This window comes from Canis lupus, chromosome 24, assembly GCF_011100685.1.
Source record: "Canis lupus familiaris isolate Mischka breed German Shepherd chromosome 24, alternate assembly UU_Cfam_GSD_1.0, whole genome shotgun sequence".
NCBI lineage: Eukaryota > Metazoa > Chordata > Mammalia > Carnivora > Canidae > Canis > Canis lupus.
The window spans coordinates 2,781,381-2,853,469 of record NC_049245.1 but is presented as its reverse complement, the minus strand read 5'-3'; the positions used below and the strand labels follow the sequence as shown (position 1 = coordinate 2,853,469).

The 72,089-nt window shown below is 41.8% G+C and overlaps 1 long non-coding RNA gene across 2 annotated transcripts; it reads right to left on the bottom strand.

The window, feature by feature from the left end:
- Nucleotides 1–41,347: 41,347 nt before the first annotated feature.
- LOC111092150 lies at nt 41,348–70,090 on the bottom strand. Of its 2 annotated transcripts, none has more exons than XR_005377474.1 (4): nt 69,892–70,090; nt 58,168–58,239; nt 57,945–58,088; nt 41,348–42,176 (listed from the first exon to the last, which is right to left on the bottom strand). It is a non-coding gene; the product is annotated as an uncharacterized LOC111092150 (long non-coding RNA). The 2 variants fall into 2 exon arrangements; XR_005377473.1 differs by lacking the exon at nt 69,892–70,090 and adding an exon at nt 59,289–59,841.
- Nucleotides 70,091–72,089: the final 1,999 nt, after the last annotated feature.

Sequence of the window (72,089 nt, the reverse complement as noted above, 5' to 3'; positions counted from 1 at the left end):
CTCAGGCCTCCAGAGAGCGGAGGCTTTGTCAGAGCGCCCCATAGAAGTCCGCAGCCTAAGAAAGCTCGGTTTGGCAAGTCATCGGAGGGAGCCACAGACGCACAGCTGCCTGGGACACTTAGAAAGTCAACAGCTGACGGAAGGGGAGGACTCTGAGTTTGGCTGTAAGTGGACTTGAAGATGTGATTGGAATTAATTTGCAGAACATAGAGGATGTGTTCTTTAAAGGGCCCAATTGGTTTTAGAGAACATTCATTTGTATGAGTGTTCAAATATTAATAAAGCAGCTTACATCTCTTAGGGTTCTGCCACTGTATCTTTTGATTATTTCCCTTGTAAGAAGACATTAATTTCCTCTCTATTCTATTAAATAGATGTGAGTGAATGCACCATGTCCATCCCAATATTATGGCCAGTATTTCCCGATTATTTGGATGCATTTGTCCAAACCAATTAATCATTAGTCAATGCTATGGAAAGACACTTGGATTTCCCAGAGGTCCCACAAGGAAGTAGTGGCCCTAATCCATTCATCCTACAAGGGTGGTAAGTGCCTCGAATGAGCCAGGATCCACTCTAGGGACTAGATAGGAACTGGGGACATAGCCCTGAAGGAAATGAAGTCCCTCCTGTCCTGAGACGTGAAGAGTAAGCAAGTAATGCACAAGGTCATTTCAAACCAAGATGTCATTTGTAGAGACAATGGAGCAAGGTGTGCTCATGCCAGTATGTCACTAGACTTTTGAGATGCCTGCACTTACTCTTATGGAAAACAAAATCAAGCAACATTGACAACAGGACTATGGTGGAGCCCAGAACTTTGATGAGATCTCAGGTAAGGTTACATTTAGTTGCCTGTTTGTAGATACCAGCAATACAAAACCTTCTGATTCAAATTATAATCCTGTCCTGAGGAAGTGTGTGAGAGATTCTGGGGCTATACTGTTGTCAACTGAGCAAGTTTCTCATAAGCCCCAGTTTTGGTGCAAAGCCATAGTACCTTTCCTTGGGGCTGGTTTCAACCCCACTCTGTCTCATGATTTATACTTTAAAACTGCATACACACACACACACACACACACTATCATCATCAGCTTCATCGTTGCACATACACACACATCCAACTAGTGGATGGTAGCATCTTAGGAAGAAAAAAGAAGTCATTTCCTTCCTCCTGAACACTAAAAATTGCATGATCTATTTATGACAGAAGCAGATGATGTGTATCTGGGCTTCCACTTTGAAAGTATTTTCAAGAAGGTGACTGACTTTCCCCAGTCAAGACAGCAGACCTCAAAAAAGGAGTATCAGTTTATGAAATCCATATAAGCCATTCTTGTAAACCTTTGCATTTGTTTTGAAATTTAAATTGGAATAATGAGCTATTAAATCTGACTAGTGGGTAAGCAGTCTAATGCTTTCCTAGAGAATGTAAGCCTTGGTACTTAACAAGAAATTAGGTTTGGGTTTTTCGGCATGGAAAATAGGAAATTATTTGCTGGGTGATACATTCCATTTTCAATTTCCTGTGATATTAAGAATGAATTTGTTGTTCATTGATACCTTCCAAGAGACCCCAACATAGGGAAAACAATGCCCCCTTCACTTCTGCATGAATGCATTCAGTTCTTTTCTTCACATCTGGAAGTCATTTATTTTGCTCTGAGACATCTGCAGGAGCTGTTGACATATGATGGAGGCAAAAGGGCTGGCAAGCATGGTGAGACCCTGGACAGTCGTCACTCTTTCTGAGGCCTGGCTTTGTTGGAGGCAAGAGAAGAACCCACTTCCCCACTGGGTGATGAGTACAGGTTGACCAATTAAACCAGTTGAATGAGCTTAAAATGCCTTTGCAGGGGGGAAAAATGAATTTATCTTGTAAAAATGAATCCTTCATTTTAAGAGCTAAAAGGAAAACATCTGGCTCAACACTCTGTGGGATTTCTTTCTTAATGGGCCAGCGCACAAAATGTCTTTTTGTAGGATGTATATGTGTGTATGAATTGCTGTGTAATATTGAAATTTGTTGTTTTAAAATAACTCCATGTGATGGACGCTTTAGCCTCTTTCTATTGGTCATTGATCAGAAATCCTTGGAATCTACCACCAACAAATGTTCGAGGGGACGAATTGGGAACACCAAGCCAGGTTCTTTGGAGAGGCAAAAGCATTTGTTGGTAAAGCTGGCCTGAGATTCCTCCTCTGCTTTCATGAAGAGCATAGCCCAAGCCCCTAAGTGAAAAAACTAGAGGGCTGTGCTATGTAAGAATGAGCACCAGTGCTCCAAAATATAGAATAAAGGATGTAGGAAAGCCCTATTGAGCTCACACCAGCATCTCACTCCTTAAAATACCTGAAACACTACCCTTAGAACATTATGGGAGTAGTAAGCAAAGACATCTCCTAGCAGCCTTTTCTACCATGCCAATCCCCAGAGAGCAGCCATTCTTGGACCTGCTAGTTCAGTGGGCAACTCTAGCCATCTCAGCAGCATGATGGGAAGGAAGGAAAGAGGAGAAAGTGTGAAGATGCTGCTTAGGGCTGGAGGTCAGGAAGGAAGCTCCAAAGACTGGGTTTGACTACTACCTCATTTTAATAAGAGCCTGTTCTGCTTAGAACCCAAGGAAGGGGTGGGAATGGCTGAAGAGAAGGGACAAAACTGTGGGATGGGATTGTTCCCCATAAAGCTGAATCCTTTCAGGCTTTCACCAGACACACTGAAGGGAGGGGGGTGGGGAAAACAGCCCGTGGAGGTATGCACTAGGATGCAGTGATGGCAGTGGGTAGAGGATGTCTACAGTGGGGACAAAAGGAAGCCACACAGGACAACCTGGCACCTTGTGGAGCCAAAAGGCAAGATGTTGGGTCTGCACACTAAGTGTGCCTTGGCTTAAAACTAATGTGATGAGGAAATAACTCTGAATATTGGTAATTAAAACTTCTTCCTTGAAACACAGGAGTTTCTTCCAGCTCCTAAAATCATGTTCTTCTAAATCAGAGACCAGATCTACAAATACTGCTCACTGAGCAGCAGGAGGGAAAGGAAAGAGGGCACCGATGGCCGTGGCCTGTGACAGAAAGATTTAATAGGTATAACCTGCAGCATTTTTCTGCTCTGGGAGAGTGGATAAAAGTTCCCCTGATCTAATGACACATTGGAGGGAAGGACAAGCCACAGGGATAAGAGACAGAGAGAGAACTGCAGGACAGACTTACCTTCCACAGCCATGCCAGGTACTTACAAAGAATCCATTCATCCCTTCTTTCAAAAAATATTTATTGAGTGCCTAGGATGTGGCAGTAACTGTTCTGGGCATTTGGGACATGTCTATGAACCACACAAATAAAGATCTCCAGCCCTGTGGAGCTTACATCCCAGCAGGGAAGACAGACTGTAAACAATAAGCAGAAATAAAGTGCATGGTCTCTTAGAGGATAACATGTCAAGAATAAAAGAAAAGCAGAATGAGGAGGGGGAATCTAAAGTACATGGGGGGGATTATCATCAAGCATGGTGACAGTGAGCCCTACTGAACTAGATCACAGTCAAGACATAGAAGCACTGAGGGAATAAGCTGGGTAGGCAGTGTGGCCCTCGTGGCCCATCATGGCTGTGCAGTGAGGCCCTTATTTCCAGGGGACAATCCAGCCATGGCTCACTTTAGAGTAAAACTTGTCTGTGTCCCGCAGAATCTCTTCAGCAACCCGTGACCCATTCTGTGAAAGTACCCACCTTCGGCCAACCCAGCACACACCCAAAAAGAGTAGATGAATATTCTTAGAGAAGGTGATGGAGGTTTGGAGAGCCTTGATGACCAAAGCAAAGTGAGAAAATAACATATGACTAACTTGCCCACTGAGCTAGGACAGCAGTGGAACCCTCCACCAGAGTGTATTCCTTCTATTTCAGAATATCAGCCAAAATACAGCCCCAAATGAGTTGTCAGATATCTGAGTCTTTTGTTTTTATTGTTTCTTCTTGGTTGGGTTTATATTTTACAGGTGACTGTCCCCAGGACTTAGCCTACATCTGGTGATAACTTTCTGATTTTGTTTTTATTTTTTTAGACTTATTTCATTTTGACCATTGAGTCATTATGCTTCCTATTGATTACACTTATTAATATTTTTCTTGTCAAAGGTTTTGTCAGTTGCTTTATTTATGATGACATGAGTTCACTAGAAATAAAGCAGGGTGTAAATAACCCCCACATGGGTAGGATCTATGAAACCCATTTAGTTTCAAGTTTCTGCGATTGCCTTAATTTTGAATTCTGCTACCAACAACTTTATCACAACGTAGAAATTCAAACTTTATGTCCCAGCCTGTCACTCCTAGTGAAGCAACCTGCAAATTGGTGTAACCAGGTATTGACTCCTTGGCTTAGAATATGTGGTCAAAAAATAAAATTAAATAAATAAAAAAAAAAGAATATGTGGTCATGAGAGACGTGTCCATGTTCTCGCATGTGCACAGGTGCATGTGTCCATCCACTTTGCAGTTTTTCCTCTTTATGGGCCCCCAAGAAGATTTCAGTCTTCCTACTTCCCTTATTTGGAAACAACCCCAAAAGCTGATATCCCCAAGAGCTGAGATTTGGTCCCCAGAATCATGAATCTCAAGTTCCCACAAGCCTTTGTCTTTTGCTACTAGTATCTTTCCCTTGGGTGTAGGTAAAAAGCATTCCTTGGTAACTTTGACAATTCATCCCATGCCTGTCTATAACTATAGCAAATCTAGTCCATATCTATCCAAAAGGTCAGTTCAGTGGCCCAGAGTATGGTTTGGGATATTGACAACCTCAGAAATATATATCTAAATGAGTTCCCACCCTCTCTTTATCCTCCCCATTTTATAATTATTGCTCTTATGGGACATTAAGAATAAGATAGAGAAAACAGAGAGCAGTTGAGATCCAATGGTGTTTTAATGGCTTCTAGCATGAGCTAGTATGGACAGTTGGAGCCTAGCTCAAAGGAAACACATCTTGTCAAGGGTTATACAACTCAAAAGCCCTCTTCCCATTCCAAGTTCCACTGTCCCTATGAGGTTTGCCCATCATCATAACAGCCTGTGTCCATGACAAGCAGTGGGACACAGGTAGAATTAGCAGAGGCCTTCATTCCCATGTTGGCCTCCCTCTTTTTGTACTCTCAGTATCATATTCTACAGAACACTACACACAAGCCGTTGAAGGTTCCTAATGAATACTCACTTTCTTTCACATCTTGGCACCAAAGCTGTTGTTTTAGTCTTTCTTTATATCCAGCCCCAGTAGGTCTCATTGGATTATAAAATCAAACTGTCTATGAGGAAGAAGACAGACAAGATGGCCTATGGTAAATGCAAGTGAAAAATATTAATGGGTAAATATGATAACTTGCCATATATAAAGGGAGTGGCTCAGCTGCCCCAACTCTGACCAAAGGCCCCCGTGCTCTTCTAGATGGGAAGACAGTGCTTCCTTGTATCCCACCTTCTCATATGTAAATTTGGGAAAGCAATCTATATTAAAAACTGTCATCAGGATTAAATGAGAGAATATGTGTAAAGTCTTCATATGCTGCCCACTACATAATAAAATTTAATAAGTGGTGGTGGTGATGATGAAGGTTAATGAGTGGAAGCCAATTTTAATTACTTTCAATGTTATTGCTTGATGCAAGTCAATTAAGCATTTATTAAGTGCCTCCCTAAAATGTCTGTGGGAGTGCATGGGGAAGGCTGCACTAATTAGGAGAATTGGACTGAACAAGAAGGTGTAGCCCTACAATATTCTCTGTCCTCTGGCAGTGAGGGGCTAATCCTCTGATGCCTTCATCTCCTACCTAAAAATGGGGTTGGCGATATCTTTCCTGACCCACCTCAGAAGTCCCACATGAAGAGACGAGAAAGTGAATTGCATGATTCTTTCTACCCTAATCAAAACAAAGCCAAACTACAAGACACACATCTGCCTTTGGTGATGAAATATATGGAATACTCCGTGATACCATGCTGCGAGCTCTGTGGTAAGCCTGTTTTTCTCACTCAATCTAAGCATTTGACAGTGGGGGCAACCATATCAGACATCTCTTATCCCTGGAAATAGTCTTTTCCAAGTGTTCAAATTCAATTTCCACAAATATTATTGAGGACCTACTATGTACCAGGCACTGCTAGGCCCTAGAATTGTTGGAGGCAATAAGAATGTTCTATATCTGCATGGCCACTAACCCCTGTGGTTGTTGAGCCTTTAAAATGTGACTAGTGTGACTGAGGAACTGAATTTTTAATTTTGTTCAATATTACTGAATTTTAAACTAAATCTGAGTGACCACATGTGACACGTGACTGCCATGGACAATGCAGGACTAGACTCTGGAGATTAGGCTCTGAACAGAAGGGCTGAAAGTCCTTGCTTTCTTGAAGCCTATTTTCTAGTGAGAAGGGAGTGGAGACAGACAAAAAGACAAAGTAAAATACATAGTGAGTCAGATAGTGGAAAGGGCCCTATAGAAAAAAAAAAAAAAGGAAAAAGCCGAAATAGAGTCGGGAAAGGCCCGAATTCTAAAAGGAGTAATATACTTAACTGTTTCCTTGTCCTATAAAGATGAACCTCTCAGATTTTATTTCAGGTACCACCTGAAGCAAACTGCAGGGTCCAGAGGTTTTGAATACTTAGATTTTGAAGACTTCTAGGAATCAGGTGTCTGATTCGGACGGTTGCTTCTATCCTTCTCAACTCTGTACTCAAAATACACCACTTCTCACTTGGCACAATCATCAGAAATAATGTGTAGCTTAATAGAACTTCTCCATTAAAAGGTTTTGGAAATAATATATGAAATTAATGGTTTACAAGAATAGTTTTAGACACTTGAAAACATAGCTAACCTAAAGACCTTCAATGCACCATGAATACATTCATTCCCCGACTAAAAATGAATCCCAAAATTGGTTTTGATTTTTATTTAAAATTCAAATGTCTGATGTCCTTAAATTGAACAAATGATATTTAAAAATATCCATATCAGTCTCCAACATCTGCAGATTGTGATTTGCATTTTGAAATTGGCTGCTTGAAATGAACGACATGAGCACTGCCACTCTTCCCTGCCTCCCTCCAGTTAGTTAATGAAATGCGAGAGGTCAACCCTTTGTCCTTAAATTAGTTCCCATAAAAATCTTTTTGTACTTTGCTGCTTGTTATGATGTCTTGAGGCTGAAGGAAACGTTGCTATTAATTACATCTTTGTTGAATATGGATATCTATTCAGAGTTAGTTGAACAGTTTCAAACAAAATTAGCATCTTGCGACACTCAGGCCAGCTTTGGGTTGGTTATCAAGAATATTTTTCTTTTTTTTCTTTAAAAAAATTTTTTTTAAGCAGCTAAGAGAATGCTCTTTGGCAAGTGTGTATTATCTAATATATTCAGCTTTCAGTTGCTACTTTTTTCCAGATGAAGATGAGCTTAATTGAGGTTGTCCTTTTAAGTTTGTAGAGCCCTTCAACATCTCACACAAAAGCATCTAGAGGCTTTTCATTTGTCTTGAGTATGTTTCAGATGTACAAATATTATTTACTTTAAACTCCAAATCAAAAGGTGCACTGTAACTGTTTTAAATAAAACATTAGTCAAGACTGAAATATATATAAATTCAAAGCAAGGATTTTTTTTTTTTAAATCATTTATGGGAAGGGAGCTCAGTTAACAAATTTTTGAATACAGAGTATAGGAACTGTTTAGCAATGCACTTCAAGCAAGCACTTAATAAAGGAATTTATTTTCAGTTCTCCAAAGATAAATACTACAAACCCACTCTACAGCTGAGCTATGAAGTTAGCTTCCCATTTTCAAATGCTTTTAAACGTTTGCTTGAATGGGATGGGGTAAAGTTTGGTTTTGAAGAAGTGAGATTGATCAGTGAAATGTACCCAGTGTACTTGTCCACGGGGCCATTTGGAAGGAATGAAGAAAAACTATTCAGCCCCAGGCTCAGGGCTATACAAACCAGTTTGTATTATGAGGGTTATAAAGGTTGGTAAGTGGGACTCCAGCCCTGGAAGGGATACCCAATCTTGTGAGCATTGGAATCAAGACATTGGAAATTATAATACATCCTAGGGAAGATGGAAGAAACTGTGAAAAATAGACGAAGTTCTCTTTTTGTTCTTAATAGAATAAAAATAAGTAAAGCCCCAAGTACTACACAAACAAAGTAGATTAACTAGTTTAGGAATAAAATTCTCAAACCCTGTGAAGGCTAATTATTCCCTATTGCAGGGAAACAAAGAGTATGAATCTTTCTTCCTCCCATCAATATCTTAAAAAATATGTTGTAGTGATTTTTATTTCTTTCATTTTCCTCCTGCTCCTTTCCAGAATATGGACCCAGAGTGTCCCTTGTTGTGAAGCATGCCCTGGGAAGAGGCGCTAACCTTGCATCGCTTTTAAGTGAAATATACATTTTTCTTTTTAAATGGAAGCTCACAATGACATTGTGTAGAAGGGATCCCAGCACCTCCCACCCCACCCGCCTGGATTATCACCATGTCTCCTTGAGCTGCACCTCTGGAAAAAAATGTGAAGGAGGTAGCCCTCTGGAATGAATAAATTCTGCAGCTGCCTGTAATTATTTATTAAAATAGATTAAAGAAATAGGCTAAAAAGGAATCCGCCACCCATGTTAGAGATAGCATAATAAGAGGACACAGAAGAGAAAATTAATACCAGGGAGGAAAGAATGTTAGATATGTGTGTTCAAGAATACAGCCATCTCCGCATTGTTGGCTCACATGCAGACATACTCTCGGTTTTCATTTGGCCGGGTGGGCTTTGCTAATGAAAACGTGGGTTACTAATACGGATGTGTATGTCTCTAATTAACATTAGAATTGAGTGGTAAACATAACCAGGAGAGAATTCCAGAGATGGATGGGCTGAAAGAGAAGCGAGTGTATTGGGGGGAGGGCGAGGAGGCAGGTTCCAGAGAAGAAATCGGTCAGCCCTTGTTCAGATGGGCTTAATTTTGCCACTTGAGTCAAAATTGGAAACCCGTTTTCTAGCACAATTGCTTCAGTGTTTAGTGGGCACTGTACTTACAGGCTCCTTTTATTGAGGGAGAATTTTATAAACTTAGCACACCATCATCAAACCATCCTGGGGGTCAACTTTCCACTTGTGCCTCTAGCTCTTACGCAAGTACTTTTATAGTGTCTTCTAATATATAGGATTTATCTTCGGTTCTGAGAAGAGCTTTTAAACTTAATCCCTCGCTGGAGTACTAATTTGTTTCTTCATCCTTAAAACAGTACTTGCGATTAACTTTCATCACATGCAGTAGATTTTTTTAAATACAGCCCCTCCAGAAAAGTAGGTTTGTATTCATTTTTTGCTTTCCTGCTGTTGTTTGTGATGGCTGGGGGGTGAGTACAGTGAGAGGGGGAGAAATATTGATCACAGATGCTGATTCTATTAATGTATTTCTTCTTTTTTTTTTAGTCCAAAAAAGGTAACTAGAAATTATATTTGGAGACAGCTGCCTTAGAATGTTTCAAATCGTATTTGGCTAAATAAAACAGAACTACCACCCATCTAAAAAAGGGATGATATTTAAGATATGCTTCAATATGCCACAATTTATCCCCCCACCTCCGCTTTTTTCATTCTGGCTTATCCCATGCTATTTGAGTATAATATTATTCCATGATGTTTATGTATGAAAGACAATACACTTGCATATGTTAGAGAGAAGAAAGCTTTTTCTAGGAAAATGAACATTTCCCCTTTTCTTACGATTTCCGTAATGATTTATCAAAGTAGCAAAATGCCTTATTTGGAAGGCTGTGTTATCTCTAAAGACAATCTGCGTTTTACTTCCTTTCATACAAGGCTAAGGTAACAGAGATAATGCAGAGACCAAAAAATGCATTGGAATCCTTTTAACTGTAGGAATACTTATGAATTTTATTGAAGCTCGCATGTAACCACTTTTTAAATCCAATTTAATAAAATGTGTGTTTTTTCTTAATTATTAAATGCTCAGCCCCCAAGATTACGTCCACAGAAAATTTACATTTCCCACACAATATATGCTTTTCCTTGTTAATTTATTAGGGGAAAAGAAACCCACATATGAGCATATCCAGAGAAATGCTTTGAATTTACTCTTCTAAACATAATGCATGGTACACAGAGAGAGCAGTGGTACTGTATTTACACGTGAGCAGAAAGCAGAGACCCCCAGTGTTTCACTTCCGAAAATGAACAGAACTTTACGAAAATGTACAGCTGGAAATGTCATTCCAGTGGATCTCTACACCACAAAGCTATTACTGTTCAGTAGCTTTACCAATATTGTGCTTCTGTTTATCTGCCCATTACCATCTTAACAAAGTAAATCATTCCTGTTCTGCCCAGATCACATTTCTACACCCGCCCTCCGAAAACCAACATTTGTTACCTATAAACTGGGGACGCTCGCTCAGTGATAAGTATAATAGCTTAAATTGAATTTTCCTCCGAATGATTTAGTGAATACTAGAACACATTTTTACTTTGTTGTTTAGACTCAAGAAGGCATAAAATCTCCGCCATCTATTTATCATGTAGTTATTTTAATGTAAACATGTGTCCATTTAGATGAAGTGTTTCCATTATTAAAGCTAATTCCGACATGTCTCAGATAGACCATGAGAACGGAGCTCAACTCTTACTGATGGGGCACCGAAATCTGTCTCTGCTCAGCCTGCTGTCAGATATGTCTTCATTAGTTTTTTTGTCATTCACCGATGGCAAATGCTGTATAAATGGAATGACGATCAGGTCCGCCTTGATAACTTGTCTTATCTCATTAGTTTTCACATCAAAGTTAATCAGCAATGTGAATTGTAATTGCTAGAGGAGACAATGCGTAGATCACTGGTCGGGTTTTTTTTTCCCCCCTGCATGGCATCTTGAAACATCAGCAGGCTGGTTGGAGCAGATAGGCTCGGAAGGAAAATGATGTGGAAGGCATAATAAGCAAGCTGCTCGGAATTAATGAGCTAACCCAATAAGAAAAGAATGGCCAATCAATGTGAGTTGGGCAAATATAATTTAGAAATAATTGCTTGATTGGTTGCCTATAGAAGACTGATTTGACCACACACAAGGATTAAGAATTAAGATGTCAAGGCAAAAAAATAATTTGGCAACTGAGGGCATGTAATTTTTTGTTTCCTTCCCTTTATGATTGAAAGAGATGGGTGTTTGATATGCTGTTCACCAGAATGAAAACATTAGACACCCTCTTGTTCTTTTTCTGTTCCCCTCACAATGCAGGCCCATTGAGAATACAATTGTGATACTCCTGGACAGGACACGAAAAAGGTGCAGATTAAGAGAGATCGAGAGCGAGAGCATTCCCATTTATAGCAGCGATGCCCAAAGGCTGACTGTGTTGGTACGAGGTGTTTTCATCTGCAGAGCTGCAACATCGTTTGGAGGCATGACCAAGTGAGAGATGCGGATGTTTGCAAAATATATCGATTGTCTGTCCTAGGCCCAAAGAGTTCTGCTCACATCTCCTATTGCAATTTTTCCTAGAGCTCCTAATGTGATTTTCCCTACAGCTATTCACCAATTAGTAAAGGTCCCTTGCTATAGTCTTCTGTCTAAACTATTGGGGAGGTTCAGCCAGAAGGTAAATTTGCTTTGATCTACATTACACCTAATTGAGTCACCAGCAATGTCTCTATCCCAACATCAAGAAATGTGAAAATGTTAGATTATTTCACTGGGGATTAAACCTAATTTTCGCGTGTTCTGCATTAACCTATTAGGCTGGCTAATCTGCATTGCTAATGTGGCTGAGGCAGCTGTCACAGCTAAAGAAAAACATGATCATGCAATCCTTGAATGAATGATTCCCGGCCTGATTAGTCTTAGTGAAGTTAGCTGAGCCCTGGTGATAAGGAAGGGAAATTCCCAGGTTGCCAATAGCTTTGAAAATTATCAGACTGTAGGCAAAAATACACCTCATGATTCACAGGCTTCGGTCCAAATGCCGAGTTGAGTGACATTATTTAAGACTGACTAAGGCTAACTAGAATTGTCGCTCGCATAAATGTTTGTGTTTATTTTAAGGGACTAATGTAATGGATGCAGATTTAAATGCTAATAGAAGCCAGCCAGACACATAAAACCCCAGGCGTTGTTACTCTGTTGGTCTTTTATTAACACAGATTAAATTGTAATATTTTCTAGATAAATTGGCAAAATCAGGAAGATGCATTGCCCCCCAGAATGCTGGATAGAAACGACTCTTGCAAGACTTCTAGTTTTCTCATGGATGTACAGTGCAGGTTTACACTTTAGCTATTCTCCTTCTTTGCTGGCTTTTTTTTTTTTTTTGAAAGAAAATTAGGAAAAGACATATATATATTTATAAGAATGAAAATGGGTTTCTCCTCATTGGCCAGAACCCCTCTCTCTGCTTGTCTACTTAATTGCAAAGGGTAGGCGTGTATTTTTCTTCATCCCTGCACTTTGTGTGGAGACAGAACTGGCTGCCTCCCCCTGCTTCTTGTCCATTTGATTTCAAAGGCCAGAAAACCACCATGATGGGTAGCCTTCAGTTGTGGGAAGTGTTCAAGGGGCTGTGGTGGCTGCAAATAGAGTTAGGAGTCCATTTAATCCGATTACTGCTTGTACACAATTGGCCTGCCCAACCCACTGTGGACAGAAGCCTTTACTTTGTTTTTATTAGCCAAGAATCAGTTATCAGAAAAGTGGAATTTTGCCCCATCAGATTGCCCAGACAATCAACAGAAAATAAATGAGGAAATAGTCTAATGTGTCAATATTTATCTATTGGCCCTAATTGGACTTGTTGAGCATGTGGGGATGGCAGCTCTAGTTTATCTGTGCACTCTTGATCGCCCCTCCCATTGTGTAGACACTATAGCTGCCACACACAGGGTAATGACATCTCAAAGGCCAAGAGCACTGTCTGGAGAATAAATGCATTTTAAAGGTCTAAGAACACTGGTCTGCAAAGCCAGGGAGAACTCAGGAGGAAGTAGACCCCAGCAAATTGCAAGGCATTTGTGACTGAAGTGGGGCATCCTTTCCCACCCAGGTTCCTGGCACATTGTCTTCTGGTTTTCCAGGAAGCTCAGCTGGTTCCAAGCCTGTGGGGACAAGGCCTTCCTCCTGTTCTTGTTGCCTATTGTTGGTTTAAAGGTAACAGTAATCAAAATCACTGTAGCTAACAATATTTGAGCACTCATTACGTACAAGATGAGATTCTAAGCATCTGACATTTGAATTCCCCCATGCCCCAGAGATGACTTCTCCCATGAGGCCCATTTTCCAGATAAGTAGCTAAGGCCCCAAGAATAGCTTGCCCAGGGTCACTCAGCCAGTGGTGCTAGAACCAGGCCTTGAACCTAAGTAGTCTGACTCCATATTCCTAATTACCACCAGGCCCCAGGGTCCAGGCCTGACCAGAGAACCAGTGTCTCCTTAAATATTTCACCCCAGGCACTCAGTTTGCCTAAGCACCAACCAGAGTCCCCTTCCCTGGACACCTTCTCTCCTGTCAGTGACTGATCTTTCTCCTCCATCCTGAAAAGCCCGAGTCCACGACCATTGGAGTAGAAATTGGAGTAGAAATGGTGCATAATCAGTTGCTTATGATCCCATTGACCAAGTGTTTCCAATAACACAATCCACTCAGTCCTCACAGCATCTTTTCACGGAAGGAGGAACAGAAATTTCTATTATCCCAGCCTCCTTTTTAGGCCTCTCAGACCACAGTGACACTTGAGTCCTGAGTCAGTGAAATCACTGCCTAGGAGTCAGGCCTCTGCAACTTATCTGAACCACAGACAATGCCTGTGAACTGACTTCCTTTCCCTTGTGCAGCTGAAAAGCAACCTCCCCCGGCCCTCCTCCCCAGTTGTCCGAGATGAGCTGTGGTTCTCAATTCATTCCAAGAAGATTGCAAATGGATCAATCACAGAGTACAACACACACTGGATTGGACCTTAGACAGACACAGAGCCACAATCTCTTCTATAGCCAGCCTATTGCACAAAGTTAATGGGCTTTTTTCTTTCTAGCTGGATCAGATAGCATCCTGGGAAGTCTTTGTATCTCTATATCGCAGGATCGCTATACCGGTGTGGGAATGGTGACAAACCTACTGCTATGAATTCCTGATATTATCTTTCAGCAAATTAGATGTGCCTTCCCTATGAATAGCAGAGTGAAGAAAGCAGAGACAAATTCTTTTAAAAAAATATTTCTTTGAATTCTATATTACTCACACATAGATTATTTTCTCTTTCTACCGAATCTACTGGGTTCATTCTTTCTTTCATTATGTATTGTGCCATCACCATGCCAAATAAATTTTTGACCTCCTATAAGAGCTTCCCAGAGAGACAATGAGGGTCATTAATATTGGCATCATCTCAGTGCCAGTTGCATGGCTGTGTAATATGAATTTCTTCTTTTATAGTTCTGGAGGTCCAATGTCTGAAATGAGTCTTGTAGGACTGGAGCCACGGGATCAGCTGGCTTTGTTTCTTCTGCAAGTTCCAGGGGAGAATCCATTACTTGCCTCTTTCATATTTTAGAGGCTATGGCATTCATTGACTCATAGATGCCTCACTCCAAGTTCTGCTTCTGTGTGAAACCCCTTCTCTCCCTCTTATAACGATCCTAGTGAATACATTGGGCCCACCAAGCGAATCCAGAATAATCTCCCCATCTCAAGATCCTTAACTTGATGCTATCTGAAAAGTTCCTTTTGCCATCTAAAGTAACATTCACGGGTTCTGAGTGTCAGGACTCAGGCCTCTCTAGGGGGCCATCATCAACCTACCACAATATGCACTAGATCTTGGGAAGAAAGGCTAAGTGCTTGTCGACCACTCATTTATTCATTCCTTTGTCCATCTGCAAATATTGACTTGCAGGCACTAGGGCTGCTGCAAGGATCAGGATGGTGTTCACATTGGCATGTTGTATCTAGGAAATGAGTTTGCCACCCACTAAATAATCACACTGAAAGCCAGTTCATTGCCGTTGGGGTTCCAGCAGGAAAGGAACAGTGAAGAGAAGAGATGATGGGGCAGGTAGAGCTAATCCAGAGCAGGCACTGGTGTCCAGAAAGCCTTCCTTGAGAAAATGACGTTTAAGCCAGGAGCTGAGGGAAGTGTTGGACTTTGCTAGGAAAAAAGTAGGGAAAAGTGAAAAGCTACAAAGCCAAAGTGGCCACCCAAGCCTCAAATAATTGTCAGTCTAGAAGAGAAGTGTTTAATTGTGGTGACAATAGTTTTACTCTACTGTAGTCAAACTTGAGGTCCCTGCTGTGAGTGAGCATCAGTGTTTGTGCTGTTTCCTAAAAGGGTAAGGAATCCCTGGAGGTGAGAAGAATGGGGGGTAAGTCTTGTGTGTGTTTAGCTGTGTGTTTAGCTGCAAAGGAGGCAGAAAGCTTTCCCAGTTTTTCAGTCCTTGTGTCCCAGCCCTCATCTGAAGAGAGGCAGACTTTTGCTGTGTTTATTCCACTCAACTACAGAGTTAATGTTGGTGCAGAGCCAATTGGCCCTTCTTCTTGGAAGGCCGAGGTATACAAGAGTTTCTGACAGATGAACTTTCCTCCCTTCTGATTGGACTTGGTGGTTGCATAACTTCCATGAGCCAAATGTTCTGTCCTGAGCCTCAGGATTGCCCCTCATGAGAAGCCTCTTATTCACTACAAAGGAAGTGGTAAATTCACAGTGAAGAAGCCTGGTAGGCAAAATTCTTTAACCAAGTGATCAGAATTAACACAACCAGTAATTGGATTTGACATAGTGCACCTCTTTATAGGATGCAATGAAAAGTGTACAACATCAACAAAACTCAAAGACAACCTACAGAATGGGAGAAGATATTTGCAAATGACATATCAGATAAAGGGCTAGTTTCCAAGATCTATAAAGAACTTATTAAACTCAACACCAAAGAAACAAACAATCCAATCATGAAATGGGCAAAAGACATGAACAGAAATCTCACAGAGGAAGACATAGACATGGCCAACATGCATATGAGAAAATGCTCTGCATCACTTGCCATCAGGGAAATACAAATCAAAACTACAATGAGATACCACCTCACACCAGTGAGAATGGGGAAAATTAACAAGGCAGGAAACAACAAATGTTGGAGAGGATGCGGAGAAAAGGGAACCCTCTTACACTGTTGGTGGGAATGTGAACTGGTGCAGCCACTCTGGAAAACTGTGTGGAGGTTCCTCAAACAGTTAAAAATATACCTGCCCTACGACCCAGCAATTGCACTGTTGGGGATTTACCCCAAAGATACAAATGCAATGAAACGCCGGGACACCTGCACCCCGATGTTTCTAGCAGCAATGGCCACTATAGCCAAACTGTGGAAGGAGCCTCGGTGTCCAACGAAAGATGAATGGATAAAGAAGATGTGGTTTATGTATACAATGGAATATTACTCAGCTATTAGAAATGACAAATACCCACCATTTGCTTCAACGTGGATGGAACTGGAGGGTATTATGCTGAGTGAAGTAAGTCAGTCGGAGAAGGACAAACATTATATGTTCTCATTCATTTGGGGAATATAAATAATAGTGAAAGGGAAAATAAGGGAAGGGAGAAGAAATGGGTGGGAAATATCAGAAAGGGAGACAGAACGTAAAGACTGCTAACTCTGGGAAACGAACTAGGGGTGGTAGAAGGGGAGGAGGGCGGGGGGTGGGAGTGAATGGGTGACGGGCACTGGGTGTTATTCTGTATGTTAGTAAATTGAACACCAATAAAAAAAAAAAAAAAAAAAAAAAAGAAAAGTGTACAACAGCTCTTCTGGGGTCTTCCTGCCTGAAATTCTTCCTCTCAATATAATCAAGAGGAAACATCATACAACCTCAAATTGAGAGAGTTTCTACAAAATGGCTGACTTGTATCTTCCAAAACTGTCAATATCACAAAAGACACATCTATTCTTTGTCTCTACAGGTTTGCCTCTTCTGGATATTTAATATAAATGGACAATATATAGTCCTTTGTGACTGGCTTCTCTCACTTGGCACGATGTTTTCAAAGTTTGTAGCGTGTATCAGTACTTCATTTCTTTTTACTTCCAAATAATATTCCCTTGCAAGGATACATCACATTTTGTTTAGGCATTCATTGATGTGCATTTAGATTGTTTCTGGTTTGTAGCTATTCTGAATAATGCCGCCATGAACATTCATGTGCAAGTTTTTGTGTGGACAATTTTCATTTCTCCTAGAGGTATACGCAGGAATGGAATTTCTGAATCATATGCTAACTCTGCTTAAACTTTGAAGAACTGTCATACAGTTTTCCAGAGTGGTTGCACCATCTCACATTCCCACAGTGTATGAGGACTCCAATTTGTCCACGTTCTTGCTAACACTTGCTATTTCAGCCATCCTAGGAATTCTAAACTGGTAACTCACTATAGTTTTAATTCTTTATACTATTCCTTTTTTTAAAGATTTTATTCATTTATTCATGATAGACATAGAGAGAGAGAGAGAGAGAGAGAGAGAGAGAGAGGCAGAGACACAGGCAGAGGGAGAAGCAGGCTCCACACTGGGAGCCCGACACGGGACTCGATCCCGGGACTCCAGGATCACGCCCTGGGTGGAAGGCAGGCGCTAAACCACTGAGCCACCCAGGGAATCACCTGATTCTTTATACTATTCTTAAAACCTTTCTCTAAGTCCGAAATTATGTCAAAACAGAAAATGGAAAGAAAATGTCCCATACTATAATTAGTCCTAATGAAAGGACATTGGAGAGAAATCCTTTCTTTTTCTTGGGCTGAGTTGATGAATCAGCAAATAGATTCTGAGGATAAGAACAGAGCCAGTGACCTGAGTTCCAGAAATTTGGATACTTTCTGGATTCAATGTTTCTATTCATTCAATCAAAAAAACATTTATTGGGGATCCCTGGGTGGCTCAGTGGTTTAGCGCCTGCCTTCAGCCCAGGATATGATCCTGGAGTCCCAGGATCGAGTCCCACATCGGGCTCCCTGCATGGAGCCTGCTTCTCCCTCTGCCTGTGTCTCTGCGTCTCTCTCTCTCTCTCTGTGTCTCTCATGAATAAATAAATAAAATCTTTTTTTTTAAAAAAAAAAGAATTTATCAAACTCCAGTTAAAATAAGTTAATAAAATGAACTCAAGGAAATGTGTACTGCTATACTTTCCATGTAAAAGTGAACTGCCTTTGAAGCTTCTTCCTGGTGGAGCTTGAAACTAACACATTCAGGAGTGCAAAAGATGCATACCAAGTATGAAAACCTACATTTATCTGTTCCATTAAGAGACCACAGTCAGCATTGCCACTATGATTAGAGCTATCATCTGGTAAAGTTTATGGTAATTTTCTGTCATCTGCCACGATCCATTTGGCTTTTGCAGAGGCCATACAGTGAATTAGATGAGCATATAATGGGGACCACCACCCTTGCATTCTTAAAGTCTCTTTGAGAGTGATGCAATTCTTCGTGGGATGTGTCATGATTCTATCTTGGCCAGGTCAGAGGAGGAATGGTTTCAAAGGCTTCCACTTGGATATTCCTTCCAAATTATTTCTTAATCTTCAAAAAAGAGAGTCAATGTAAGGATTCTTCCAGGTGTTAAGGACCTCCATCCTGACTATGCATATGGGTACTGAAAAAATAACCTTAAGGTGGTTGTGAGGATCCACTGGAAACACTGTGAGATGGACTTGGACCAGAATTTAATTTGTCACCTGATCTGCATAAAGCCCACTCAAATAGAAGGTCACTCTAATAGGATCTAATTCTGCTGTCCCTGTCAGTTCACATCTATATCAAATAGCTCTCTAAAGGCCTGCATATTTCCTTTTCTTTAGTGCACAAGGACTATGGCACATGTCCAATGGTTGGCTAAATTGACTGAAAACCAAATAGGACACAGAAAAAAATCTTAGAACATGGAGGAAACTCAAAAATTCCAGACCCACATAAAAAACATGAACTTCATATCTGGGTTGGATGCCTCCTTGGTAAGGCTCAATATCATCTGTAAAGTGGATTATTAATGCCTACCTTGCAGGGACATTCCAAGTCAATATAGAGAACAGAAGGCATGACACAAAGCAGATTCTCTATAAATAAGTAGACGTTTCTATTAATATTAACAATGGGTTATCTCCTTGCTTTATGCTTCACAGTTCATGTGGCACTCAAATATTCACATGGTACAATCTTAGTCAGTTGAAATTTGAGATATTTATGAGTATGGAATAGTTCCACTTGATACTCTGAGATAAAAGAATAATAAGCACCTGCGTATAATAAAGAAAGTGTTGCTTTGGGGCAACTGGATTTTACCAAGGAGCAAGAATTTAGTCTAAGATGAAATGAAAACAAGGAGACAGAGTTATATACTGCCTTAGTTTGGATTCTGCAAAAGCAGAACCTGAATTAGGGACTTGGGTGCTAATTCGAAGGAGGAAATCAGGAGAGTCTTATAAAAGAAAATCAATTGCTTTAATATTATTGCTGCTGTGGGAACTGAGGCTCTGCTGGGAAATCACAAAGAATGCCCTGCTATATTGTTCCTTCAAAAAACAACAACTTGAGAATTTTATCTTTTAACTCTTATCAGCGATTGATTGAAGGTTACTCCTGAACATTGGCTTCAGCTTACTTAGGGGCACCTGCTATTGAGCATGGCTCCAACAAACCTACAGAAAAAGCTTTGTGATGGGTCCTTGAAATGGACACAAAAATGGCTTAGGAGATACCTACCAAAGCTGAAATTAGAGCCAAGCTTAGGGCATATCAAACAGGACACAAAAAAGGCTCCTACATACACTCTATGTCTTCATATTCCATTACTACTCATTGGCTAAGCCACTAAGGTGTTTTATTTTTAATTAAGTTCAGTTTACCCATCTGCAGTGGTCCTATAAGAGACCATAATGATGTTGTATTTTTATGTGATTTTCTGGCATTTGCCTTGGAGGATGCCTACCACAGAGCAAGAAATTCCTTGAGAATCTCTTAAACATCATGGCTTTTCCTGATGCACAGTTACTATATGTGGTAGGAAGTAGAGAGCATGGGCTAATAGGGCCAACACAAATAGCAAAAGCAAAACGTACTACTTGGATTTGGAAGAGTGTCTAAAGGATTTGGGTTCTACAAACAGCATTTTTGGCAGTGTGGGGCAGCTGTAATCCTGTGTCCATAATTTCACTTTATTTTAAGGAGAGCTGTGCCTATTTTCTTTTAGCTGATAAGAATTCTCCTTGCATCATGAATAAATTCCAAAGCTTATGTGAAAATCCATTTGGCTCTACCTCAGAAATTTCCCAATTTCCCATTTGGGGCCTAAGTACAATGAAAATAGTTTTCTTTTAATTGATTCTGGAGAGAATTATAATCACTCTTTGGTTTGGGCCTCTCAGCTTCAGGAGGCGAAAGAAGTGTGTGTTGATTGGCTCTCTCGCTTCTTGGTGACCCCCACAAAGGTGTACACTATGTCATCTGTCCACCCCATCTATTAGGAGCCTGGGTCTATGGAATGACAATGGGGTACTGGCAGCCAGAAAGGAGATCAAAGTCTACCTGTCAGCCCAGTTTCCCCTTGATAATCAAAGAAATACAAGAGAAATAGAATTTCTCTGAATGAATTTTTTATGTAAAGCCCTTTTGAAAATGCCATTAATAATATGAGCCAAAGTTTCATAAACACTCCTGTAACTTAGAGAATACTCTTTTCTTTCTCAAGATGGAATGTACATCCAGCATCACACAATGAAATACATTCTTCTTCCTCAGCATCATTTCCCTCATGTTTAGAATTTGTAGCCTATTTGTTGAGAAGTGACAGAAGTCCAACTGGAATTGGCTTAAATTCAAAGGGAACCAGATCATGAAAGTCTTGGGTTATTTTAAAGAAACAAGGGCAGTTATCTAGAGCTATGAGAGGAATATATCTGGCCTCAGGAATAACCAGATCCTGGAACACACTTAATCCCCAGGTAGACTCTCTCTCCATCTCTTGGTTGTGTCCTTCTCTGAACATCTGCACCATTCTTCTCTCTATATGGATCTACTTTTGTCTTTCTCATCCATAAGGTAAAACTATACAGCCTTAAATAATTTCTAAACATTACATCAAAAAGCCTAGCCACCAGTACAAAGACATTTCAGCTCAAAAATTCCTAGAGAAAGACTCTAATTGGCTTACTTCACACCAACCAACTGTAGTAAGAGTTCCAGTCACAGAACAACATGGTGGACCCCTATATAAGCATGGTGAGAAGTCTCCAGAAAAAAGGAGATCATAGGTTGCCAAACCATAACTCTGTCTTACCAAAGGACTGGAACCAATGAACACTAACATTTAGTAGCTTTAACAGCTGCATTTTCTCCTTGACTTAAGCTGACACTCAGTTCAAGGAGCCAGTGATTGTGTATTTCCCAAACAGAGGTGGAAATCTTCTCTAGCCAAGGCCTGAGCCTGCCATAGTGGAATGCCCAGTTACTCACGCTGCCAAGTCCCCTTGTTCCCAGGGCTTTTCATTCCATGAACTATTACACATCTAAGCTTAGAAACAGCTCTCTTGGGCACACTGTAATACCCACCTGAATATCTTGCCAGCTGAGGTTGCTTTTGATCCAAATCAGAATTCAGTATCCCCAAGATAGAAACCCTGGGGATCAAGAATATTTAGAATTCCAAGTCAGTATTGCAGAATGATCCTCTTTGTCTTCTGTTTATTGTAAGATCAACACTTCTTTAGCAACTACTGTTACCACTCATTCATGCATTCTGCAAGACTTTATTACATCTCTAGTATGGACAAGGCACCATCTAGATTCAAGTGGTAAAAAAAAAAAAAAGAAAGAAGAAAGAAAGAAAGAAAGAAAGAAAGAAAGAAAGAAAGAAAGAAAGAAAGAAAGAAAGAAAGAAAGAAAGAGAAAGAAAGAAAAGAAAAGGGAAAAAATGAATGCATTGATGGAACTCAGTTATTTGTTTGCATCTTGTCTCAATTCAGTTTGGGCTGTTATAATAAAAATACCATAGACTGGGTGGCTTAAACAACAAACATGTATTTATTTATTATAGTTCTGGAGGCTTGAAGTCCAAGATCAGTATGCCAGCATGGTCAGGTTTGGTGGCAGCCATCTTCCTGGCTTCTTCTCATGATGGAGACAGAGAAAAAGAGAGATGGAGGAAAGAGGCAACTCTCTTGTGTCTCTTCTTATAAGAGCATTAATCTCATCATGAGAGATCTACCCCTATGACCTCATTATCTCACAAGGGCCCCTTCTCCAAATACCATCACATTGAGGATTCATGTTTTAGCATATAAATTTGGGGGGAATACAACCATTCAATCCATAGCACATCTGTTGGAAAGACAGATGTAAAAACCACTTGTGATACAAAAATAGAATTAAGTGGCACAATAAAGGGAATTATTAACTAGAATTATTATGCTGAGAAAAAGGATAGAGGGCTCAAAGAAGAATTCATAAGGGTGATGATAATTGGAACAATACTATAGAAATGAGCAGTTTCCCAAGGTAACATGGAAGAAGAATGAATTCCAAACAGCACATGAATGAGATTTCCTAAAAATCAGAGACTTCATACTCACAACAACAGCAAACCAGTGGCTGATGAGGAATCCTGCTATAGGGATTCATGCATTTCCCATGTCCAATTTTAATTTTCCAAGAGAGTTTCCTTACTGTAGTACTGTAAGCTAAACTATAAAAAACACACTCCAAAAATATATTGAGGTGAAAATCCAAATAGAGAATTATTTCTGATTCACAAGACAATTGGCTCACACCCCCCACTCCATACCATAATTTAAGGTTTTGGATTCCTTTCATCTGTAGCTCTGCTAGCTCATAAATCTTCATGTGTTTCTATGTAGTTGATGGTAGGAGAGTATAGTGGAAGCATCCTCATCTCTCAACAGCCTTAGCCCATTGATGACACCCAATCACAAGCCTGCATTTGTTTGTCAGGAAAACTGGGAAATGTACCTTCCTAAGCAGCCACTTTTCAACTACATCAAACTCTTAGATGCAGCAAGTATTGATTTTGGTCACCAGCCAGCTACCTCTGCCACGCTTACAATAAATATAAACCATCTATAAAATATATGTACCTTTCAAACTACTGACACAAAAATGAGCCACATTAAGAATTTGAAACAGAGAAGGAATAAAGAGAACCCAAGTTTTTAAGTTCCTGCTTAAAAATATTTCAAAGAAGGTTTTATTTACCTTCAAATATGTATTATTTTAAAGATTTTATTTACTTATTTGAAAGAGACAGAAAGACAGCATGAGCTGGAGGGATGGAGGGAGAAGGCGAGAGAGAGAATCCAAGTAGACTGCAGACTTCACACTGAGTATTGGAGCCTGATGCAGGGCTTGATCTCAAAACCCTGATATCATGACCTGAGCCGAAACCAAGAGTCAGATGCTTAACTGACTGAGCTACCCAGGTGCTCTCAAATATGTGTTATTTTACAAATTTTAAAATGACAATTGGCCATTTTTAAGTAATCTTGATAAAGTGATATGATATCTTTAAATGGTATCTCCCTTCTGACTTTACTTTTGGTGTAATCAAATTCATTGTAATTTTATTTGATTAATTAATTAATTAATTTTGAGAGAGAGAGAGAGAAAGTAGAACTGGTGGGGAGGGGCACAGGTAGAGGGAGAGAGGGAATCTTGAGCAGACTCCATGCCCAGCTTGGGGCCCAGGCGGGGCCCAATCTCATGACCCCTGAGATCACGACCTGAGCTGAAATCAAGAGTCAGAAGCTTAACCAACTAAGCCTCCCAGGGGCCCCCACTGTAATTTTAAAATAAGAAAAACAAGAACGTAAACTTGTTTTTTAAAAACAACAGCAAGAGGGCAGCCTGGGTGGCTCAGCGGTTTAGCGCCGCCTTCAGCCCAGGGCGTGATCCTGGAGACCCAGGATCGAATCCCACGTCAGGCTCCTTGTATGGAGCCTGCTTCTCCCTCTGCCTGTGTCTCTGCCTCTCTCTCTCTCTCTCTCTGTGTGTGTGTGTCTCTATGAGTAAATAAATAAAATTTAAAAAAAAAACAGCAAGAAAATACAATTTAATTCTAAGTGTTCCAATAGCTATTATATGAATAATAAGTCAAAAGAAGAGGTGCAGTTTTCTTTTAATGTCATGCTGTTGTTTAGGTAATAAGAAATACTAAGTAATTGGCTTTAGATTTTTGTAATTTTTTCCCCTAAGTTCCTGTTAATTTCGTATTCTAGTAGTCAATGTATTTTCAGTGAAATGTAAAAATATTCCCATTCTCTTTGAGCAGTATTAATTTTTTGAGATCTTATGGCTTGTCACTTGAATCCTGTAGCTGTCATACATCTGGTATAAGCAACATTTGTTTTTGAAGTGTGTAGACCATCTCTTCATATTTCAAGATGTAATTTTACATTTATGCATTTTAAAAACAGTCTGGCCATAATCTAGATGCATGCTTCTAATTCATATACCTGCACATGTGACCTTTGTGAAAAGAAATTTGCATGTATAATCTGTGTTTACTTGTAACTCTCTGGTAATATACTGCTTATATTCTGTGGACTCAAGTTTCTGAAGTGAAACTTGAGTTTCAAAAAAAAAAAAAAAAACCTAAAAAGAAGAGGTATTTTAAAAGATCAAAAATAAAAAAGATCTTTTTCTTCATTAACTTATTTTGTGTATGTATGAGCTAATTTGTCCTAAAATACAATGAGATTTTATTTTACTAAGCTGCCCTTTCAAAAATTGTGCATGCAATTATACAGTTAGTAGTTAATCCTAAATAAATAATCAGAAAAGTGTGCAAAATTGCATTTTTATAGATCTTTAGCCTCATAAAACATATGCTCTGTGACAGTATCATATTGTTTGTAATCAAAAATAATAAATAAAGTTTGCATTTAAATGCCCCAAAATAAGAAGTGGGTTAAATAAGAGAAGCACAACCATGAGAATAATCTGACACCTCTGGTTATTCCTGTTCCCTTTATGCAGTTGGAATTAGCACTTCTTTTTTACCCTCTAAAGTATCTCAGTTTGGATGATAAATTATATGATCACCCTACACATGAAGACATAATATTGCATCCTAAAAATGCATGATGTATGAAATTATATAATAAAAAGGTAAATTTTTAACAATTTGTTGACATATATAAAGGAGTTTGCTATCTATAGATTTAATGCAATTCTAATTAAAATCCCAGCAAGTTATTTTGTGGATATCAACAAACTGATACTAAAGATTATATAGAAAAGCAAGACCCAGAATAGCTAACACAATAATGGGAGAAGAACAAAGTTGGAGAACTGATAACCCAATTTCAACACTTAACAGTAATCAAGACATTGTGGTATTGGTGAAAGAGTAGACAGATTAATTGATTAAATAGAACAGATAGCCCAGAAATAGACCCACAAAAATATAGCCAACCGATCTTTAATAAAAAATGTAAATATAATCCAATGAACAAAGGGGAGTCTTTTTGACAAATGGTGCTGGAACCACTGGACACCTACACGCAAAAAAAAAAAAAAAAAAAGAATCTAGACATAGACCTTACATCTTTCACAAAAAAAAAAAAAATTCAAAATGAATTATCCACTAAGTGTAAAATGCAAAACTATGAAACCTCTAGAAGATTGCAAAGGAGAAAATCTAAGTTACCTCCAGTTTAGAGATGACTTTTTATTTTTTTATTTTTTTTTTGTGATGACTTTTTAGATCCAGCAACAAATGTATGATCCATGAAAGAAAAACTTGAAAAATGGGATTTCATTAAAATTAAAAAATCTGCTCTGTGAAAGATAGTATTAGGAGAATGAAAAGACGAGCCACACATCAGAAGAAAATATTTGCAGAACATATATCTGATAAAGGGTTTGCATCTAAAACACACAAAGAACCCTTACAATCTAACAATAAGAAAACAACCTAATTAAAAAATGGTCAAGATCTGAACAGACACCTCACCAGAGAAGATATACAGATGGCAAGTAGGCATTTGAAAAGATGCTCAACATCATACGTCAATAGGGAATTGCAAATTAAAACAATGAGATACCACTACACACCTGTTTGACCTAAATCCAAAACTGGATCCAACTGACGGCACCAAATGCTGGCAAGGATGTGCAGCAACAGGAACTCTCATTTACAGCTGATGGAATGCAGAATGATGCAGCCCTGTTGACAAACTGAACATAGTCTCACCATAGATCTAGCAATCATGCTCCTTGGTATTACCCAATGAGTTGAAAACTATGTGCACACAAAAGTCTGCACAAATATTCATAGCGGGTTTACTGAGAACTCCCCAAACTTGGAAGCAATCAAGAAGTCCTTTGTTAGGTGAATGGATAGGTATAAACTGTGGTTTATCCAGACAATGGGCTATTATTCAGAATTTTTTTAATGAGCTAACAAGCCACAAACGATATGGAAGAAACGCAAATGCATATATTGCTAAGTGAAAAGAGTTAATCTGACAAACCTACGTGCTGTATGATTCCAATGATAGGATATTCTGAAATAGCCAAACTTACAGAGAAAGTAAAAAACAAAACAATCAGTTGGCGTCAGTGGTTTGGGGGAAGGAAAGTGGGGTGAATAGGTGGAGCACAGGGTATTGTGAGGGCAGAGAAACTATTCTGTGTGATGCTGTGGTGGGCCATACATGACATTATGCATGTGTCAAAACCCAAAGGACATACAACTAAAAGACTGAACCCTAACGTAAACTATGGAATTTACTTAATGAACAGTATCAATGCTGGTTACTAATTCATTAATTGTAACAAATGTACCACTAATGCAATATGTTAAAAGAAGAAGAAGAAATGTTACAGAAAGGGGGTATATGGGAACTGTACTTCAGGGGCGGAGAGGAACTGCACTTCCTGCTTAACTTTTCAATACACTTGAAACTTCTGTAAAAATTAAAATCTATTAATGTAAAAATGCAGTTTCTATGTGGTATTATTGTATGAGCTCATATTTGTTAAAATATACATGGCTCAATGGGCTAGGAATCTAGAAGATACAAACCAAAATGTGAAGCCATCTTCGCAAGATAGAATTAGGAGAGGGCTTCTCCTTCTCTGTAACTTCTAATTTTTTAATATGTATTGCTTGAGTTATTAAAGAGGAGAGAATTTTCTTGTCTCAAGAATCAGTTCTCAAAGCGTTAAGTGTAACGACCCTTACCACGTTCTGGGCATCTTGCATGCAATAGCCCTGACAGGTCTTTTATGCCCATTGTATGGATGCAAAACTGAGACATTAACTACTTTGCTCAATGTCATGTATGTCCCTACATGTTTTGAGAGGTTTTGAGAAGGATGGGCCAAGCACTCTCTTCTCCCTTTTTGCTTCTACATAGATAAGTTTATGGGAAAATGTTTATCAGCTTCCAATGTCTACAAGTGGAAGTGTCCACTTGAGGTGTCTACAAGCATGTTAGCTTGTAGCTCCATGTTACCACGGAGGTCCTCACCTAATCCAGGGAGAAGCTGTTTACCTTCCTCAACTGAGGACGAATGTCATTGTTGATCCAATGGAAGGTTGGGCATATATCACATAATCAGAGCCGGAAATTACATTAAGCTCGCACAAAGCACTCGGTGGATGCTAGCTTTCTCTCTAAGACCATGAAAAGCGAATCGTTTTTCTAAAGTGGTACTATGGCTGTGTGTCAGCCTTGTAGCCTGGTTACCTGTTTGCATCTAGAGTAGCCTTGTAGATAAACAGCTTGTCAAAGGACAAAGTGAATTTCTGTTCATGTTATTCTTTGCTTCCCTATGTAGTCTCTGGGAGGGAAATGGGCTGCCTTTGGTCTTCTCTTTGTTTTTAATTATTCACATACAGAGGCTGGTAAATATTTCATACTTCTTAGCAGGGCTGTTTTTTGAGATGGCTACTTTAAAAATCACCTCCCAGAATGATTCTAGAGGACAGCCCTTGAGGCCACATCCTAGACTGTGCCTTGACCACTGCCTGGAGTTGTCAAGAAGCAGAAGCAGATTCTGAGACAGGAATTCAGGTACAAATAGGCAATCACTTGGCAAGCAACACCAGAAGAATCACCATTTGGGGAGGGGGGCCTGAGACAGGAAAGGAAAATATCCTGGGGGCGGGGGTGGGGTTCTCAAGCCAGTTACTGCATTGCCCCTGGAACCTTCAGTGGACAGGCTTCCTTGGGTTTGTCTGTTTGAGTGAACAACATGCCGTTCTCCAGCATAGCAAGCACTGGCCGCTCCCTTGTTCTGTCTTTCCCTCTAACTCTTGGTTGCCTTTGTCTCAGTTTCCTACCACCACCACCCCTGAAGTGGACCCTGAGACAAAGAGAGCATAGGCAGTTTGTGTGGGAGGTGATACCAGGAAGTACAGGGTGTGGGGGAAGGGGGAATGAGATGGGCCAGGGAGCAGGGGTGGGTTCAGTCCACACTAAACCTCTGGGGCAGTGGGGTTCTCTACTCCCCTCTTCCTATAGAAGTGACCTGTGCCTTTAGGAAGAAGAGCTCGAGATTGTCCTGAAGGTCCCCTGTCTTCAGTGTGCCCACCGCCCCCTCCTGCAGGAGTGCTGAGCAGGGATGAGTTTGGGCTGCATCAGGGACTTGTGAGAACATGCCCATGTTTGTCTCCTAAGCCTAAACTGTGTTTTCCGAAGCACCACGGAGCATAGTTAGCCTCTTGAGTGGCAGCTTCCAGCATCAGTGGGATGGAAGGCATGGTGTGCCTGGCATCAGGGAGATCTGCACGTCCCTGTCCGTCCTACTTCCAGAGACTTTTGAACAGTGCTCTAAAAGTCCAGCAGGCACAAACCTTCCCTCCCAAAGTTCTCCTTCCTCCTGCACAGAACAAGAGCTGTGCCCCCACCCCATTCTCCTGCTTGCCTTTTTTGGTGGATTTAGGAGATTGGATTCCTTAACTCAGAATGAGAGCAGATGGAGCACTTATATTTTCTTAACTCAGACACCACTTCGTGCAGTGGGGATCCTCAAAGTGCAGGTTTCAGCCCTGCTCATGATATGTATGGTTTTCTAAACCAACTTTGTGTAATCTCCGGTGCACAATGTGTGATCTCTAGGGCAGGATGTGTGATCTCCAGTGCAAGATGAAGGAAAGAATCGAGATAGAAAAGGAGACAACAGTCAGTTTAAGGCTTTTTTTACAGCAGGAGTAGGGGAAGAAAAACAGACTTGAAATTTATTAACATCTAATCCTGTTAAGATTTTCTCCACCATATGCCAGCACAACAGCATACTGGAAATGTGTACTAATTACCCCGTAGTATCATGTGTGTATGCTTTATACGCAGCCCCTGACCTTTTCGTTAATAACTTTGCGTCATATTCATTGACCTGAAACAAATTGAATTCAGTGGCACTCACTCAAGAATTGAATTACACAGTCTTCTTAATTGGTCCCTTATTTATTTAAATGGGAAAAAGTAACGGCTTGCCACCTGTAATATTTTTCCAACAAAGAATTCCAATATTTTCCCTAAGCTAGATGATTTTTTTTCAATCATTTAGCCATGAATATATATTAACTGTGAAACTATAGTTCTGGTATTATCTCTAAAAAGAATCTCTTAATTTTCTCTTTCATTGCCGATGCTCTGAAAAATGCTGATATAGAAACGTATTAATTAGAGGAGATTTATGTAAATCAGCTGGGCTAGGAAGGCTTCTCTGGGAAGTGGTCCTGCTAACAGGCAGCACTCCACCTCCGGCACCAATAGTTCCGTGGCCTTACCCTCCACAGCTCTTTGGAGCTTTCTCCTGTGATTTAATATACATCCGGATGGCAAAATCGGGAGCGCGGAGACAGGAATATGTTAAGCATGTGAAGATATTTTCCACTGCATTTGTTAGTTTTAAGTCCTTGAGCTGCATTGTCTGTTGACTGGAGGGGGACAGAAATCTAATTTCAGGAGTTTAGTGATGTTCTCCTATCGACGGTTTCACAGGCAATAGATACTGCCGGGAACATTGTTCTTAACACCATTCACTCATCTCTTCCCTTGGAGGATTCTTGCAAGCGATCGAAGAGATAGGAGCCGCTAGAAATTTTTGGCTTTGCTTTCTAATTCCAGTGTGAAATTAATTGTCCCAACTGCAAAGAACTACTTACTCCTTTACTTACTATATTTAACTTAAAAATGCAAATGTTATTAGTGGACTGATGACTGATAAGGGTGCCTTTGTGCCCGGCTTTAACCTCTATTAGTGAGGATTATGAGGACGTAGCCACATTGGCATTTTCTAAGTGTCACCGTGACAGCACTTGCTGCACAAATGCCTAGCTGTCACCGTGAGTTTTATCACTCGGTTTTTCCCTCCGAATGTAGACTAATAAGCCCAGAAATTACAATTGCCTCCCTGCCGAATCTGTGATAGGCGGAAATAATGATATCAGTGCCCTGCTAATCTTCTTGCCTCTGCGCTTGGCACTGTCCTATTGAGTCACCTGTCACACTCCGCTTTGATGAGGCGAATTCAATCTCCCTGCTGTAATGACAATGGGGCCATTTTAATGTTTGGAAATGATTATGTGGAAGCTTCGCTGTGCTCTGTCTTGGCAAGCAAGCCAGGGCGCTATGCACACCAGGAGAGCAGGCTCTGGCTGGTGGGTAGGCAGTGGTAATGCTGAGTTATTGGGAAGCGGGCATAGAGTTGGCTTCATTGTCAGCCTTCTGTACTGGTCCTGTAGGAGGGAAAGGTGGGGAGGGGAGGAGGTGGGCTCACTCTTGCAGAAGCATAGCCATTGGCTAATCTCTCAGTTGCCTCTAGAAGGATTTCCCAGGACCATCTGTGCTGTTCAAGGAGAGAGGGGTGGCTGGAGCTTGTAAATAACTACTGTCACACTACCACCATCACTTGCTGGGCTAGGGGCAGGACAGCAATACGTGAATTTTGGAGTAATGTTCAGGACATTAACCAAAATCAAACTACTCTTACCCCAAGCCTGCTCTTTCCTTCTTCTTTGACAGTAATTCTGTTGCAGAGCCTATGTGTGTGTGTGTATATATATATATAAATATATATATATATTTATATATATATATATATATGAAAATGCTGATGAGATCTGGAGCAACCAGAGCCATTACCCATTGCTGGTATCAATTTCTAAAACTACTTTGGAAAATCAGCAATCTCTACTAAAGCCAGACATAGGCAAACCCAGCAATTTTACTCCTAAGAAGATTTCCAGTGGATATGCATGTCAGAGCAGCATCCTTCATAACTATGCCAAATTAAAATTCATCCAAATGCCCTCCAACAGAATTGATGAACCGACTAGGAGTAGGGTTACAGAGGAACACTGTGCAGCCACTAGAATGGTTGAGCTGCAACTATATGGAGGAATCTCCCAAAAAGGACGCTGGATAAAAGAAGTGAAACTTAAAATGTACACATATAAAGTATTGCATTTATTAACATTCTGAGGCTGACAAACTGCTCCTGGATGTGAGAAGTTGGGGTGGTGGTGAAGTTACTGGAGGAGGCTAGCAGGGGAGCTTCTTGGGGCTGATAGTATTCTGACTCTTGATCCAGATGCTGGTTACACTAGTGTATTTGGTTTTTGAAAATGTATTGATTTGTGTACTCCTCTGTATATACTATAATAAAGAGTTTTAAATTACATTTAACTTAATGTTTTTACTGTAATATATGAGGCATCTGTGTGTTCTCTCTGCCTCTACAGCACAGATGACTAAGAACAGATGTCACTTTGTAGCGGAACTTCAGACTCCTTCACCAATGACCTGGCCTGTGCAAATGGGATCTGGAAAGGAGGTCTATTGTTGAGAAGCAAGAACATTGAACATTGAACACTGAAGCAAGAACATTAGCTGGAGACGGAAAGTGCTGTGCCACCTGAGTCTCCAGCACTTCCAGCATCATGCCAGTGGGGTCTCTGTGAATCCCTTGTCTTTGGCCAAAAGAAAGAGAAGGTGCTGGCAGCCAAAGAAAGTGTGTCAGCTATATACTCTTTAGGAGGCAGTGCAAGTGTCATAGTCCATAGGGATGAGGACTCAGGTGTCCTAGGACCACTTTCCAACTATATCTCCTACAAAGTCTTCCTGTAGGAGCTTCTAATCATAGCTTTACTGATGCAGTCACCAAATATAAGTCATGTGAATAAAAATTGCTCCCTTTTGAAGCTACTACTTATCTACAGCTTTCTCTATGTAAACAATAAAGCTCAGGGAAAGCATTATTATCTCTGGTAATCAGATCCCAGAGGGATAACAGCACATAGAGCACACATAGCCTACAACCTCTGATCCCTCCAGAAGGCAGCTCCCAAGTTCCCTGTTAACATGAAAAAAAAAAAAAAAAAAAGGTGTGCAGAAATGAGTCCTAAGTCAGCCGGCAAAATCGTGTGCAATTGGACTGGGCTGGGCTCTATAATGTAAATTTCTTGGCTTACTTCCAGATCAAAATGGAAATCCCCCTGGCCTACTAAGTAGTCTTTAAACTCACTCTTTACCCTCATTTGTTTCTTCTGGCAGGCTATTTTGTCCATCTTACCTGTCCAACATAAGGTTGGTTTAGCTTAGTGGTCACATGCTTATAGTTATAATAAAAGTCAACTGCAAAAGCATTTTAATCTTATTAACCAAGACACTCAGCAAAACTTTAGTCTTTCTTAAATGTGGAGCCACAACAATGTTTTTTTGAAATAATACCAATAACCATAATAATAGCAATGAATCCAACAAGTTTTAAATTATTTTCAAGAAAATAGTGTTTTTTCTACCACCAGCTAGCAATGTGATATCTTAGAAAAGTTCTTGATCTTCTATGAACTTCAGCTTCTTCATCTGTTTGGTAGGATAAGAAAAGCACATGACTGCAGAGTTATTTTGAGGATCAAATGAGATAATACATGCAGAGTGGCACCCAGGATATTGAACGCTCTTGATTAATGGTGGCCCCTACAGCCATGATGATAACAATGCTACTTCCTTGAGCAAAGCTCATCAGCAAGCTTCCTTTGCCTGAAAAACAAAACCACAGTTGACTATGGCAGCCAAAGTCCTTTCTGATCTGACCCCAATCGTCTTCTCAGCCCTAGCATCTTCAACAGAATAGACCCCTCCCCATTTTCCAAATCTATTCTGTCCTTTTTTTAAAATTGAGGTATAATTGACATATAACATTATATTAGTTTCTGGTTAAAAGAAAATGATTTGTGGAGCACCTGGGTAGCTCAGTTGTTAAGCATCTGACTCTTGATTTTGGCTCAGGTCATGATCTCAGGATCATTGGATCAAGCCCTGCATCTGGCACCATGCTAAGCATTGAGTCTGCTTATCCTTCTGCTCCTCCCCTTGCTTTCTCTCTCTCTTTCTCTCTCTCAAATAAATAAATAAACTCTTTAAAAAAACCATAATGATTCGATATTTATATATATTATGGAAGTAATTACCACCATAAATCTAGTTAGTATATATCACCACACATAGTTACAAAAATTTTGTTTTCTTGTGATGAAGACTTTTAAAATTTACTCTCCTAGTAACTTTCAAAGATGTAGTACCATTATTGTTCACTACAGTCACCATGCTGTACATGACATCCCCAAACATTACTCATTTTATAACTGGAAGTTTCTACCTTTTGGTGCTCTGGCCTTTTTCTCTCTCCACTCCATTTCCCATAAGCATCTGTGATAGAATTTCTTCCTTCCTCTCCCTTTATCTCTTCCATCTTAGAGCCTCCTATTTCTTCAAGGCACAGACAAGAAGTTCTCCCCTTCATACATTCTTGGCTCCATTAGGTGGAGACTTCCACTTTGGTGGCACCCAGAGGCAGACACACACAGTAGGATCTCATGAGTTTTAGTTGTATGGCTGAGCAGTTATCATTCCACTACTACTCATGCAATCCCTCTCACTTCCCAGCCTCCCTTGCAATGTAATCAGTTCTGACTAACGTAGTGTGAACAGAAATGATGGATGACACATTTAGGATGAGCTCAGCTCTGCAGTCCCTCTCTTCAAATACCACAGCAACCTCAGAAGCCACATGACCCCAAAGAGGCAGCTAGAAGATGGTAGCGGTTCCATCAGCCTGGGTCCCTGACTGAGTGAGGACAGCCCCCAGCTGACCTGGATGGAATGTCCAGATCTTGTGTGAACTACTGATCTGCAGCACTTGGTGCACCACATCCACTCAGCCCGAGGTGTGCAATTTCCTCCTCTGTGCTCTCAGATCCCTCAGAATCTGTATCTTAACAGGCACTGTATGACAAGAGCTGGGGACACTTGTGTGAGTACAGATGAACTTTCTTCCTGGCCTCCTAGAATTCTGGGATCAAGTCAGCTTCACCTTTGACTCCCCCCTGGCCCCTCCCAGGGGCTGAGACATGGTAGGAGTTCAGAAACATCTGTTGAATTGACTGTGCTTCCCTTTGCTTCCAGATTAAGACAAAATCCAAATGTGTAAAAACACTGCTTTAAGTAAGGATATTTTTCTCTAAGTGTAGTAGTAAATGATTATTATCCAGCTTGGAAAATGTCTTCCCTTTCAATAAAAGAACCCTCTTAAGATAGCTCCAAGCCATTTGGATTATGAAACATTATCATAGTTCAGTAAGTGCTGGTGTCCTCCTCCTGGTGAAGACTCTTCCCAGCCTCACTGGTTGAGCTGTGAGTCACCAAGCACAATGATTTGTGGCAAGTTTGTGATTTTGAATAGCCAAATGGTGGTGTGTTTTTCCAAAAGCAATCTTCCCTGGAACAATTCTCTCTCTCTCTCTCTCTCTCTCTCTTTCTGTGTGTGTGTGTGGGGGGGTTTCTTTCATTAGTGAATCAACATGTGTCATAGTTAAATGGGTACAGATGATAGATTTTTATCAGAATCAAGCCCATAGCATCATGACCGGAGCACATGTGGTTGCTACCTGTGTATGCAAACTAAGGCACAGAGTAAAGGAAATTCATGCACTGAGGGGGATATTTGTAAATCCTCAGTTTGTTTAGATCTGTTCTTTATTGCTTGCAACTACTGACCTCCTTATACATAAAATAATCACCTATAATGACAGCCAGCCTTTCATTTCATTTTCAAAAAATCTACTTAGAATGTTTCAGAATTTTTAGACAACCCTAGCTCAGCCTGATTATTTTGTCTAACTTGACAAGGGAAAAATGAAAAATAGAAAAGAAAGTGCCCTGCTTTGAGTGAACAGACTAAATTTATTTATTTTTGCAAACAAATTGTGAAGCCAACCAAAATCTTGGCCTAAGAGAACCCTAAACAAAAGAAAATACCAGTTTGCTAAATTCAAAGAGATTTTGTTTGAACAAAAAAGAAAAGGTATATATGTCTTAGGAAATAAAAAGGTGAAACAAACAAAAAAGATGCTCTACATGGGAACTTATATTTCTATATGTCACTAAAACAATCAAGCAGAAGAAAGAAGCATTAGTGAAAACTGAGTGCATTTGGTACTTACTATGAAAGGGGAAAATATGATTTCAGAGGGTGGGGAGAATAGTACAAAATCAATTCTGAGGAAGGAGAAGGGGTTCCTTGATAGGTTTGTATAAAAGAGTTCCCATAATACAACTGAATAAAAGCCTATTGTTTCCAGCCTTCTAAACACAGAAAGACCTTTGTATAGAATAGAAAGTATATTATTGGAAAAGTCTCTGCTCCCAAGAAGAATGATGCTGGGAAGCTGCTCCTGCACAGGCAAGTATTCCAGATGAACACGTATCATTGCTGAAAGATCGAGATTTGTAAATGGATCCCAAAGGAAGCTCTAAGGAGTAGATAGAGAAAATATGGCTCCCAGAACAAAATACAAGTTTAAGAGATAAGCCTAAACATCAAAAGGGGCTACTACAGGAGCAGAATTGAAAGGCTTTGCAGACTAGAAATCACTCTTGACCAACCAGCATGGCCACGTAAGCAAGTCAGGCTGGCGACCTATAACAAACTGCATGGTCTCTACTCCCTAAAAAAGTTTGTGAATATTATAGAAACATTAAAAATTGCAGGCATCTGAAAGGGGAAGAGGACTAATTTCTACTCCAATCACAAGCTAATGAAGATGTCTTTTGAGCTTTACCTTGTGCCTTGGTTGAGAAGCTGAAACTTTGATGATCAACATGTGCCAGATGATCAAGGATCCTCAGTTATCAACCAAATACATGCCTATTTTGGGAGGCAGTGATTTTGATCTCCCTCTTCATATTTCCAGACTTGGAAGCAGCCAAGAGGGCTCCAAGAGAAAGGTTTGAAGTGAGCTCCTTATTGCAGAGTAGGTTTAGCATATGCCCTTCAAAAGTTAATGACCCTACTAATGTGCCCTTAGCACACAGTGGGGGACTCTTTGACTCTCTTTAGGCTCTCAGGATCTTCAGAGCTGGAGCAGAGGAGATAGGGGGAGTAGATTAGCAGAAAAATAAATGCACAGCACATTTTTTTGTTATTTGGGAACACTTTTCAGTATGTTAAAGATGTAGATATGTCTACTTTAAATGTTTTGTTACTGATTTTGAAATCTTGAGGAATCTTAAAAAGAAATTCTCTCTTGTTCCTTTATAGAAGGAGTTTATGAACACACAACAGCTTATAAAATGAGGGCATTGTCTACTGTAATAAAAACAGCTCTCAGGGTGCCTGGGTGGCTCAGCGGTTGAGCATCTGCCTTAGGTTCAGGGCGTGATCCCGGGTCCAGGATCAAGTCCCGCAGCAGGCTCCTCTCTAACTATGTCTCTGCCTCTCTCTGTGTGTCTCTCGTGAATAAATACACTTAAAAAAATCTTTTAAAAAAACAACTCTCAGGGAGGGCTCCCCAGAAGCGGATCCTGAGATGCAAATTCTTAAGCAAGTCTTCTTAAGAAAGTGCTCCCAGGGAAAACTGAAAAGGGTTTGGAGAAGCTGGAGAGGAAAAGAAAGGAAGCCAAGAAAAGGTGTGGTCCAGGCAAAGTCCTGCAAGGGATAGCAGGAGCCTGGCCTCACAGGGGTTCAGGAGCATAGGTTACGTCTCAGGATTATCTCAACCTGGGGCAAGTGTTCAAAGCACCCCCGAAGTCAGGGAAAGCCCACAACAGAAAAGGTAAAAAGGTCCCTGAGGGGGGATAGGCAGAGTGCTAAGCAACATCTTTTCTGGTGGATACCTTTAAAAAGCATGTGACATAAAAAAAAAAAAAAAAAAAAAAAAAAAAGCATGTGACATAAGGAAATGCAAACAGAGTTATCAAAAAGTAAGAGACAGTGGCTGAGTAATATTCCATTGTGTATTTATATACTATACACACACACACACATGCGCACACCACATCTTCCTTATCCATTCTTCTATCAGCACCCACTTGAGTTGCTTCCATATCTTGGCTATTGTAAATAATGTTGCAATAAACATAGGGATGCATATATCTTTTTGAATAAGTGTTTGCATTTTCTTTGGGTCAATACCCAGAGTGGAATTACTGGATCATATGGCATTTCTATTTTTGATTTTTTAAGGAAGCCCCATACTGATTTTTTTCCAGTGACTGCACCAATTTACATTCCCACCAAAAGTGCACAAGGCAGAATCTAAAAAACAAAACAAGCAAAGAAACAAAGTCGTTGCCACACGAGGGAGGATGGGCAAGAAGGGATGAAGGGAAGTGGGAAGTACAAGCTTCCAGTTGTGGAATGGATAAGTCACAGAGATGAAAGGCACCGCACAGAGAATATGGTCAATGGTATTGTAGGAGCGCTGCATGGTGACAGTAGGTAACTACCCTTGTGGTGAGCACAGCATAACATACAGATTTGTCCAATAACTATGCTGTACACCTGAAGTTATACTGTAATATAAATATACGAATGAATGAATGAATTTCGAAGTGGGAGTGGGAGAAAACAAATGTATTTTTCAAAAATTAGAACAAAGAAACAGCACAGAGGACTGGCAGACTGTTAGTCTTTTGTGAAATGCGGTAGTCAGCCTCCAAAATGGCCCCCAAAGATGCTCCCCTCCTGGTTTTTATAATTCTGTGTGGCCTCTCCCCTACACTGGATCCTGGTTGGTCTGTGTGGCCAATAGAGTATGTCAGAAGTGATGGTATGTCATCTCCTCAAAGCTAGGTTATAAAAGATATATTGATTTTTGCTTCTCTCTTGGGCCACTTGTTCTAGGAGAAGCCAACTGCCATACCAAGGAACTCCCACAACCCCGCGAAAGGCAAGGAACTGAGGCCTGGAGCCGACAGCCATGTGAGTAAGCAAACACGAGCAGATCCTCCAGCTACTGTTAAGCCTTCAGATGGCTGCAGCCCCTACTAACCTCTTGACTACAATCTCATAGGGAGTCCCTGAGTCAGAACCACCCAAATAAGCCACTTCCAAATTCTTGGCCTTCAGAAACTATAAGATAAACCACTATGTTTGGGAGTAATTTGTTACAAAGCAATAGACAATGAATGCATGAAGCATGTGCTCAAAGCATGTTTTGCGCTCTTAAGAGAGTCACCAAACACTGGGACCCAAACAAATCCAGACATCAAACTGAGAGAGAAGTCCAGAACCAAGCCAGGGAGAAAGTGCCGGGTCACAATGGTTGCCAATTTCAACTAAACAGATTCAGGGGTACTAGGAATATTTCCCATCCTGTTGAATGAATAGCTGCTTCCAATTAGAATCAGTGTCTCAGCTGAGGACAGAGAGACTTCCAGGTGGTTAAAGAAAAAAATGTAAAACTGAAATATTTTAAAAAGATTTTCATTATGATTAAAATAAAATAAAACTTTTCTAACTGACAAGGAAGCTTCAATTGTCTGGAAGCTAATTCTTTCTTTCTTTCTTTCTTTCTTTCTTTCTTTCTTTCTTTCTTTCTTTCTCTTTTTTTTTAGAGAGAGAGCACATGCATTCACAAAGGCAGAGGGGAAGTAGCAGAGGGAGAGAGAAAGAGAGAATTAAGCAGGCTCCACGCTCAGTGCAGAGTTCACGAGGGGTTCAGTCTCACAACCCTGAGATCACGACCAGAGACAAAACCAGGAGTCAGACACTTAACTGACAGTCACCCAGATGCCCCTGGAAGCTAATTTTTAGAGAACACTTGTGGTTATCTATTCAACAATCATCCCCAGCCCTTTTCTCCATGGTGACAGAGACTACCTCCTACTTTAGAGACTATAAGTATATGATATTCAGTTCCCCAACCTCCTTTGTAGTTAGATCACAGCCAATGGGACACAAGGGCAGTCTAAAGAGGAAATTTTTGGAAAGATTTTCCATAAAAAAGAGACACATAGGGCAAAATGCCCCTTCCTGCCCACCTTTAGAAATTGTATGAGAATATTCTACTTGGATTTGTAGTAGTGGTCTTGCTATCATGAGGAGCAAGACAAAATGTTCACAGAAAGGCTGGCTGTCTCTTCTCTCTTTCGCGCTCTCTCTCTCTCTCTCTCTCTCTCTCTTTCATAGCTTCAGGGTAGTCAGGTCAGACCTCTTATATGGTGGCCTAAGGCCCTATAGAGAATGTTCCAAGAGAAGGAATGAGGCCTTTCCTAACCTAGCGTCAGTGCTCACACAGTCTCACTTTGATTTTGTTCTATGCATCGTGTAGTCACAAAGTTCGGTGTTATGCTCAAGGCAACATAGATCTGCCTCTTGATGGAAGGAATTTCATGTAACTGTTGGATGTGTTTTTAAATTGCCAAAAATATCCCAACTGGTGCCTTTGGGTTCTACTGACAACTCTAGAGAAATACAGCATGTCTGTTTTCCCTCTGTGGGATGACTTTGGAGGACCACCCCCCCTCCACAAGACTTCTCACACCATCTTTATTGGGGAAGCTGGTTTTCCCTCAGAGCCGTTATTAACATTTCCATCTTTGATAAACCTATGAAACTCCTCCAGAGCCCAAGACGGGCTCACGTCCCGGGTAAGTCATGGCAGCAGCTCACAGAACAGGGCTTCCCAGATGGTGGCCTGAAGAGTGAGCAGTCCCTCGACTGCCAAGGTAGTTAATTGAAAAGGCAGAATATTTTCAAAACTAATGGTTCTTACTCAGCTCTATGAAATAATAGGGGTTGTATTTTTCTTAATGTTACTTGCTAAGAAGCTAAAAGTATTGTGGTGACTCTGTTGGATTCGGGTTCCCTCCTCCCAAAAGTAGACGGCTGAAAGAGAGAACGGGGTACATGTGGCTTACTTATGATCCCAGGAAGCAGGACGTGAAAGAGCAGGACATGAGACAAGGAAGGGAGAAGAGTTAACAGAAACTGTGGTAATGAAAGGGTTATCACTGAGGGCAGCCAAGGACCTCCAAGTGACTGTGTAGAACCATATCTAGCAGTCCCACTAAGGGTCAAGGAACTTGGGTCTTTGTCTACTGTCTCCTGTCCCTCATCCATTGTAGGCCACTCCTGGGGGCATTTACTCCCTAGCACCTCCAGGCTTCCCCAGCCAGAGAAACACAGAAAGCCACAGGAGACCTCCATGGTAGGCTGAGTGAATATGGAAAGGCACTGGCAGTGCCTAACGACCAGCTCCTGGTATAAATATCTCTTCCCATCAGCTTTCCATCACATCGAATTCTTTTAGAAGTAAACAGAGTACACATGATTTTTCAAAAACAAGATTCATTCATTAGAGTTGGTCACATATTAATTTGGAGTGTATGGAAGAAGTAAGCCTTGGATGTGTATCACTGCGGAACCACAGCACATCGTAGCTGATATGATCCAAGCTGATCAAAAGGCTGCAGGAGAGAAAAGTGCTCACCAACCGTAGACCCCTGGTGCTAGTTGACTCATTAACCAGAAACTGATTATCCAGATCTCTTGATTCTCCCCCCACCCCCACTGCTGCTGGTCTTTTCCCCTTTCCTTGCTCATTAGCACCCCTGGCAAAGGAGCGATGGGTATGATCAAATCCACAGGAGTCCTTTTTTAAAAACTTGATTCAGGCCAGAAGGAAGAATAAAGTTGAAACTAGTAACAGATGATATAATTTTTCTTCTTTTTTTATTGTGGTAAAAGACATATAACATAAACTTTACCACTTCAACCATTTTTAAAAGTATACAATTCAGTGACATTAAGTACATTCACACTATTGTATAACCATCACCACCAACTTTTTCAACAGTCTGTAGAACTTGGGATTGTCTATGAACATTGACTTTTCATTGTGTCCCTATTGTCTATTTATTCAGATATTCAAGAGCTGGTTGGACTAACAAAATGTCACTTCTAGATAACTGAAAATAAGTATTTTTTTGGTATTTTTATATCAAGTATTATGAAGCAAGAATGTTATATCAGACAGGCATTGCTATATAATAAACCATTCCAGAATATAATGACTTGAAACAATCATCATTTATTTAGTCACTATCCTAAGTAATGGCAATCTGGCTGGGCTTAGCTGGGTGATTCTGCCTCTTTGGACTAGACACAGTTGATGTTGGCTGGGCACACTCTTGTAGCTGTTGTCAGTTGCCAGGTCCACTAAGGTCTGGCTGGTGTAAGATGGCTCAGCTGGAATGGCTCAGCTCAGCTCATGTGTTTTCTCAACTTCCAGCAGTCTTATTCAATATGGCAGCTCAGCAGGACCTCAAGAGCAGTGAGAGGGCCAGGGCTCAAGTACTCTTCTTGTTCCTGCTTATATCACCATTGCTCCTGCCCCATTGGCCAGAATAAGTTCCATGACCAAGCCTAGAGTCAGTGTGATAAAAACTACCAAAAAGCATGTAAGCAGGAGGCATGAACAAACTGGGCCCATTACTGGGATGAATCCACTGCAGTTATTATCCTTCCTGGGGCTAAAATTCTGTGTGAAAATAACTATTTGTCTGAGACCATCTTAGTTTACATTAAAGTATTCCAGCCCCATTCTGATGCCCAGACAAGCATTTTCAAGGGCTGCCTTTGCACAATTGATATAACTGAGCCAGAGCCATTTGACCCCAGCTGACGTCATCTTTGTGACCCAACAAAATCACTGAATTTAAACCATATTATTTCTCTGACCCAACTAGGTGAAGATCTGATTGGGCATCATGGTTAGTGTTACCTCTTCTGATGGTCATCTTGCATCATTATCTTCTTCTCCTGAAAGAAAAAAGCAGAGGGTTGGAAGAACTTTGTACCATGGGCAGGAAACAACAACAGGAGAAAGAAGACTGTATACAGAATTGGTTTCCCCTTTCTAAACCTGTGTTCCCATCTCCAATCCATCTTCTCACCAGCATAGTGGGGCTTTGTGCTGGTTAAAGGATCTTTCTTGCTTAAAGTGTTCTCAAAATAAAAAAGTAAGCATGCTCTGTCTCTCACATTAGATTTTGATGAAATGAAAAGTCTAACTCAAGTTTTTTAATATTTGGATCAAGAATTTGTCATAAATTGGGAAACCTATAACCTCAAATTTAAGGTGTTAAGTATATTTCTTTTTTTTTCATTATTATTTTATTAAAGTAATACTTGCTCTTGGTAGTAAATTGCCTGTCCTCTTTATCCCAGACCTCTAGCCCCCAGTCACTTGCCCAGAATGCTATCTTATTACTAGTTTCTTATGTACTAGCGAACATGTGTATGTCTGTTACACATACATTGTAGATTGAAGCATATTAAATTGCCACTGTTGAAATGTTTTGACCTACAAAAACAGGATTGTCCTATCATATAATCTACCTTTTTAAAAAAGATTTTATTTACTTATTTGACAGAGAGAGAGAGAACAAGCAGGCAGAACAGAAGCGGGAGAAGCAGGCTCCCTGTTGGGCAGGGAGACCAATGTGGGGCTGGATCCCAGGACCCTGGGATCATGACCTGAGCTGAAGGCAGATGCTTAACCAACTGAGCCACCCAGGTGCCCTAATATCTATATCTATATCTATATTTATATCTATATCTTTATATATATATATATATATTTATGTCAATAAGAGCATAAAAATACACTGGTCTGCATCTTGGTGTTTTAACTTATCTAAATGTCCTGGAGACCTTTCTATACCAGTATAAAAGGCTTGATGTTATTCTTTTCCATGACTACAATTTAGGTATGACTATAATTTATTTAACAATTCCCTTTCTGATGCACACTTAGGCTTGTTTCCAGTTTTTGTTATTACAAATCCTGCCAGAGTTCCTCACTCAGCATTTGAATCTGGGCATCTGCAGGATGACATATGGAGATATGCAATGACAGTCTGCTGTTTTCCTGTCTTGTGGTCTTCTGGCTCCTTGCAAACTGACTCAAGCCATGACAGATCCCCTAAGTCGTTGGCTCCTGTGTTACAAGATCAGTTATAAGGGATACTAGGAACACCAACCAAAATCTTTGTTCTTCCCACTCCCTGTAGCTTTAAAATTGGTTTGACTCCTAAAACCAGAAGGATTTGAATGCCTAGCAAACCCCTCCCTTTGTGGGCAGGAGTCTTGTCTGGAAGCCCTTCAGTGTGAAGAGATGCTTATTTCCCAGACAGACCTGATTCTTTTTTTTTTTTTTAAGATTTATTTATTTATTCATGAGAGACACAGAGAGTGAGAGGCAGAGACACAGGCAGAGGGATAAACAGGCTCCATGTAGGGAGCCTGACATGGGACTTGATCCCTGGACTCCAGGATCATGCCCTGGGCCGAAGGCAGGCGCTAAACCACTGAGCCACCCAGGGATCCCCGACAGACCTGATTCTTGACTCTGCTGCTCAGTAGTTGTGTGGCTTTGGGTGACTTATTTACCCTCTCCACACTTCCTCAGTGAACCTGAAAGGTATGAAATGGTATACCTATTCCATAGTGTTCTGATGAGGATTAAAAGAAATGATGTACCTGTCACACAGTAGGCATGCCACAAATCAGCCATTTGCTCCTTAAACCAAGTTCCCATAGCCAAAACACTTAGTGTTTTCCTAGAAGAGCTAGGCCAGTGATGATTGTAAGGAAATATAAAAAAGTCTTCTGCAAGCCCACCTTGCTGGCTGGCTTGCAGGAGGCAGTATTTGTTTTCTGATCTCAGTTATCGGTGGATTGTGATTCCTAATCCTTGAATTCTGACCCCATCTTTGGCAGAGAGCTTGGCTTCAAAAGTCTTATTCCTAAAAAGTTAAAAGATAGCAGGCAAGAGAACATATTCCCAGAATCCTTACAACACCAGATGTTTTATCTCTTTTCCTAGCCTCTAGCTCAGTCAGATGATCTGTAGACATGTAATTATTCACCGTCTAGACTGAGCCATCTTGTCGACCACAGAGGGCGAAGAAGGTCAGGAATGGAAAGGAGTCACTAGTCAAAGGGCCCAACACTATGCTTTTATTTGTTAATTTTAGGATAATGTTTTTAGACTTTTTAAGCACATGCTCATTTTTGAGAGATCCATAAAAGCAAAAAGAAAAAAAGCAAAACCTTTCTAGAAATCACAGTTTTCAACTTTTGATAAACACCATTCTGGACATCTCTCCACACACTTACACAGCTCAAGTGTTCAAAATATGGATAGGTGGCCTATTTGGGTGGAAATGATTATACTAAATATCTTATTTGTTTACTTATTTATTTTTTGTTTTCCAACCTACCCACCCCAAATCCTACCCTAGAAAAGTCCACGAGGGCAGGAACCTTGATTATCTTGTCCTCTGTGGGGAATCCTCAAAGTCTAGTACAGGTCTGACACATAGAGGACACTCAAAACGTGTTAAATGTTGAAATATTTCTACTTGGATGTCTTTATAATTTTTTCTTTCACCTTGCAGTTCAATAGCTACTCCAGGATATAACTTAGTGTTGATCATTGTACATCCTTTTTTTTTTTCTAGAACGTATTTTTCTTTTTTTTCTTTTTTTTTTTTAGATTTTATTTATTTATTCATGAGAGACAGACAGAGGGTGTGAAGAACGAGGCAGAGACATAGGCAGAGGGAGAAACAGGCTCCTAATGCAGGACTCGATCCTGGGACTCCAGGTTCACACCCTGAGCCAAAGGCAGATACTCAACCACTGAGCCACCCAGGCGTCCCTAGAACATATTTTTCTTTCAATGTTTCCTTATTTTAGTAAAATTTTCTTCTATTACATTCTTAAGTATGTTGCTCCGTTTTCCTGTTTTCTTCTTCAGAAACCATAATTGTGGATACATGAGTCTCCTTTATCTCCAATATCTATCATCCTCTTTGTATTAATTATTTATAATCAACTTTTCCATTTCATTTCATGCGATGATCTCAAGCCTATACACGGTCTCTCTTTTTGTCTTTATTTTCTGGTACTTATTTCCTGTAGCTTTAATTTCCTTACCCTAAGGGCACATCTTTCCCCAAGTCTGTGTTCCTGGACCAGCGTTGCTCATAGTAAGCTCTTTAGGGTGCATGCCATCTGGGCTGTGATAGGGTTCTGGCTGTCCATTCCGCACCATTCCCCTAGCTTCCTCTCTTGGATTTGTATTGTGTTGTTTTGTTTTTTGAGTGGAACCCTTGGTCACAGGCAACAGAAACAGACTATCAGGGTACAAATTCATTTTTTAGCTAAATTCCATCCCTGACCTCACTAAAAGCAGTGGATATCTTTTCATAGAGATAAGAGCATTCCCTACCTCTTTCCTGGGCTGCCCATGAAACTGGATCTCAACACTCTAAAAATCCTTGGATATGTTCTTCTTGATGTTGACAAATACTTTTGAAGAAATACATATCCTTATCAGAGTTTGAGGCAGCGTGTATTAGCTGTCAGCTTACTCCCTCATCTCAGCCTCGATTTCTTGGCATTTGCCAGCAATGATTCATACTCTGGGGTGTGATACTGTTTCAGATTCCTACTTCATTGATGATGGATTGTATTCCCTCCATCCTTTGTCCTTTTTGCTAATTTGGATGGAGTTCAAACTCAGATTAGAGTGAAGATGCCACCATTTTTACATCACTACTAGGTTAATCAGAGGAGTCAGACTTGGACCAGATGAAAGGGCTTTTTGCAACTGGGAATTATGAGTCTGATGCCAGTTGAATTCCTGTGATGCTCTCACTTCTCAAGTTCACCCTCCCCAGCCATCTATCTCTGTGGTGAAGACACTGCTTAATGCATCCACCACGTGCCTCACTAATGATGCTTTCCACAGGCTTGCTGCATTCTCCTCTCTTATAATAAGTGCTATGTGGCCCTCAATGCCTGGACCACACATTCATTAATATTTATGCTTCCCGAGAGTGATGGGGTGTCCCGGTGATTTGCAGACATGAGCAGGTGCCCCTAATGGAAGAATAAGTAGGAGCCGTCTCTTGGGGAATAGCAGCTTTCAGTCTTCCTGTCGTAGAAAAGAAGACTTTGGGTTGGTAATGGAAACATCCACAGCTTTCGTGGAGTAATCTCCAACTATCCAACTGGCTGACTTGGACTACAGTTGTGAGAAAGGTTGGAGAAAAGATGGAGAGGTAGCTGATGTTCCCAAGTAGAGAGGAGAGAAGTCCTATTTCCTTCCCTAATCAAAGGCTTCCTTATTACTGTGAAGTCAGAGACAGAAGCTTTCTAGTGGCGAGTTACACATACCCCAGTTTGTCTCCTTGCACACTCAGATTCCAGTTCCCTACTCTAACATGTTATCGCATACTCACAAACTTTTCTTCAATGCATGAAACCTTAGTGAAATATTATTAGTCATTATCCATATTGGCTATCAAATGCCATATCTACTTCAACCTTTGATTTAGTTGTCAAGTTATGACAATGGAAATAAACAACCAGTCCCATGGGGTGGGGTCAGGATACTGCCAATTTCTGCCTGCTGAAATTTCCTGTGGCCCATTGGTTCAAATAGGGCAGCTTAGGGTAACCTCTATTCCATAAATAGACAGTGCTGAAGTTTTTATACTTTGTTTTGTATTAGCTTTAAATATCTGGCAATGTCCAGTTCACTAGATTCTGCTGACCACATACAATGACTCCCCTATGCACACATTTGGAGTGTGTCATTTCTGCAAACTGTACTCATGTGAATAAAGTAGGAAACATTATGATAGGAGTCCAAGCTGGTGTGACTTACAGTCTGCCAAGGCCTTTGTTAAAACAAGGATGTTGACTGGTTTTCCTGATGTGGTGATTTGAAAATACATCTGCAAGTTTTTGACTCTCATCCCATCAAAAGGTAGGGATTTTAATTCCCTTCCTATGGAATATGAACTGATCTTTATGACTCATTGCTAATGGATAAAATGTGGCAGAAGTGTTGATGAGTGACTTCTGAGTAAGGTCTTAAAAGGAGCAGCTTCCACCTGGCTGGTTCTACCCTCAGAACTCAGACATTTTGATGTTTTGAGAAAGCCCCATCATGTGGAGAGGCCACATGGAGGTGTTCCAGTTGACAGACCCAGCTAATGTCTAGCCAACAGCCAGCACCAACCATCAGACATATGAGTGAAGAGACTTTGGGTGAATTCAGCCCCCACCCTTCAAGCTTGCCCAATTAACACCACATAGAGCATGGATAAGCAATCCCTGCCCTGCTATATTAGTATGCTAGGGTGATCATAACAAAGTACCACAGACTAAGTGGTTTAAACAAGATTTGTTTTCACGCAGTTCTGGAGACTAGAGGTCAGAGATCAAGGTGTTGGCAGAGTTGGTACTTTCTGAAGGTTGGAAGAAAGTGTCTATACCAGGCCTTTCTCCTTGTCTGGAGGTCACATGGTCTCCCCTCCCCTCTCACACCTGGATCCAAATTTTTTCTTCCTATAAGGACACCTGTCACATTGCATAAGTGTCTACCTGAATGACCTTGTTTTAAATTAATCACCTCTATAAAGACCCTGTCTCCAAATACCCTCATATTCTAAGATACTGGGGTTAGGACCTCAACATGAATTTATTTAATGGAACACTATTCTACCCCTTACACCTGCCACGCCTGCTCAAACCATAGATTCATGAGCAAAATGAATGTCGTCGTTGTTTGTGGGCCTCTAAGACTCAGAGTGGTTTGTTATGCAGCAAAAGATAACCAGCACACCTAAGATAGATGAATAACTTGGTTCCTGGTGACTAGAATTTGTTCTGCAAATGTTCTCTGGGAGCAGTACTGCACCCAGTTGGTACCCATAAGGCACCAGGCCAGACCACAGGCAAACATCTGGAAGACAGTTTCAGGGACTACATGTTCAGTGTTATCTATTTTTCTGTTTTTGAATTTTGCTCTTTGATTACAAAGCCACTGAAGTTGTCTCTAGTCAGAGAGACAAGGAGGACAAATGTTTATAAGTACCAGTATGGAGCAGCAGAAGGATGTAGTCAAATAAAAATCTATGGCCAGATGTGGAAATATCATTGGGCCTCATGGCAGTTGACTTTGAGACCTGTTCTAGATGCAAGGAGGCCTTGGGCTTTTAGCAGAGGTGAAACAGTGCTAGCAACAGGCTTTCCTGAGCACCCAGTCTGGTCCAAACTCTTGTTCCACCTGGCACTAGCTGTATCATCCTGGGAAGGTCACTTAAGGTCTCCATGCTTCTGCTTTCTTGGGTGCTTCATATGATAGGCTAACCATTTTTATCTTCATTATAGAGCTTGCCATGAGTGAATTCCTCTTCTGACTATTCTGTCTCCAACTGGTTTCCTTTGGTTACTCACCATTGCTACATCTTATTACTTCAGTCTACACAATTAATTTATTCATTTACTCAACAAATGTTTATTGAGAACCTACTCTATGCTAGGCACTGAGGGTATAATAACATTGGGTCAATGACCTCATTGACCTTGATCCTATCTTGCTCTTTACATCTAAAATTCTACCTTGTGACCTTCCAGCTGCTGTTTCCATCACTCATGGGCACATATCCTCTGCTTCTTAGCTCAGATCCTTGAAAGAGGCACTCAGATTGGCCTAGCATGTCTTTTCAAGTCAAGCCTCAAACTGTTTCTAACCGACTTTCGTATTTGGTTGCCTAAGATCAGGCACCCTGATCCAACCAACTGTCTTCTAGAGCAAGAGATGGGCATGAAGTCCAGAACATTGCCTCACAGTGATTGTGGGGTAATAGCTATGATGGGCAAACTGGAAGAAGTCCTTAGAGCAGTACATTAGGGTGGAGAAAGCCACCGTGGATTCCAGCTGGAGCTTATAGTACCCCAGGGAGAGTTTTAGTCAATTTCACACAACACAGGCTCAAGGAGGTGATGACTTGAAGACATCATGCACCAATCTGCTAGCTCCAGAATCAGGCTAGAAGCCAGGCCTTTGGAGGAATGTCTTGGCACTGAGTGATTTCACCCTACCTTGATTAGCAGAAACAGTGCTCCTTCCATTTCCTCTTGGCATGCACCATTCCCAGTTTGCAAGTCAGCAAACTTAGAGGGGGTTTTCACTGGCTGAAGGGGTGTACTTGACCCCTCAACCAATGCCAAACAAGAGTTGATGCATACATACTCTGGCTTCCCTGTCCCTCAGATAGGACAACTGTGAGATGTGTTCCACATTACTTCCCTGATGTCCAGCAGGATTGAGCCCCAGAAGCCCATACCTGCAACCTGCTTATTAATGCAAACATGTTAGTTTCTCTTCTATTCTTCTCTACCTGTACTTTCTGAAGAAACTCTTCAAATAAACTACTTGCACTCAAAATCTCCGATCTGTTTCCAGAGAACTGAAAATTAAGACACCTTGCAAGAAAAAACAAGTAGTGAGGCCATAAAGGTAAAAGGGAGGCAGGGAATCAAGACATGAGCAGAGGTATGGGTAGACAGACACAGAGATAAAGATCATTCATGCAGTATTACTAAACCATCGGCTCCACAGGTAATTCACCTGGTCTGGAGCTACAGAGAAAAGCAGGCTGCAGGTGAAGAGGTGCAACTCTTCCAAGAAGGGCTACTTGTAAACTAGGTGTCCTGGTATCATTCTTAAAATGTTCCATTCTCCCACTTGTCATCTCATTCATTGCTGAATCATTAATCATGATTTATATGACATTGACTTTTTTCAGAAATCTTGACTATCTCTTTGACAAGACATTAATAAAGAGTGGGACTTAGGGTGTCAAGTTTTTATGAGCAAAAGTGTCCAAGGCCATCTCCAGATGGGTATTCTTGGCTGCTTTCACCACACTCTCCAGAGACTGAAAAGCAATTGTTTGGCTGGGCAGATAGAGCTGAACTGAATTAAATTGACCTGCATGATACAGAAAGTAGCACTGAGCACATTTAAGTAAGGGGCTTTGAAAGAAATCTATTTTATTGTAGCTGAGTGTTGAGATTATTTTAAGGAAGTGATTAATAGTTTAAAATGCACGAATGATGTCAGCATCTAAAATTAAGATAGATGGGGAGAACAACATACTTGGTCCTAAATAAAAAGCTAACTAAATCTTTATTTCTTTCTGCGTTTTTTTTTTCCTTTCACAAACATGAATTTGGCTGCTTTCAAAAGCCAGTTCTTATGCCTACATCCTGAAAAGAAAGACGACATTTCCATTAGTAGAATACCAGCAGCCTCACTTAATCCAGATACACATATACCTAAAGGCACCTTTGTTCCAAATATAATTATTGCTCTGCAGGAAAATCTGGTGTGATTCTTCTGATTCGGAGTTTTAAGCCTGTCTTTAATTTCACATAACTTTATTAGAACCCCTAGAGATGAGAGAGGACACAGTAGGGGAAGGTAGTTTTCATGATAAGCAAAACCAGGGCATGTGGAAATTCTTTCAACTCAGGCTTCTGGCTCGAGTTATAAACTCTGATACAGAGTTTGGGCTCTTCTACCACTTAGGCACTGGATGAACAAACATGTGTTTTAAAAGCCTCTGCAGCCCGCAAGTCCTGCCCTCGTGCACACATGTGACTCTTAGAGCACCGTGGTCATGGTCAGAGCAAAGCCAAACCCTCCCGTGGAAAGGGTTTCTCTCATTGGCTTCTCTCAAAGTCAATGTTTGCTGGAAAGGCAGCAATTTCTTTCCTCTTCAAAAGGACCTTCATGTACAAACTCACTCCCACCTACTGTGCATGTAAATTATTCATCAGTGATATGGCCTCTATTTCTGACTTTGATCCTTTTCTTCCTCGGGATGCCACAAGGAGCATGAGAAGGCCGGTGAGTTATCAGAGGGCTTTTGATCTCCTACTCACAAATGACATTTTGTTGGGGAACATCTGGGCCCCTTCTGCAGCTGCAGGGTGGGTCAAAAAGGAGCAGAGTTTGGGGGTTCTGAGGTGTCCACCCCTTAGCATCAAACCATCTTCAACACAAAATGGGATGGGGAGAGAAATGGGCACGCTTCTCCCAGAACCAGCAACTGCTCACACGGTAATTAACAGGCACCTGCAACGACTCTCCCAACAGGCAGGGTGGTGTGACTCAGAGGTCCGACTGTCCAGAACTGGTTTCAGAGGAATTACACAATTGGAGTCATGTACCATGGAGCTTTCAATTAAGTAAAAATCACTGGGGGAGGAAGCCAGGGATGACTGAGGGGCAGAGACCCTCCAAAATGTTTTCTCTTTCTTTCGAGGTAAAAACAAGGTTTTCCTCACAAAATGGAGTGAAAATGTAAGGCACCAAGAATGCTGGAAGGGAAGAACAGGGAAAGGTCTGTGTTTCTCACAGGTCTGAAATGAGCTCTCCGTGCAGTTTGTCATCAAACTATTAGTAACTGGCCATTGTGGCTGGCATTGAATCTTCAGAGTGCTCACAGTTTAAAGACCAAGGACAGCGGACTCCTTTCATAATGGCAGTGTAAACCACTTTGCATTAAGTAGGAACAACAACCTTTTTAAAAAGAATGTGGCAAAATAATTACATTTCTTGTTGCTTTCCTTTCTTCCACATCACATGAGCAAGCACATCAGCCTCACTTGAATGGATAAAAGGAGGACTTTTTTTTTCAGTGAGGGCTGCTCTCAGGGGAAACACACCCATCAGTAAGGAACCCTTCATTCTGTCATGGCTGACTGGGATTCTAGGCTCAGCCTGGGCTAATTCACCACAACGTTTGGGATTTGCTCATGCCTCTTCTTTCTGGTTGACTGGGGAGCCATACTGGCAGGAATATTTACCCTACAAATGTCCTGTTTGATGTCTGAGTCCTGGTGCATTCCTCCAAATTTTCTCTCCTCATTTTTTTTTCTTTTTATTTAACTGAAGGTGATGTCCTCTGAAATGTTAATTCTTTAACTGGGAAGAGCCTTTAAATAGGGATTTGGCAGTAGTTCTGAAGTAAGTTTCATCATTATGTTGAAGAAGCCCTTTCAAATGCATTTGAAATCCATTTTTAGAATTTCAAAATAAAGGCTGTTAATGTTTTCCAATGGTACATTAAAAATTCAACAGTATTGTCCTCAGCATGGTCTGTTTTGATGCAGGTTACCTGGTTGGCTTAGTTTAAAATTGATATCATGAGTGGCTTGAAGTGCATTTCATCAAATGTTGATATCTAATGAGATATTTAGGGGACAGATCATTTTTTATATCTTGAATGCCTGATGTACAAATCACCTCATCTCTATAAAGCAGAGGGAACCATTTTAATTTGGTAAAGTGGGAACAGATTATTGCAATCTTTTTATGTTTCCTGATGTCAAAAATAAATAGCCTTGGTGTTCCAGAAAGCAAAAATCGCCCAGCTGAGAACAACTCACACACACGCACTGCTCTCTCTCTCTCTCTCTTTCTCTCTCCCCCCCCTCACATGCACACACACACACACATGCATTCACATACACCTTCAGCTTCTCCCTTGCTGCCTCCAGTTGTGGGAGGAGAGAAGTCTCTAGAATGAGAGCAAATGAAACCTGGTGAGTTTGCACTAGTGACTGTTGTGCTTCCTTTCTCCTTCTGGCCACTGTGGCGTCTGATTATCAGAAGACCCACCTGATAGTGGTAGATGCTCCCAGATGTGTGTGGTACCTACGGCTCCAGCCCTGGCCTCATCCCTCTGCCCTCCCTGGGGAGCCTAATTAGACATGGTCAAGGCCAGAGTTTCTAAGTTTGCCTGAAAACTCGAACTGATGGAATCGGGTCATTTAGGTTTCTAAATAGCTACGTGTATGCTTGGAACCTCGAATTATGTGCTGGATGTTGGCCCCCACATCAGGGAAATATCCACGGTCCTCAGTCCTCCAGCCCGGTCCCAGCCTCACTGGCTGCAAGCGCCGCCCGGGGCCACCGCATCTGAGCTGCCCTCCTGTCTGCCTCCCAGGGCGGCGCGGGGGGCCAGGGGGCAGCTGAAGAGCGTGACCGCCATCGCCATCGTTTTGGACAGGCTGCGGCAGAGGGGCAGGCCTCTGGGTGCCCCCGCCCGAGCAGGGGCCGCTTTGGAGGCACAGACGCCCCCGCGTGGGCCGAGCCTTGCGCTCGCACCTCCCGGGAGGGGAGGAGGCTGCAAACCGTCAGATCGCCGCGCGGCCCCGCCAGCTTCCCTCTGCCCCGAAACTTCTCCTAATTAAGCCAGTCCATCTAACTACGGGGCGTGCCATCAAACAGGTCTCCAGATGCTTCCGCTGCAGCCCGTGGGCGCTGGTCAAAGCCGGCGAGGCTTGTGATCAGCGACGCGGGCCCTGCGTGGCGGGCGCGGGCCCCTCTCGCCCCGGCGCGCCCCGCTCCGAGCGCCGCGCAGTCCGCCCTCGCTCGTTTGCTCCGTCGCCTGGCGAAGGCTCAGAGCGCGATTACTAAAGTTAGGGAAACATCCCTGTAATTAGCCCGGCAACTCTAAGCACAAGAAATGGAAATTAGTCACAGGATCATAAATGAGTTCGTGCATACATTACATTGCGCACGGCCCTGGGGGCCCAGTGTTTGCGGCGTTGGCCAGCACCCCTGTGTGGCAGCAAAGCCGTCCTCCCCCAGCGAGGGGAAGGCGCAGGAAAGGCGGTTTGGCTTGAATTACAAATTCTGTGATTCTTTTGTAGACGGCCAGGCCATCGGAGTAAAGTCTGTACTGAGGCTGGGGAAAGGGAGACGACGAGTAAACAGTGATTTTCCTGTTGATTTTTATTTTGTTTCCCCCGCATCTGTTAACCTAGAGCCATCAAGGTGCCTCCAAACGGTGGGCTCGTCAACTGTACTGCTTCACTCATTAGAAGCAGTAGTTATAAACTCTTTAAATAACCCTGATTCTGAACTATTTTCGAAGTCACTCCTCTTCCTAGCAAAGGCCAGGAAATTGGACTCAGGCACACACAACACGGCATTTGCATCAAAATAATACAGCAGGCAGCAGCAAGCCACAATCACATCACTCAGAAGGAAGGAATAGAATACAAATTAAAGGAAGATGTAAATTTTTTGCCATTAAGCTTCAATGACCATTTGAAATGGTACAAGGCACAAAGGTTCTTGATGAGCGTCATCTAGTTTGATTATTCATACTTGTGTTTCTGCTTGAATTAAAGCAGGAGTGCGAGAGCCTGTTATGGGAAAATATTTGAATTGATAGTGAACTCTCACCTTGCCGTGCATCCATTTACTTTTCAAATGAATACCAGATAAGTTAGTGCATTTTCTAATCGGCCTGTTTTCCAGTGAGTGCTGTCATTACATACCAATTTCTTTCAGAAGTGCTTGCTAAGAAACATTAACTACTTACAAATAAGGAGCTGTCTGTCACCGGCTGCAGTCTTCAGCTCACAGCATTTCTGCTAGGACAGTGTGAGGGCTGGAGAGTCCAAGTTCCCTTGCCTGTCATGGCTTCCGGCCTCTTCCTATTTCCCAAGTGAGTCTTTAAGAGTAGGCAGGGTCTTGCGGACGTGCTGTCTTTATGGAACCAGGTGGAGTCCTGCCCGATGCAGAGCCAAGCTGATTTACCGTGGAGTAGTTATGTCACTGTAGGCAGGTGGCCTGGGTCTTCCCCACCCTGGGATCCTATTTGCTGAGGCCGGGCAACCAGAACAGATTCTGACACAGACTTTATTCAAAACTGAAAGCATCCCTTTCTGGACATAGGTCCCATCACTGGCACATTCAACAAAGAAACAAAATGGAAAAGGTAGATCCCGAGGGTTGTGGTGGGAGGAAAGAGGGGTGGTGTCTCGTATAAAAACCATATGCCCAGTTTTGGACAAGAGTAGATTTGCAGAAACTATGGTGAAGATTCCAGAACACTGCTGCACTTCAAGAAGAGACTTAAAAAATATTTGCGCAGAGAGAAAGGAAAAGATCCTTATTACTCAGTCTGCTTTGGGATCACAAGCATCTTTTTTTAGGTTACTTTCCTGTTGAATGTTGCTGGCCACACATTTGTTGAAATGTGTCAATTACTTTTTGATCAAAACTTTTTTACGGTGTGCCTGAGTGGCTCAGTCGGTTAAGCATCCAACTCTTCACTTTGGCTCAGGTCACAGTCTGAGGGTGATGAGATTGAACCCCATGTTGGGTTCCACACTGGGCGTGGAACCTGCTAAAGATTCTCTCTCTCCTCCCTCTGTCCCTACCCCACTTCCTGCGCATGCTCTCTCTGTCTCTCTCTAAAAATAACAATACTGTTTTAGGAGTAATCACATGGTAAAAGAATATAGGTGTACCCAAGTGAACAAAGCAATGTTCACAAATGTTGAGTGACATTGCCTTCAGATGATTTTGTTGTGCAGACTCTGGTTCATTCATTGACAGAATCAGTCCCATGCTGATTTGCCACAGTGATGAGCAAAGCACAGAAAATGTGAACACTTCATGTGTTCCCAAGGTAAAGAGAAAAAGGAAATAAATGCCTTGCAAACTACCCTTTTGGGTGGAAAACAGGGGGACCTAATTCCAAGTGAGAAAAGAGTCCTTATCAGGTTTGAATCCAAATGTCACCTTATTTTTATTTATTTATTTATTTATTTATTTATTTATTTATTTATTAATCTATTTATTTATTTTTAAAGATTTTATTTATTTATTCATGACAGACACAGAGAGAGATTAGCAGAGACACAGGCAGAGGGAGAAGCAGGCTCGGTGCAGGGAGCCCGATGTGGGACTTGATTCCGGGTCTCCAGGATCACGTCCTGGATTGAAGCCAGTGCTAAACCGCTGGGCCACCTATTTTTATTTTTTAAATATTTTTATTTATTTATTCATTTGAGAGAGAGAGAGAAAGAGAGTATGAGCAGAGGGAGGGACAGAGGGAGAAGCAGACTCTCTGCTCAGCAAGGAGCCCAACCCAGGACTGTATCCTAGGACCCTGGGATCATGATCTGAGCTGAAGGAAGACACTTAACTGACTGAGCCAGGTACCCCGGTTACCATTATTTTTAAAATAAAAAATAAATATTGTAATCCTCAAATTGGTTAATCCTGTAACTGATTTAAGAGTCAAATGTGGGGAAAGGAACAATTGAATGTGTCATGACCACCCATGTTAAGGAAGGGTATAAAACTGAGTGGGAAAAATTAGAGAGGGAGACAAACCATGAGAGCCTCCTAACACTGGGAAACAAACAAAGGATTGCAGAAATGGAAGGTTGGGGTGGGTGGGGAGGGGTATGGGGTGACTGGGTGACCGGCACTGAGGAGGGCACTTGATGGGATGAGCACTGGGTGTTATACTATATGTTGGCAAACTGAATGTAAATTTTTAAAAAGGTTAAAAAAAAGGAAGGAAGGATATAAAGCCCTTTTGAAGGTAGGGACTTACTGTGACCAGATGTGCCCCGCACAAACATACACACACAGAAGAATACTGAAAAACATATTCTACGATCTGAGTTAATTATTATCCTTCTCAGAAATGTATAAACACTCATGTATCTAGAGAGGTTATAATGTCCAAAGCCATTTTACCAGGTGTATCACCTGCATTTAGGTCTCAAAATCCTGACAATGTATTCATGGATTTATAATTTTAAAAGAGCACTTATATTTCAAGGCTTCAAATAAATAATTTTATACAAAGGAATGTAGTCATTTCCCTTTTGTCTACTTCTTTGAAAAGCTGTTAAGTTTTCTGAGACATTGAGTATAAGCACAAGCACCCACAAAACATAACTGAGTAAATATGATAATAAATGGCCACATATTCTTTTTCTCTCTGCACCCACGTCCACCTTTTGGAAGTGCCCTCTAGACGTGAGGTTGTCCATTGCTTTGTCTAATTTGTTTTGGCCAATGAACATTAATCAGTGTGACACAAGCAGAAATTTTAAAAGCATGTAACACATATGCTCTTGGTGTATTTGGAGATCACCATGTGAGAAGCCTGAGGCAGCCTACTTTCTAGAGACATGTGGAGAAAAGACTGAGTAACCTGCCAGTGATCACACTGGAGAGCAAGGCCATAGTCTACCATCCCTCTACCAGACAGTCATATGCAAGACAGACATATGCAAGAGCCCAACGGGTATCAGCCAAGCCAGCCGAGCCCAGTAGAGCCACCCACCAACCCACAGAATCACGAGCTAAATTTGCACTCAAGGTGCTTTATGTGCAAATTATGTGACCGAGGCCCATTCTCATTTAAACTCTCTTTTGTTATTGAACCAACAAAATATTTTTGTCATTCATGAACCATCAAAATTGTACTACTACAGTATGCTATTATACATACTGTATAAGTATGTACACCAAATCATCTGTCAAAGCTGACCCTTCATCCTACAGGCACTGTATTGGAAATCACACTTTTCAATATTTTGAAGATTGAATGAGAGTGAGTGGGTATAGCACCTGCTATCAGCTACTCTGCCGATGTCCCCTAAAATCTCTTGTCATTTTCACACAAACCCATCCCCATGTGCATTCATTCCCAACAGCCAGTATCTGCATCTCTTTGTTGGAGGACAGCCCTTGAGCTGCTAGAGCCCATTTTCCTTGAAAGCATGGAGAACTGGAAGTCTGGTGGGTAACATGCCATCCCATCCCACTTCTGCCACTTGCAATCAACATATCTCTGGCTGACTGACACTTCTGGACTCCAGACTTCTCACCATCCATGGTCCTGTGTGAAATCCAGTAGATGAGCCCGTCTCTGAGAATCATATTCTGGCTAATTCTTCTTGGTTGCATCTTGAGTGTGGTATTTCCTCTCTGAGGCTCTTAATGTCTGCTCTGTTTGCTCATGGAATGGGATCCTGAGAAAAATAAGAACAGGAATTTCACTGTTTTGTTATGACAAATAGCTTCAGCCTCCTCCCTAACCAAAACTCTTACTTTGTTAGGTTTCCGTTTCCTCTTCATATTTTTCTTGGCCACTGTGACCAGTGTTAGCCTCTTTGCCATTGTCTAAAGGTAAAGAAGGAGGAGCATTAGATGATTCGTGATCCAACATAAAAATCCCATTGACTTTATTTGACATAGAGAGAAATTGAACATGAGGGAGTTCTAAACTTTTGCTTGAATCATTCATATGAACATGTGCATGTTTAATTAAGTTGTCAGAGGTGAAGCTCTTGCCACAATGCACAGTGGCTCTCAAATCTTACTTGCTTCAGAAACATCTGTGATGCTTCTATAACATACAGATACCTGGGTTCCCTTCCAGACCTCTCCAATCACTGTCTTTAAAAAGGGTTAAAAATGAGAACTCTCCAGAGAACCCAATCAAAATTGGGCCAAGGACCTGAATAAACATTTCTCCAAAGAAGATATACAAATGGCCAATGAGTACATGAAAGAATACTCAACATCACTAGTCATTAGGGAAATGCAAATCAAAATCACAATGAGATACCACTTCATATCCATTAAGATGGCCTCTGTCAAAAAAAAAAGAAAGAAAAGGAAAGAAAAAGTGTCGGCAAGGATGTGAAGAAATTGGAACGCTTGTGTATTGTTGGGAACACAAAATGTTGCAACCATTATGGAAAGTAGTACAGCAGTTCCTTAAAAAGAAAATGACCATATGATCCACGTAGTCCACTTCTGGGTATATACCCAAAAAAATTGAAAGCAGGGTCTTGAAGAGATATTGGTACAGGCATATCCATAGTAGGTTTATTCACAATAGCCAAAAGGTAGAAATAACCCAAGTGTCTGCTGGCAGGTGAATGGATAAACAAAGTGTGGTATATACATACAATGGAATAGTATTCAGCCTTGAAAGGAAAGGAAATTCTGACACATGTCACAATATGGATGAGTTTTGAGACTATTGTGCTAAGCAAAATAAGCTCATCATGAGAAGACACGCACTGTATGATTCTTCTTATGTGAGGTACCTGGAATAGTCAACTTCACAGATACAGAAAACAGAATGGTGGCTGCCAGGGGTTGTGAGGAGAAGAGACTGCCATAGGAATACAAATAGTTTAGAGACTGATTATACATCTAACCTTAATCTGCATCCATGACTCCACTCCCAACTTCTCAAATCCAGCTCATCGATATGGTCTATGACAGAATCATTCAAACATGAATACATGTCAAAATCCCCTGGAGATCTTGTTAACACAGAGATTTCTGGACCCCACCACGAAAATTTCCAATTTGGTAGTTGGATTTGTATTTCTAGTAAGTTCCCAGGAGATGCTAATACTGCTGGCCTGGAAACACTTTGAGAACCACTGACCTATTGGTTTAACTCAACAGTATGTCTAGAATTAAGCCTCTTTTTTTCTTTCTCCGGCCATCACCAGTTCAGACTCCCATTCCCAACTGCTCTACTTAAAAGTGATAGTTGCCAGCATTCGAGATCCTGCACGAGTGGCTTTAGCCTCCTTGGCGGTAGTGGGAAGAATTCAGGACTGGACTCAAGTGCCCCAGGAACTGCACTGAAATAGCCATGCAGTCCTGAATGAGTTACTTCACCTTTCAGGACGTAATATACTCATCAATAAAATGGTGATGATAATATCTATTTTGAAGAGTTATTTTAGGAAAGAATGAGACAAGGTATATAAAGATGCTTGCAGTAGGGCTGTCCTATAGGCCCTCCACTGCTGTTCCTCTTCCATCTTTTTTTTTTTTTAAGATTTTATTTATTTATTCATGATAGTCACAGAGAGAGAGAGAGAGAGAGAGAGAGAGGCAGAGACACAGGCAGAGGGAGAAGCAGGCTCCATGCAGGGAGCCCGACGTGGGATTCAATCCCGGGTCTCCAGGATCGCACCCTGGGCCAAAGGCAGGCGCTAAACCGCTGCGCCACCCAGGAATCCCTCCTCTTCCATCTTTAATGGCAACTTTTCACTCACAGGGAAGTATGTGCTTCTCTTTCCCCAGACATACCCCTAACGCTGCCATCTCTGGAACCCTCCACTCACCTTTTCTTCCATGTGGACATTGTCTTGATTAACACTTTTTAACAGAAACCTACTTTAGTGGATCCAGTGATCCCTGGTACCATAGGGCCCCACAGTACAATAAGCTTCAATCCTGCACACTGGAACATAGTCCTCTGCAACAGGGAGCAGCTTCTGAAAGTCCACCCACATAAGTGTCTACCATCCTTCGACCAGGCCCTGATCTCCACCTGAGGAAATGCCTCTTATCTCTCCAAGCCCATTGAACTGCCACCTCCCCCTTGAAGTCTGCCCTTCTCCCTAACTAAATATGACCTCTCCCTTCTCAACTATCTTTGCATTCAACTGATGACTCTCTGACAGCCTCTCTCACATGGTGCATAGTGATCTGTGTACATAGATCTGCATATCCAAGTTTTGTCACTTGCTCACTCTACAGCCTTGGGCAAGTTACCTCTCTGGGCCTCATTTTCCACATCTCAGAAACAGTAACAGTGCCTACTTCAGAGGCTTGCTGTGAGAATCAAGGAACTAAAATATATAGTGTTTCAAACTGCACTCCACATATGGATGCTTAGTAATATATATGATGATGGTGATTAATTTTCTATCCTTACTAATTGGCCCCAGTGATCAGGGACTATGACTTTAATCTTGACATCTCATTGTACCTTATGCCTTATAGTAAGCCCTCAGAAAAGTAAATAAATAAATAAATAAATAAATAATGCAATAAATTGTATTTATTGCCATGGTCTTTCCAGTTATGGTTACCTCTCAGGAGGGGGGCAGGATGGTTCTCCTTCAGACAGAGGCAGACCCCCACCTGTATCCCAAACTAGTTTAGTGGGCAGCCGAGTTTTTCTCCTGGTGAAATTATTCTCTCAAGTCATCTTATTGTGTTTCATGAAAGCCTTGGCACATGAGCTTAGCTCTGAGGATGCTCCATTAACATTCTTTCAGTATATGAGCCTTTTTGCGGCTCAGAACTTTTTCATAAAGATCCCAGGCTACCAGTCTGACATGTCAGAAAGAGAACTACCACTCAGACATGCACTCAGAGATGGTGTTTTATGAGTACCGCCACTATTTCTTTGTCCCTTTTAATTGGGCAAATTTTAGCATGGGCGAAGATGCCTTTTCTCACTGCTCACCCACTTCTCTAGAATGCAAGTGTGGTGGTGTTTCCATCCACCTTTCCTACTTTTTCTTTTTATCATTTAAACACAACCTCCTCCCCATCAATAATCTGGACAAACTGGTGCCTACATGAGGAACAAAAAGGGAGAAGGTTGTGCTCACTTCCAGGTGTATTGTTTTTCCAGGATTATTCCACCAGTCTGGCCAGAGGGGAAAGTGCTGGGGTAGAAACTATTTTGTAATAGTTGGGAACCTTATAAAAATGTTATACCTACAGTGCAATTTATTCTAATGTGTTTGGCGGACAATTGTTAATCACCAAAGCAGAAAAGGCAGCTTGCATTTCCAAAAGCGGTGCAAGTCCCCCAGCTCGAGATCCCAGTGAGATTACCCCACAATCTTGGGTGTCCCAACCCCAGCCTTCGCTGACAGCCAGGCTGCTCTGCAGAGTCTCTGCTCTGACAAAGGGGAAGCTGAGGCTCTCTTCCCATGATGGAAGCGTGTTTGTTACAATTAATTAGAAATCCTGGGTTGCAAATAGAGATACACACACAACTAGTAACTCAAAGCTTGTTTTCTTTAGTGATTTCAGGGAAGACACAGAAAGCAATATGTATTCACATCCAGATGTTTTACATGCATGATTCAGAAAACTCGAAAAGTCGGTGTTTGGGAAAAACAAAAAATGGAACAGAACCAAACAAACCACCAAATGCTTTATTGCCAGTTCACCTCTGTCTGTTAAATCAAGTGGGGAGGAAAGTGCTTTGTCTGGAATGTAGAAATTCCACCCAGTGGAAAATGAACTTAAAAATGTATCACAGACATCCGCAGAGTGATTACATAATTAAAACTATTACATCTGAAAACCCTCAGTCAATTATTTGTTGTCTTCAAATCCTGATTATCTTTTTAATTTGCAAAGACAGTTTTTTTGGTAGTGGGTTTTTTTGGGTTTGGGGGGGTGGGGTTTGAGCCAGTTAAATGTGACAGCTGTGCAGGGCTATGTTGCAAACATTGGGAAAGGTGTTTAACATCATTATGTTAAGTTAGAGTTAAATTTCATTTTTCAAACAAACAAAATTGAACTGGGAATGGGATGTGCACATAACTTGGTTTCAAGAAAGGTTAATGAGAAAGCTGTAAAACCCCACATCATGCCCAAAATTCCATAAAGAGCTCTGTCCCCTCTCACCCCACCTCTACTATTTCCAGTTTAATCTTGGATAGCGGAAGAGAGTAGGATGATGTTAACATTAACTCATTATGCTCTCAAGAACTCCATGCACAAGGTAAATGTGTTCATTTTTCCAAAATCTGCTTTGTTTTCTGCTTGCCCCACTGTGGGCTCTCAATAACTAAATTTCCTCTGCCATCAAGTCTCAGAATTATAATTTGGGAGGGGAGTTATGCCGTGTCATTAACCAGGCTCTATATGCATCTCCACCCTGTGACCCAAATGTTGGATTAATGAGGACATATGGGGCAGCCCCGGTGGTGCAGCGGTTTGGCGCCGCCTGCAGCCCAGGGTGTGATCCTGGAGACCCCTGATCGAGTCCCACGTAGGGCTCCCTGCGTGGAGCCTGCTTCTCCCTCTGCCTCTCTCTCTCTCTGCGTGTGTCTCTCATGAATAAATAAATAAAATCTTAAAAAAAAAGAAACGTTATTAAAAAAAATAATGAGGACATATGGCTTGATCCTGCTGCTTTAAGCCTTTGGGGTCAGCCCTGGAGACCAAAGCGGCACTTCTCCCTGGTGGTCCCCATTGTTCCTTCTCAGGACCCAGGGAGATTACCAAATCTTGACTCTCAGGCAATTGTACAGCTGATCTTGTATGGCAGCCAGTGGAGTACATTGGGCCAATGGGAGAGAAGTCAAAACCCTCACAGGGAGAAATGCTTGGGACCCCAAAACCAACTAGCCTAAGTTCTGCCTCACTGGCTGCCCTGCAGCATAGAGGCAGGCCAGGCAGCCTTGGGAAGCCTCTCCAGGGGACCTGCAGGCCTCAGGTTTGCCTGTTTATTTTCTGGACCAAGAACCCCCAGCACACACACCTAAGAGGACAGGCTTGATTTCACTACTGCCCGAGAGACGGACCAATTAAGCCCAGAGGGGGATGGTGCAGAAGGAGTCTCTCCCTGTTCTTTCTCTTGGTTGCTTCTTTCAGCAATCTGGGGTTTCTCCAAAGGGATGCTGGTGCTCTGGGCAAATCCAACTCTATACCTCACCTTACATCCTTAACAGGAAAAACCCTTCATGTATATAAGAGGCTTCAAGGCTTACAAGATGCATTCACATTCTTGAGCTCACTGGTGCTGTACAAAAAATGTACCATTTCTCCTATTCTATGAGTGAGAGAACAGAATTCAGAATCCAAATGGCTTGTCCAACACCCCCTAGCTTCTAAGTGATAGAAATGTGTCTGGTCCCCAGATTTTCTAGTTCACACCTCCTTCTATTCTTCATAGCTCCATCCTACTCCGTACTGAAAACAAACAAAAAACCTCATCCTGCCAAGTAAACAGACTTGAGAAGCCAACCCCAAACAATGCTGGCCCCATTTGGTAAGGCCTCTTGTTGTGCACTCATTGCCCCCTCTGAGATCTCGAACCCATCTACAGCACAGGATGGCTTCTCCTCTAAAAGAGCCTTCCAGCCTGCTTGCAACAACAAACATTGAGTGAGTATGAAGGGAGGGAAGAGACAGTTGACTCTGCAAACTCAAGAGCATCAGAATAATAGGAGAATAACTTCTGCTTCCCATCATGTTGGAGTACCAAGTTTCAGATCAGCCTTCCCCCTATAAGCCACTCTGAAATTGGGAAAAAACTGGTTTTAGACATTGGAATGCAGCGTAAGACTATGGCCCTAGAGGGAAGAGAAACATACAAGGTGAGACCCATGTTGCCTTGGCTGGCTACCCAGAGGTGCTTTCCAAAACACACTATAGATAGCTGGAGACCTTACAGACCATGGTGGTCTCACCAAGGTGAGGAGTCAAAAATCAGAGTTTGGGTCTAAGGCAGTAGATGGAGTATAAGGGACAGGATACAATGGGGATTGAGGTGTACGCAGAAAGAGTTCCACAAATCTAGATAAAGTTTCCCTTGAGCCTTTGGCCAAATACTAAACTGCATATGTCCAGAGTGTGAATTCATGAGTCTTGGGAAAGAGTAGTCAATAGAGAGGGGTGGTGTGCTGTGAGCCAAATGCAGATTCTGGAGCTTGAATAGGACAGGGAAACATTGGAGTTCTAACGACCAGACTAGAAAGATGTCACTCCATGTTCCAAGCAATGAGTTAAGACCCCTGAAATATCACATCTTGGGAGTAGAGATAAACTAACTCTAAAGTAAAGGCTACTCTAGACTCAACCCAACAAATCTTCAAAACAAGCTTCCAAGGGGGTCAAACTGATCTACAAGTAACTGCAAGTTAAATGCCTGCCAGGACACTCACTCAGCACTCCACAGAACCCAGCACTCAACAGCATAGGATCAAAAAACTTTAGCTATGCAAAAAAGTAGGAAAATGTGACTCATAATCAGAAAAAAAAATCAATCAATAGAAACAGACTCAGAGATGACAGCACCATTGTAATCAGCAAGCAAGGACTTTAAAGCAGCTTTTACAAATATATTCAAAGGTTTAAAGAAAAATACACCATTAGAAATTAGAAAAAAAAGGGGATATCTCAATGAAGAAATGGGAACTATTTAACAATAACAATAATAAAAAAACACCAAGAGCCATCCTATCCTCTTGACCCATCAGGTATCCATCTGAGCTACAAATTGCCCTAGCACTTACCTTCCTTTTTCCCTTCCTGACCACTTGATTCAGCTTAGTGCCCTTCCTGTACTCCACTTCCCTTCCAAAATTTCCAGTGCCCACCTCATTCCTGCATCTGTTCATATCCACCACTGATCATTCTTCCAAAGACCATAATAAAGTGATAGGTAGATCTCTTAAGAGCACTAAGAATGAAAGCAAGAAGATTGAAGAAACACACTGTCACTTGCTCTTTTGTATCTTCACTGTTTTTGAGCAGTGCAGCAATGCAGTGGCTCATAGACTCTTGGCTCCATGACAAGAATGCTGACAGTCTGTGTGAATGACATAGGATGCATAACACTAGTTGCTATCACCAAGTCCCACATCTCAGCATATTGACACAATAAGAGTTGACTTCTTGCTCACACAAAATCCAAAGTGAGTATTTCTGGTCAGAAGTTTTTTTTCTGATCGTTCAGGAATCCAGTTCCCTTCCATCTTGTGGTTTCACCATCACCCATGGCCCTGAAATTCTCTGTTGGGTCCTCAGCACTCAGCTGCCAGATAGGGTAAGAGAGGGCAGAGGATCAGGTAGGAGATTTGTGTGGCCATCTCCATGTGCAATCTATTGGTCAAAATTCATTCACATAGTCACAACTAACTGCACAGGCAACCAAAAACAGAATTCAATTAGTTGCTCAGGAAGAAGAAAAAAATGGGTTTTGTTGACCACATAGCAGTCTCTACATCAGTGAGATGCCTTGGGAAGTTCCTTTTCTCTGAGCCTCAGTTTCCTTATCTGTAAACAGACCAGGAATAATACATTCTTCGTGGGGGCTATTCTGACAGTTGAAATGAGATAGTCTATGTGAAACAATTAGCAGCAGACCTGGAACACAGCAAGTGTTTGAGAAATGTTGCCTGGTACAATTATTACAATATCCACATTTAATTAATCTTTGTATGCTCCATTGGGTAGTTCTAACCTTATAAGCCATGGCCAGGGATGCTTTAACTTTTTCTCATTATGTTGTTTTTTTAGTCAAGAGACAGTAAAAAATAGAATTACTATTCTGTCTCCTTCAGCCATTTCTCCAGAGAAAAATGCTCTGATGAGTGTTTCCCTCTCCTTTTCATCTCTAGTCCCACTCAGTAAAGCAGTGATGCTGGCCACTATCTCATACTATGTGTCATACCCTCTGTCATGATCCTTCCTCACTCAGCTATGCCAGATAAGGATCTCCGTATCCCAGCTACAGTGGGAATTGGAGAGGTTGGAGTCTCAGATGTACATGGCCATACAGGGCTGCCCACCAGGATTGAAATCAACATTTGTTTCCCCAAGGGTCTTGGGCTGAAACACTATGCAATGCATCCAAGTAGCAAAAGGAGGAAGGATGGTAACTGAGACAAAAAAAAAAAAAAACAACATAGGGTTGGAGCTCTCCAGGCAAGCCCCAACCCCTGCCCCACCATCCTGTTGAGACAGCCCTGGCTGAGAGAGTATACAGGATGTCAATTTGCTAAGGTTGAAATATCTCAGCATTATTTCTCCTGTGAAATTTAAACTACTTTTGTCAACTTATCACCAAGGAGCAACAGCTGAGTCTTCATGAAATATAGATGTCAATTAGAAATACTCTTCAGGGGCACCTGGGTGGCTCAGTCAGTTAAGAGTCTGCCTTTACCTCAGATCATGATCCCAGGGTCCAGGGATGGAGCCTAGGATCGGGCTTCCTGATCAGCAGGGAGTCTGCCCTTCCCCCTGCTCATGCTCTTGCTCTCTCCCTCTCTCTCTCTCTCTCTCAAATAAATAAATAAAATCTTTTTAAAAAGAAATACCTTTAAGTTTACTTTGGGCCTTTCTTTATAATGGTGTAGGATAGGGGAGAGAATGTTTTAGAATAGCTAGAAACCAATAATAGAAGGAGCAACATATGCCAAAAATAACCAAGAAGGTAAAAACATCTGCTCAGATTTGCCTATGAAAGAAAGAAATTGCATTACTGAAAAATTAGTGCATGGCCAAGCATACCTTAAAACAGAAAAGGAAAGTTCAGGTCCTGCTCATAAAGAAATAAGAATTTCTTCTTACATTTGCATTTGCCCATTAAATTCCCATGAAAAATGCAGACAGTTTCCTGTATCAATATACCTGCATTATCATAGAACAAAATATATCTGCATTATCACAGAATAAAATAGAACCTCTGATCTAGGCAGAAGGTCCAGGTCTGCTTGCAAAATCCCACGGGCAGTTTTGAAGTAGGAAGGAAAATAACCTGTATCAGGCACTGTACCAGAAGCTTCCATTTAGGAGATATAATTAAATTTTCACAACAACCTTGCAAAGCAAAGTGTAATTATCCCCATTTTATAGATAATGAAACCAAGCCTTTAAAAGTTAGATAATTTTCCCATAATTGGAATTGGAATCCACATATATGTGATTCCAAGACCATATTCCTCCTACTATAGCCCCTGGTGGTTAAACAACCACATTATCCATCTGATGGATATTAATCAGGCACCATGAATGAATCTCTCAAGAAATCCATTGTAAGATTGGTGGTTGCCACGGGGGGGGGGGGGGGGGGGTTAGGGGGAGGGGGAAGTAGGTAAAGATGGTCAAAAGGTGCAAACCGCCAGTTACAAGATGGAAAGTCCTACCTTGCACATTACATCCCTCCTGGATCCTCTGGAGCCATTTTCACCATGGTCTGAAAACATCCCCTATACCACACACTGCCTGGCACCCCAAGGCAGCTACTTACTAAGGCTCCAACTCTTCTGGTAGAAGTTTTTGCCTGGATCTTGAAGTCCCTTCTGAGAGACAAAACTAGTGTCATGGGTGGAGTGGGTTGTATTAGTGTCCCTGAATCATCATCCCCCTCTTAACCATGGGACTGGGCAGTCCCTCCCACTACAGAATATATTCTCTATATACAATATCCACATTTAATTAAAGAATATCTTCCCCTCCCTCAAGACAGCAGGTTCAGCCATGTGACTTGCTTTGCTTAATGGAATATAAGCAGAGGTGACGTGACTGTGTGCTTGAAAAGACTTGCACAACTGGACATGGATCTCAGCCATGATGAGAAGCCTTCCCCTAGGGATCTCTGGGTGGCTCAGCGGTTTGGCACCTGCCTTTGGCCCAGGGCGTGATCCTGGAGACCCGGGATCAAATCCCACGTCAGGCTCCCGGTGCATGGAGCCTGCTTCTCCCTCTGCCTGTGTCTCTGCCTCTCTATCTCTCTCTGTGTGTGACTATCATAAATAAATAAAAATTTAAAAAAATTAAAAAAAAAGAAGCCTTCCCCTAGTGTAGCTGCATCCCCTTCAGTCTGAGCTCCAGATGGACACATATAGGGCATAGACCTGATATCAGTCCTCAGGAAGGAAATAAGCCACAGCAGACCCATATTTTGAAGTAGAGCTGCTGCCCAGTGAAGCCATTCTAACTCAACCAACCCTCAGATATGTGATCTAACCAGACAAGACCACTCAAGATCAGCTCACCCCCTCCAGCCAACCAGAAATGGATGAGTTGAATGAACACTTGATGGTATACTCTTGAAGTGTTATAGTTGTGAACTATGCAGCATCTGTGGCAATTGCTATTTAACATAAATAAACTAAATTCTATGAAAGCAGAGAATTTATTTTATTAACTAAACTCTGTTAACTAAACTCCTGTTAACTGTTGTACATCCAGCACCTAGTACGGTGTCTGGCAAATAATAATGCTTACTAGAAAGATAGACCAATAAATAAATGCCTAACAACTAAAGGAAAACACTGAAGGAGCTAGCAGGCAATGCCTATTTAGAGTTGCTGATAGTATTAGTCAGAATTGTATAGAGAAACAGAACCAATAGAATGTGTGTGTGTGTGTGTGTGTGTGTGTTTAAAGATTTACTTTATTTATTTTATACACAGTTATACATGTAGGCAAGTCCCAGATTCTATAGGGTATCAGCAAACTAGAAACCCAGAAGAGTCGATGGTTTAGTGTGAATCTGTGTCCAAAGGCCTGAGAACCAGGAGAACTAATAACGTAGTTCCAGGCCAAGTGCCACTCGTCTCAAGACTCTGGAAGAGCTGACATTTTCAGTTCCAACCTAAAGGTAGGAAAAAGCTGATGTCCCAGTTCCAAGTCCACTGGGCAGGGAGAATTCTCTCTTACTCAGAGGAGGTCATCATTTTGTGCTATGTGAGCCTTTGTGGAGGCCGAGAAAAATTAAGGCCATTCCACCTCAAGTTTAGCATTAGCACAAGTACAGCCATCTTAGGCCCCTGGGAATAAGAGCTGAACTTTACAGGAAAAACTGCAGAGTGTCCTTGGCAGGGAATCCCATATCGGAAAGACAATAAAGCTCAGAATGCCCTCGGCAGAGAATCCCATATCAGATCTTAAGAAACTCCCCACCCTTTCCCCCATATTGGAATGGAAAAAATTCCTCCACCCCTTTTGAAGATCCCCTAGACCCACCCATAAAAACCCAGCTGTAACCCACCTCGGGATCCAAGTCCCTGCTCCGCTGTGTCGGGTATACTTGGACCCAGGCTCGAGCTTGTAAATAAACCCTCGTGTGTTTGCATCGGTGTCAGCTCCTTGGTGGTTTCTCGGATTCGCGATCTTGGGCACAACATTTGGGGGCACGTCTGGGATCCGAGAGACCTCCAGGACCCCATCTGGAGGGTTTCATGCGTGGTGAATGCTCTCAACTTTTTCCACCTTGTGCACATATTCTCTGAGAGCTCTATACTGTACTTTTACCTGTAGGAATTCCAATCTGTATCGGGTCAGCATTGGCTTAGGCAGACACGCTTGAGCCGTTGACCGCGGGTCTTGAGGAGACGTCCCTAGCCCCGGCCTGGAGGACAGGGTCTTTCTTCATCTGTAAGGAGGACGGGGTCCTCATCTGTAAGAAGGACCAGGGTCCTCATCTGTGAGGGGGACGGGGTCCTCATCTGTAAGGAGGGCCGGCTGCCAGCCCTTCGGGTTACTTTCTGTTTTGTCTCCGCAGCCGCCCTGGAACGTTTGTCTGTTGCTGTGTTCTTGTTACCTGTTTGCACGCTGGTCTGTGTTATTTGTTAACTGTCATAACTGTGTCTTGGTGTGGACGGGGGTATATAACGGGGCAGACACAAACCACCCCCTGTCCCTTATGCTCTCCCACTTCTCGGACATTAAGGAAAGAGCTCACAATCTGAGCACAGACATACGGAAAGGGAAATTTCGAACCTACTGCATGTCAGAATGGCCAACCTTTGGCGTGGGATGGCCCCGAGAAGGAACTTCCCACCTACCTATTATCTTACAGGTTAAGGCCGTGATCTTCAGGGACATACCGGACGACCGACCAGGTGCCCTACATCCTGGCCTGGCAGGACATGATTGAGAATCCCCCTCCTTGGATAAAACTATTTTTACCCCCCAAAGCAGAACCTACCAAGAACCTAGCCCTGTGGAAAGGCCGAGAAGGAGACGGACTCTAAGACAAAAGTGCCTTTTTATCCAGTTTTACAGGATTCCTCTCCAGAGGACCTGATGCTCCCGCCACCCTACTGGGCACGCCCTCGCCCTTCCACCCGCCCCCCTCCATCAGAGGTACCGGGGGCTGCAGGAGGGGCGCCACCCCCCCAGATGAGGGAATTCCTGTGCGGGCAGCAGAGACGCGCAGCCGGACCCACCGGGCGGCCCCACCCCCTAACGCAGGCCGGCGGACTCCACCGCCCTTCCCCTCCGCGCCATGGGACCCCCAATGAGACTGGTGGACAGCTGATGTTGTACTGGCCGTTCTCCACCAGTGTTTTTATATGATTGGAAAACCCAAAATGCAAAGTTCTCTGATAATCCGCCAGAGATCGGAGAGAGATCTGATCAGGCTTTTAGATACTATTCTCTTTACCCACCAGCCTACTTGGGATGATGCCGACAGCTCTTGCAGGTTCTCTTCACCACTGAAGAAGGGAACAAATTCAGGTGGAAGCCCGGAAGTCTGTCCTGGGAGAGGACAGACAGCCAACTCAAAACCCAGACCTCATAAACGCTGCCTTCCCTTTATCCTGCCCCACCTGGGACTACAACTCAGCTGAAGGTAAGGAGAGACCCCGGGTCCACTGCCAGACTCTAGGGGCAGGTCTCCAGGCTGCCGCACGCAAGCCTACCAATCTGGCCAAGGTCTATGTTAGAGAGAGTCATAGAGGCTTTTACGCAGTACACCCCTATGAACCCAGAAGCCCTGGAAACAAAGGCCGCAATTATCATGGCCTTTGTTAATCAGGCCACTCTGAACATTAAAAAGAAATTGCAAAGAGTAGAGAGACTGGGAGAGAAGAGCTTGCAGGACTTAGTAATAGAAGCAGAAAGTCTGTAATAATAAAGTCTGGAAGAGCAGCAAACCAAACTAAGTGACCAGCAGACCTGAAGCCTGGCCAAGATCCTGCTGGCCACAACCACGGATGACCCACGGGGAAGACAGAGGCACCTCAAGAAGCCGGCTTCAGGGACAGGTAAGGAGGATGGCCCTGATCCCTGCCGGGAGCGCCCTAAACTGAACAAAAACCAATGTGCCCATTGCAAGGAAGAGGGCCACTGGGTGAAAGACTGTCTTAACAAAAGACCTAAGGGCCCTGCCAAGATCTTGGAGATGGAGGACCTGGACGACTAAGGAAGTTGGGGTTCAGCACCCCTCCCCGAGCCCAGGGTAACTCTCAGAGTGGAGGGGCAAGCCGTTGAATTCCTAGTGGACACTGGGGCACAACATTCGGTTTTATTACAACCCCAAGGGACATTGGCAAGCAAGACTTCATGGGTGCAAGGGGCCACGGGCACCAGACAGTACTCATGGACTACCCGAAGAGCTGTAGATCTCGACATGGGCCGGGTATCCCACTCCTTCATGGTCATCCCTGAGTGTCCCTACCCGTTGTTAGGTCGGGATTTGCTCACCAAGATGGGGGCACAAATTC